Raw genomic sequence first — 70,829 nt, 5'->3', positions numbered from 1 at the left:
TGGGCCTTAAATGAATGGAATGGCTTGCAAATGGCAGACTCAAGGATCCATTTATAAAGAATAGTCACACTTGGATGTCTACCAGTCTACTGTGGAAGCTATCTAGCACTTTTGATTCTATGTCCTGATGTGTGTGTTTCCTCGTCTACTTCTAGAATTCATATTTTCCCTTCTTCTCATTCTACCCTTTAACTTAACTGGTATTACTTCCCTATGATTATCGTTTGGAGGTTGGTTTTTCTACAAACCTCAAGATACAAACAGGGCATTGATTTGTTATGTCTGCCTTTATCCTGATGACAACATACAAACTGGCTTCAAGGAAGTCTATGGTATTATTTCTAATGTGAATCACGGATAATGTGTCACTGAGTTCTACAATGCATCTTTCATTAGGTTATAATTAGACTTGTTTCCTCTATATAAGAAACAAATACAACAATTTTTCTATAGAAACATTTAATGAACAAAAAAATAAAAAATTTAATAAATGTAAAGCACATTTATTTCTATTAACCACAAAGTGAAGGTACACCTAATATTATATAATAAAAAATAATTTAAATCTTATAAATAATGAAATACATATATAGTTAAATAAGTATATCAGCATGGTCATCTGAAAGCGACGGTGTTTGTAGAGTTGACTTGATGTTGCTTAATACTCCTGAGAACATGTGACAAATTGATGTTGTTCATTTCACCATAATAGCAGAAATGAGAGTCTTTGACATGGCAGAACAAGGGAAAGTGTGGTATTAGTAGTCAGAGGGAATCATTTCCACGTTGAACCGGGTCTCACTTCTTGCTCCTTAATCTTTTTTGCAAGGTTGTTGATGAATACAAGGGTTTCATGATTTCCGCTCTGACAATCTCCCAGGCACAAGGGCTGTATTGCTTCTCTTGCAGATAGAGGGAGATTCTTTGGAAGTAGTTCCTCAGGATGGAGTCCACATTCATGAGGGGAGGCTCTCCCAGCCACGCCTCCTGCATGGGACAGGCTTCCAGGTCGGTCAGCTGCTCAGAAAGTCCGGAGCAGAATTCCTCTAGGAGGGTCTCGTTCCAAGCAGCAGATGAGGCCTCTGTGCAGAAGAGGTGGAAGATCTTCTGGTTCATCACATGGACGACAGAGAGGGCTTGAGCCTTCTGCAACTGCTTGCCATCAAGCACCTCCTGGGGGAAGGCAAAGGCACTTGTGTACTTGTCACAAGAGCTAGCAGACATTCTCCTCATTTGTCCCAGGAGCGTCAAGGCCCTCCAGGCAAACAGGCCATGGTTCTGCGGCAGGTCACATCCCAGAGAGCAGAGCGAGTTGCAACTGAGCACCACCAGGGCCACCAAGAAGGAAAAGGGCAGGGCCTTTGGGGAATCTGCAGATGCTGCTGGCCTGGCTGGGGTGGGCAAGTCTGGGAACCGTGGCCCTGGGTCCTCTGAACATCTTCCCTTGTGTGTGTGTCTTAAGTCGGGGACATAGGAGTTTTCAATTTCTGAAACATTGCCCTTACTTTCTACTTCTCTTTTTGCTTTCCTTTCTGCAATTTCTCCTTGGGTTCAGAGCATGGTTTTCTCAACCATTTGTTGTTTTTTTCCAGTATTATCCCCTGCTTCCAGAGTCTTTTCCGATGTTTGTTTTTTTTTTTAATTTTTTTTATTGTTATGTTAATCCCCATACATTACATCATTAGTTTTAGATATAGTGTTCCATGATTCATTGTTTGTGCATAACACCCAGTGCTCCATGCAGAACGTGCCCTCCTCAATACCCATCACCAGGCTAACCCATCCTCCCACCCCCCTCCCCTCTAGAACCCTCAGTTTGTTTTTCAGAGTCCATCGTCTCTCATGGTTCTTCTCCCCGTCCGATTTCCCCCCCTTCATTCTTCCCCGCCTGCTACATTTTTCTTCTTCTTTTTTTCTTTCTTAACATATATTGCATTATTTGTTTCAGAGGTACAGATCTGAGATTCAACAGTCTTGCACAATTCACAGCGCTTACCAGAGCACATACCCTCCCCAGTGTCCATCACCCAGTCACCCCATCCCTCCCACCCCACCCCCCACTCCAGCAACCCTCAGTTTGTTTCCTGAGATTAAGAATTCCTCATATCAGTGAGGTCATATGATACATGTCTTTCTCTGTTTGACTTATTTCGCTCAGCATAATACCCTCAAGTTCCATCCACATCATTGCAAATGGCAAGATCTCATTCCTTTTGATGGCTGCATAATATTCCATTGTATATATATACCACTTCTTCTTTATCCATTCATCTGTTGATGGGCATGTTGGCTCTTTCCACAGTTTGGCTATTGTGGACATTGCTGCTATAAACATCGGAGTGCACGTACCCTTTCGGGTCCCTACTTTTGCATCTTTGGGGTAAATACCCACGAGTGCAATTGCTGGATCATATGGTAGCTCTATTTTCAACTTTTTGAGGAACCTCCATACTGTTTTCCAGAGTGGCTGCACCAGCTTGCATTCCCACCAACAGTGTAGGAGGGTTCCCCTTTCTCCGCATCCACGCCAACATCTGTCATTTCCTGACTTGTTAATTTTAGCCATTCTGACTGGTGTGAGGTGGTATCTCATTGAGGTTTTGATTTGGATTTCCCTGATGCCGAGCAATATTGAACACTTTTTCATGTGTCTGTTGGCCGTTTGGATGTCTTCTTTGGAAAAATGTCTGTTCATGTCTTCTGCCCATTTCTTGATTGGATTCTTTGTTCTTTGGGTGTTGAGTTTGATGAGTTCTTTATAGATTTTGGATACTAGCCCTTTATCTGATATGTCATTTGCAAATATCTTCTCCCATTCTGTCGGTTGTCTTTTGGTTTTGTTGACTGTTTCCTTTGCTTTGCAAAAGCTTTTTTCTTGATGAAGTCCCAATAGTTCATTTTTGCCCTTGCTTCCCTTGCCTTTGGCGATGTTTCTAGGAAGAAGTTGCTGCAGCTGAGGTTGAAGAGGTTGCTGCCTGTGTTCTCCTTTAGGATTTTGATGGACTCCTGTCTCACATTGAGGTCTTTCAACCATTTGGAGTCTATTTTTGTGTGTGGTGTAAGGAAATGGTCCAGTTTCATTCTTCTGCATGTGGCTGTCCAATTTTCCCAACACCATTTGTTGAAGAGACTGTCTTTTTTCCATTGGACATTCTCTTTCCTGCTTTGTCAAAGATCAGTTGACCATATAGTTGAGGGTCCATTTCTGGGCTCTCTATTCTGTTCCATTGATCTATGTGTCTGTTTTTGTGCCAGTACCATACTGTCTTGATGATGACAGCTTTGTAGTAGAGCTCGAAGTCCGGAATTGTGATGCCGCCAGCTTTGCTTTTCTTTTTCAACATTCCTCTGGCTATGTGGGGTCTTTTCTGGTTCCATACAAATTTTAGGATTATTTGTTCCATTTCTTTGAAGAAAGTGGATGGTATTTTGATGGGGATTGCATTGAATGTGTAGATTGCTCTAGGTAGGATTGACATCTTCACAATATTTGTTCTTCCAATCCATGAGCATGGAACGTTTTTCCATTTCTTTGTGTCTTCCTCAATTTCTTTCATGAGTATTTTATAGTTTTCTGAGTACAGATCCTTTGCCTCTTTGGTTAGATTTATTCCTAGGTATCTTATGGTTTTGGGTGCAATTGTAAATGGGATCGACTCCTTAATTTCTCTCTTCTGACTTGTTGTTGGTGTATAGGAATGCCACTGACTTCTGTGCATTGATTTTATATCCTGCCACTTTACTGAATTCCTGTATGAGTTCTAGCAGTTTTGGGGTGGAGTCTTTGGGATTTTCCACATAAAGTATCATATCATCTGCAAAGAGTGAGAGTCTGACTTCTTCTTTGCCAATTTGGATGCCTTTGATTTCTTTTTGTTGTCTGATTGCTGTGGCTAGGACTTCCAATACTATGTTGAATAGCAGTGGTGATAGTGGACATCCCTGCCGCGTTCCTGATCTTAGGGGGAAAGCTCTCAGTTTTTCCCCATTGAGAATGATATTCGCTGTAGGTTTTTCATAGATGGCTTTTATGATATTGAGGTATGTACCCTCTATCCCTAGACTCTGAAGAGTTTTGATCAAGAAAGGATGCTGTACTTTGTCAAATGCTTTTTCTGCATCTATTGAGAGGATCATATGATTCTTGTTCTTTCTTTTGTTAATGTATTGTATCACGTTGATTGATTTGCGGATGTTGAACCAACCTTGCAGCCCAGGGATAAATCCGACTTGGTCGTGGTGAATAATCCTTTTAATGTACTGTTGGATCCTATTGGCTAGTATTTTGGTGAGAATTTTTGCATCCATGTTCATCAGGGATATTGGTCTGTAATTCTCCTTTTTGATGGGGTCTTTGTCTGGTTTTGGGATCAAGGTAATGCTGGCCTCATAAAATGAGTTTGGAAGTTTTCCTTCCATTTCTATTTTTTGGAACAGTTTCAGAAGGATAGGTATTAATTCTTCTTGAAATGCTTGGTAGAATTCCCCTGGGAAGCCATCTGGCCCTGGGCTTTTGTGTTTTGGGAGATTTTTGATGACTGCTTCTATTTCCTTAGTGGTTATAGGTCTGTTCAGGTTTTCTATTTCTTCCTGGTTCAGTTTTGGTAGTTGATACATCTCTAGGAATGCATCCATTACTTCCAGGTTATCTAATTTGCTGGCATAGAGTTGCTCATAATATGTTCTTATAATTGTTTGTATTTCTTTGGTGTTGGTTGTGATTTCTCCTCTTTCATTCATGATTTTGTTGATTTGGGTCATTTCTCTTTTCTTTTTGATAAGTCTGGCCAGGGGCTTATCAATCTTGTTAATTCTTTCAAAGAACCAGCTCCTAGTTTCGTTGATCTGTTCTACTGTTCTTTTGGTTTCTATTTCATTGATTTCTGCTCTGATCTTTATTATTTCTCTTCTCCTGCTGGGTTTAGGCTTTATTTGCTGTTCTTTCTCCAGCTCCTTCAGGTGTAGGGTTAGGTTGTGTACTTGAGACCTTTCTTGTTTCTTGAGAAAGGCTTGTATTGCTATATACTTTCCTCTTAGGACTGCCTTTGCTGTATCCCAAAGATTTTGAATAGTTGTGTTTTCATTTTCATTGGTTTCCATGAAGTTTTTTAATTCTTCTTTAATTTCCTGGTTGACCCATTCATTCTTCAGTAGGATGCTCTTTAGCCTCCATGTATTTGAGTTCTTTCCGACTTTCCTCTTGTGATTGAGTTCTAGTTTCAAAGCATTGTGGTCTGAAAATATGCAGGGGATGATCCCAATCTTCTGGTACCGGTTGAGACCTGATTTATGACCTAGGATGTGATCTATTCTGGAGAATGTTCCATGGGCACTAGAGAAGAATGTGTATTCCGTTGCTTTGGGATGGAATGTTCTGAATATGTCTGTGAAGTCCATTTGGTCCAGTGTGTCATTTAAAGTCTTTATTTCCTTGTTGATCTTTTGCTTAGACGATCTGTCCATTTCAGTGAGGGGGGTGTTAAAGTCCCCCACTATTATTGTATTGTTGTCAATGTGTTTCTTTGCTTTTGTTATTAATTGCCTTATATAATTGGCTGCTCCCGTGTTAGGGGCATAGATATTTACAATTGTTAGATCTTCTTGTTGGATAGACCCTTTAAGTATGATATAGTGTCCTTCCTCATCTCTTATTACAGTCTTTGGTTTAAAATCTAATTTGTCTGATATAAGGATTGCCACCCCAGCTTTCTTTTGGTGTCCATTAGCATGGTAAATGGTTTTCCATCCCCTCACTTTACATCTGGGGGTGTCTTTGGTTCTAAAATGAGTCTCTTGCAGACAGCATATCGATGGGTCTTGTTTTTTAATCCAATCTGATAGCCTGTGTCTTTTGATTGGGGCATTTAGCCCATTTACATTCAGGGTAACTATTGAAAGATAGGAATTTAGTGCCATTGTATTGCCTGTAAAGTGACTGTTACTGTATATTGTTTGTGTTCCTTTCTGGTCTATGTTGCTTTTAGGCTCTCTCTTTGCTTAGAGGACCCCTTTCAATATTTCTTGTAGGGCTGGTTTCGTGTTTGCAAATTCCTTTAGTTTTTGTTTGTCCTGGAAGGTTTTTATCTCTCCTTCAATTTTCAATGACAGCCTAGCTGGATATAGTATTCTTGGCTGCATATTTTTCTCATTTAGTGCTCTGAATATGTCCTGCCAGTCCTTTCTGGCCTGCCAGGTCTCTGTGGATAAGTCTGTTGCCAATCTAATGTTTCTACCATTGTAGGTTACATATCTCTTCTCCCGAGCTGCTTTCAGGATTTTCTCTTTGTCTCTGAGACTCGTAAGTTTTACTATTAGATGTCGGGGTGTTGACCTATTTTTATTGATTTTGAGAGGGGTTCTCTGTGCTTCCTGGATTTTGATGCCTGTTTCCTTCCCCAAATTAGGGAAGTTCTCTGCTATAATTTGCTCCATTATACCTTCTGCCCCTCTCTCTCTTTCTTCTTCTTCTGGGATCCCAATTATTCTAATGTTGTTTCGTCTTATGGTATCGTTTATCTCTCGAATTCTGCCCTCGTGATCCAGTAGTTGTTTATCTCTCTTTTTCTCAGCTTCTTTATTTTCCATCATTTGGTCTTCTATCTCACTGATTCTTTCTTCTGCCTCATTTATCCTAGCAGTTAGCGCCCCCATATTTGATTGCACCTCATTAAGAGCCTTTTTGATTTCTACTTGGTTCGATTTTAGTTCTTTTACTTCTCCAGAAAGGGTGTCTCTAATAACTTCCATGCTTTTTTCAAGCCCAGCTAGTATCTTTAAAGTGATGATTCTGAACTCTAGATCTGACATCGTACTAATGTCCGTATTGAGTAGGTCCCTGGCAGTCGGTACTACCTCTTGTTCTTTTTGTTGAGGTGATTTTTTCCGTCTTGTCATTTTGTGCAGAGGAGAATAGATTAATGAGAGAACAAAATGCTAGCAGGGTAACAACGTCCCCAGAAAATATACTCTAAACAAATCAGAAAAGACCTGAAGCAGTGGGAAAAGAAAGGGAAAGAGAAAAAAGAAAAAGAAAGAAAAAAAGAAAAAAGATAAAGATAAAGATAAAGATAAAAACAAACAAAAGCAGAACAAAACAAAACAAAACAAAAACAGAATGTGATCAAATATGATCAGGCTGGTTTATAGATCAGTGCCACACACTAGATTTTGGGTGTATTTTGGTCTGTTAAAAGAAAGTCCCTCCCAAAATTTTAAAGAAAGAAAAACTTATATATGTACAGAAATAAGGGTTGATATGATGAAGGGATGGAATATGACTGTAAAGATGGAAATTATAAAAAATTTTTAAAAAGGATTTGATAAGTTGTTTGAAAAAAGAAAGAAGAGGATTTAAAAAAAAAAAAGAAAGAAAAAAGGGAGAGAGTGTGATCAGGCAGGGGAGTAGAAAAAAACCATACACTAGAGATTTAGAGTATATTTTGATCTGTTAGAAGAGACTATCTCAAAATTTTAAAGAGAGAACAACTTATATATATATGCCAAAAATACAGGTAACTACTATAAAGGGATAGATATGACTTTAAAAATGAAAAATAAAAATGTTTTTTTTTTTAAAAAGGGATTGATAAGATGTTGGTTGAAAAAGGGAAAAAGAAAAATTCAAAAAAAAAGAAAAAAAGAAAAAAGAAAAAAAGACAGTTAAAAAAAATAATTAACTTTGAAAGACTAAAGAATCATGGTAAAAAAAGCCATGGATTCTATGTGCAGTATTCCCCTAGCGCTGGAGTTCTGCCGTTCTCACTGATCGGTAAACCTGGTCTTGGCTGGCTGTTCTCGCTGATCTTCTGGGGGAGGGGCCTGTTGCCGTGGTTCCCAAATGTCTTTCCCGGAGGCAGAATTGCCCTGCCCTTGCCGGTCCGGGCTAAGTAATCTGCTCGGGTTTGCTCTCGGGAGCTTTTGTTCCCTGCAAGCTTTCCGTTCGGCTTTGGAGGCGGAGAGTGAAAATGGCAGCCTCCCAGTCTCCAGCCCGGAGGAGCCGAGAACTCGGGGCCCCGCTCCTCAGCGAGCCCCCAGAGAAAAGCAGTCAGTCACTCCCGTCTCCCCGGTCTCCAGCCACACTCCGCGCTCACCCGGCCTGTGACCGTGCCTTTCTATCCGGCACCCGACCCCGGGTGGAGTCTCCAAACCCAGCAGATCCCCGCGGTGTGCTCCCGCACCTCTCCTCCCGGGGGAAGAAGGTGAGTCTCCCCGGATCTGCCGCTTGTTGGGTCCCTGCTGGAGGAGCAGTGGCCCGACTGTGCCGCGGATCACGGTTTATAGGAACCCCCAGCTGAGAGCCCGCGCCTGGGCTCCGTCTCTGCAGCCGGCTTCCCCGCTCCGATCCCTGGGAGCTCTGCCGCACTCAGGCACCCCCGGGCTTTCTGTGACCCCGAGGGTCCTGAGACCACACTGTCCCGCGAGGGTTCCACCCCCCACTTCGCCACCAGAGTGACGTCCCTCAGCGGAGCAGACTTCTAAAAGTTCCGATTTTGTGCTCCGTGGCTCTATCACTTGCCAGAAGCGGCCTACGGAGGCCCCTCCCCCGCCGTCTATCCTCCTGAATAACGCCTCGGATTCACTTCTCCGCACGTCCTACCTTCCAGAAAGTGGTCGCTTTTCTGTTCAGAGAGTTGTTGCTATTCTTTTCTTCGATCTCCTGTTGCGTTTGTAGGTGTTCAGAATGGTTTGATCCCTATCCAGCTGAATTCCTGAGAGGAGACGAAATCCAGGTCTCCTACTCCTCCGCCATCTTGCTCCGCCCCCCCCAATGTTTTTTAATTGAACCTTCCAAGAAAACTTAATAGCATGGATACACAGTATATATAGTTACATATTGTATTTATATCCGTGCTTTATAGGTAAAAAAGAAACTGTAAAGTTTCTCCACTTCAGGGTTAAGAATGCTTAAAAATTTTAAGCTAAAAGTTAAATTTTAAAGCTATTGATGCATAAGTATAACAGTAAATGTGCTCAGTGACTTGTAATTTACTTACATAGATAAATTGTAATATATAACGTACATATGCAAATTAACAATTTCTAAAAAGACATAACGATTTTGCTGTACTTAAAAGGTAAAACCATTCCAAATGGCTAAAAGCAAGTGAAAACTTAAATTATTATTAACATCTGTTTTTTGTGTACTGAACTTTAATGTTGCCTCATATGACAAAATCATTTTTACCTTCACCTGCTGCTACATACTCTTGAAGACATTGTCAAAATTTGTTTTCTGTTTAGCACTAGGTAAGTACTGATGTGCTGAATGAGTGTTGTACAACTAAATCATAAAACATCATCTCTTCGTATTTTATTGCAAAGCCTGCATCACATCAAGGCTCAGACAACCAATATCCACAAGACATCGGATGGCAGCTCACAAGCAAGCACAGATCCCCTCTCCAGGTCAGACTTTGAGATGTAGGAAATGATGGAGAGAAAATCCTCCAATCCTAAATTATTCCTCTTATTCCTAGGTTTGTCGTCCTCATCTTGCAGACCGTTTGGGTATCTTCCAAGAATTCTATGTCATTGTTTCTTGTGTCATACCGAAGAAAACCCAATGAGAGACAATAAATACTGAGGTTTTGTTAGACCGCTTCAAGACTGTGCCAGTGTCCCCAGCAGGAAGCCTGGTTCTTGTCTGGATGTGGAGGTGTGAAGGTTCTAATTCCTGATAAATGGATTTTCCCAGCCACACCTCCCTGACAAGGTAGTTATCACCTCTACTAACATTTTTCCTCTGGAGTGACTGAGTGTCTTCCACCCAAGCTCTCCTGGACTCACTCCCTGAGGGCAGGCTCAGCATGTCCTGAGGACTTTAGATGCCCCTACTGTGCAGGGGCTGGTTTCCTTGTCAGCAAAGCAATGACTGGCCCTAGATCCTTGCCCTTGCCCCTAGAGTTTTGGGCTGGGGACCCTAGCACTCAGTGCTGACCTCCTCCTCTCCTGACCAGGTATCAAAAGTGTCAACAGCCCTCAGGTACTGAGGGTGAACGTTTGTTTTCTCCAAGTAGACGAAAGAGCCTACTGTAATCATTTTACCTTGAGTAAGGGAATACATTAATTTTGCCACCACAGTCCTTACTTTTCAATTTTGAAATTTTTTTTAAGTAGGCTCCACACACAGGGTAGAGCCCAACATGGGGCCTGAACTCACAGTGTGAGATCAAGACCTGAGGGGAGAGTAAGAATCAGATCCTCAATGGACTGAGCCACTCAGGCTCCCCTAGTGTGCTAATTTTACCTAAACTACGGTACACTTCTTTGCCTCAAAATTTCTGGACTGCGCACGGGGGATTCACTGATTGTGTCTCTCAGGAGAAACATCCAGCACAGAAAGTAATGACTTTCAGTAGTTCATTCAGTCTGCGTGTTTCTATTGGCCATCTTAGTCTGGTCATCTGTCTGGTGCTCAGAATGCAGGGGGTGAGGCCCAGGCTATGATGTCAGGGAGAAACAGCCTTCTTGCCTTCCTTATTCATGATATTGCATTTTCAGTTTAAATAACAACAACAAAAAGAATTGGAATATCTTCATTTTTCCACAGTGCGTTACTGGACACACTCCGACTTGCTGCTCCCACATCATGTTCTACATCATCGTGAGGATCGTATAAAGGGAAGTAAAAGAAAGGTCAAGGGGCTGCACCGGGTTTCTCTACCATTTTCAAGACATCAGTTTTCTGTTTCTCATTTCAACTTTCCTAGAAAGCAAAACATGACTGTGGTGTATGGGGTGGGTGGGGGCGGGGGAGACAAATGTTACATCTGAATGTCAGAATGTGAAAGACTGGCCTCTCCTGAGAAAATGACAGAGTGTACATCAGCAAAATTCAATGCAGCAACACTGGGCACCAGCAGCTCTGGCAGAGGGGGGAATGAAGGCTGTACTGAATTACCCCAAGTCAGGACAGTGGCTGACTCGGCCAGAGGCTCACACAAGACCAACTCGGGGGTCCCAAGCAGCCCTCAGCGTTGCAAGACCAGCCACCTGATTTTTCTTTCATTCAATCCACATATGCTCAGCTCTGAAGAAAGATGAGAGGAGTCACACCAACCAGCTCACAAGAGAATGGTACCAGAACCCCAGCTGCTCACCCTCTGAGGAAGGAGAGGGGATACTCGCCCTGCCTGAGCGATCTACCTAGTTGATAAATCCACTCAGGCCAGGAAAAGATTGCCTTGAGAAATCCAATATTAAGACAGAGGGAACTGGATGATCCTAAAAGATTCTGCTCTTCATCTGGATAAGAATAATGATGATGATGTTCCATGATGATAACACCCAAAGCTGAATTCAGGCTAACTCTTCGGAGATCCTTGAAATCATTAACTCAATCCTCTCAATATCACCATTTGGATTCCACTTATTTATACAACTGTTTGGAGAGAAATAGAAACGCGGAGGGATGAATTATTCTGAAGCTACCAAAGATCCAAGGTCGAACATGAGCAGTTGTGAGATACTGGCTTGTCCGGAAGCACCGGTTGAAAGGGGTGAAGGATAGAAATGGAGAGAGGATTTAAGAACCAGGAGAGGCCATGGCATGAAATCAGTCAGGAGGGGAGGGTGAGGGATCAAGGAGTCCAGATTCCACTTCAAATGTAAAGTGCTGTGGTTGTGGATGGCAACAGGGGGTGTGGTGTGAGTCAACTGAACTGATGGACTTGAAGTTCTCAGAAAAGTTGACAGACTCCCTTTTAAATACTCATAAGGCAGGAGACTTTTCTGCCAACGAAAGAGAACTTGCAGCTGGTAAGCAGGAGTAACCCTCCTCCTTGCAATACCCTGCAGGCTGCTGTCGCGTCAGTGTCACCCGTGCTGGGGACACTGCTGTGGGCCACGTCTGCGTCGGAGAACACTGTGCTCGCAGAGTCCACTTGAATCATCTCAGTCTCGGGAAAGATATGGAGAGACAGTTGACTCGATGCTGCCCATTCCTACTGTTCCACCTCCTGAGGACAAGTCACTGATCCAGTGGACATTTCCACATTTCTCTTCTCCGCACAGGTTCCAAAGTTGCTACTGACCTTCCACACTTTCATGTTTCCATGCTGTGGTTTTTTGACCAAAGGAGCATCCTGCACCTAGTTTAATCAGAGCAAAGGAGACCTCAGGCACAGGCACGGCTGAGCTCCTGGATTTCTTGGGTGTAGACGTGTGGGCAGGGTTCCCAGTATTTAGTGTATTTCTGTGCAGGACTGGATGTCCGGGGGACCTTCAGCTCCGCAGCGCACGAGTCAGCTGGCAGGCAGGGTGGAGGGAGGCCGCGTATGTTCCTTTGTCCTGAAGCTGCCAAGCCTTGGCTGCTTGTGACCGGTAAACTGCACGGTGATCTCTCGCAGCCCATCAGTGGGCACCTGGCTCCGAGGCCTGTCTCCCCCACATCCCCTGACAGGTTGACCAGAGCCCCTGCGGATGGAAAGTTGATGGTGGTGCTCACTCCCCTCACCCTTGCCCCTGTCCCTGCCAATTGGTTCTCCAACACTTTCCAATATTTAATAATCCATAATACTGGGATCAAAACTGAAGGTGGCTGTACGGATTTTCAGGACAAGACTTACTCTTTATCATAGACAGAGTAAGGAAACAGATTTATGACAGCATTAGAATCTCTGGTTGTCAACAAGTAGCCTTTTTGTAGCTTGAAGGGACATCCTCAGGAAGAGGACCCATTTCTGCAGCTATCCCAAGCCTGGCCTCCATCTTGGTCGCCGCCCTGGTCACACGTGGCCACCAAGGGGTGGTCTTCCTGTAGAGGAGCTTCATTAGTCCACCCTTCAACCTGATCCTGCTTTCTGTTTCCTTTTAGCCACAGCTACTATTATATCACATTGGATGGAAATCAGAACAAAGCCTCTCTTGCAGGTTTTTCTGCAAAACCTAGAGATTTCATTTCAGTTTTGCTTTCTACTTGTGATGTGCTGCTCTGTAAGGAAACCTTTAATCTGAGACCGCAACAGAACAGAAAGCTGTTGTGTGAGGAAATGACAGACGTTGGCGAGGATGCGGAGAAAGGGGAACCCTCCTACACTGTTGGTGGGAATGCAAGCTGGTACAGCCACTCTGGAAAACAGTATGTAGATTCCTCAAAAAGTTGAAAATAGAGCTACCTTACGACCCAGCAATTGCACTACTGGGTATTTACCCCAAAGATACAAATGTAGGGATCCGAAGGGGTAGGTGCACCCCAATGTTTATAGCAGCAATGTCCACAATAGCCAAACTATGGAAAGAGCCAAGATGTCCATCAACAGATGAATGGATAAAGAAGATGTGGTATATATATATAATGGAAAATTATGCAGACATCAAAAAAAAAAAAAAAAACCAACACCTAAATCTTGCCATTTGCAACGACGTGGAAGGAACTAGATGGTATTATGATAAGCGAAATAAGTCAATCAGAGAAAGACGTATCATATGATCTCACTGATATGAGGAATTCTTAATCTCAGGACACAAATTGAGGGTTGCTGGAGTTGGAGAGTGGGAGGGATGGGGTGGCTGGGTGATAGATATTGGGGAGGGTATGTGCTATGGTGAGCGCTGTGAATTGTGTAAGACTGTTGAATCACAGACCTGTACCTCTGAAACAAATAATACATTATATGTTAAAGAAAAAAAAGGAGAAGAAGATAGTAGGAAGGAAAAAATGAAGGGTGGGAAATCGGATGCGGAGACGAACCGAGAGACGATGGACTCTAAGAAACAAACTGAGGGTTCTAAAGGGGAGGGGAGTAGGGCGATGGGTTAGCCTGGTGATGGGTATTAAAGAGGGCATGTATTGAATGGAGCACTGGGTGTTATCCGCAAACAATGAATCATGGAATACTACATCAAAAACAAATGATGGAATGTATGGTGATTAAAATATATAATAAAACAAAATTAAAAAAAAAAAGAAAGCTGTTGCGTGAACAGGCTGAGAGCTCAAGAGAGTGAATGCCAAGGATACTGTCAGGACTTCTGCCTTAGAGAGGAAGGAAACAGGAGGGCAACGTGTCCTAGAGTATGGAAGAGCAGGACAGGGGCAGGTGCTAGAAGGTTAAAGAAATAGCATGTTCTTCCACACTTCCACCTAGATATTTATTCTCAACTCTCAGATATTCATACAAGCCACCCTTTCATCATTGAATATAAATAAAAACCCTTCTTTGCCATGGGGAATGAATTGGTCAGCCTTCTCTAGAATTTACGATAGAATTCCGGTTTTGGAGGCTGCCCCCTTTGGAAGTCAGTTACTGAAGCATAGGACACACTGTTCCCAAGAATTTTGTAGAAAGACACAAACAGTATTCTCATATGTAGCTGTCAGAATTAAAACAAGAGGATATGTACCATATTTAAGTCGTTCCTTTATGAAAAATACAATGCTGGGTGCCTTTAAGTGCATGAGTTCTCTTAATCTTCACAACATTCTGTTACAATTGTGAATCATATCAAACACTGGAGAAAAAGAAATGGGGTATACTGCTGCTGTAGTAAACAGGGTCACAATGAGGAGTTAAGGAACCTAATTAATAAAGCCAGTCATTCCAGGAAACATTCTTTTATCAGTAGTAATAGACAATTTGATGAAGGATTGAATGAGTTATCTATTCTTGAGTAGTGAATTTTTGAAGCTGAGCAGCTCGCTGATATATAAGGTAGTAAGAACCAAGACAGGATGCGCACCTGGGTGGCTCAGTCGTTAAGCGTCTGCCTTCAGCTCAGGTCATGAACCCAGGGTCCTGGGATTGAGTCCCACATCGGGCTCCCTACTCGGCAGGAAGCCTGCTTCTCCCTCTCCCACTCCCCCTGCTTGTGTTCCTGCTCTCACTATCTCTCTCTCTGTCAAATAAATAAAATCTTAAAAAAAAAAAAAACAAGACAGGATAAACCATTGTCAGTAATTAAGTCATGATTCAAAATAATACAGTATTAAACCCATTAATAAGATTTGCCAAAACATCAATTCCATGAAATCACTCCAGAAGAAACATACGGCATAAAAGGACAAACTATGCACAGAAAAACGAACCCCATTATTCCCAGATGCCATGCTATATTCTTCTCCACTTCAGACACACTGACTTCTCTTATTTATGCTCCCATCGGCTCCAGTGTGGTCTCTGCTTATGATTCCACCCAACCGACTCTCATGAGGTCAGCAAAGGCATCTAGTTTTCTGACACACCAGGCAGTTTCAATCCACATCTTCCAGGAATCCACTGATGGTCTTCGAAGCACATTTATGTCCTGAAATATACTCATCGGCATCCTCTCTTATTATCCATGTACTGTGTGGCCATGAGTCCACTGTCTCCTTGTGGCTCTTCTCTCCCCTCCCTTCAATGGTTGGAGAGCCTCAGAATCAAGTTTATGTCTGTTTCTCACACTACACGGTCTCCCCGCATGAACACCTCTGTTTCTGGCATTCCCTGTAGATACGGACCTCAGCCATGGCATTTCTTGTCAAGCGCAAAATCACCTCTCCCCTGACACTGGACATTTGTGCCTCCATGTCTACCAGTCACCAGTCGAGGGGTCCCCAGCTTTTATGTGTACTTCCTGACCTTCTCCATTCCAGCATCAGATGAGAGAATTCACTTCCTTCCCTTCTTCATTATAACACTAAGTCTGAGGATTGTTTTTAGATTCCTATCCCAACGACAACAAACATGTAGACATCGGGACCTGTATTTGTCATGTCTTATAGCCCAAGTGCAACGTACAAGTTGTCTAAGTGAAAGTCAGTTGTTGCTTCAGATGTACATAATCTGATGGATAAATGCATTCTGCTGACCATTTTCTTTCTTTCTTTTTTTTAATAGATTTTATTTATTTACTTGAGAGAGAGAGCATGAGACAAGAGAGGGTTAGAGGGAGTAGCAGACTGCCCGCAGAGCAGGGATCCTGACTCGGGACTCGATCTTGGGACTCCCGGATCATGACCTGAGCCAAAGGCAGTCAGTCAACCAACTGAGCCACCGTGGAGCCGATCTGCGACCATTTTTCAACCAAGCTGCAATTAGACGTGGTGTTACTCTTTGAACACTTCTCGTAGTGAAAGTTCAATAAAAAAAAAAAAATGGTAAACTGATTAAATATCAAGAATACATTTTATTATATTGCTGACACATACAGGTGCACATAATAATATATGAAATAGAAATCTTATAAATATTTACATAAATAAACATTTAAATAGATAAATAGACATGAGCATGGTCAACTGTAAGCGGCGACTGCTTGTAGAGTTGACATGTCGCTTCATACTTCTGAAAACCTTTAAGAAATGGATTCTGTTGATGTCACCATAACAGCAGCAATGAGAGTCTTTGACACGGAAGAACAAGGGAAAGTGTGATATAATTAGTCAGAGGGAATCATTTCCATGGTGAACCGGGTCTCACTTCTTGCTCCTTAATCTTTCTTGCAACATCGTTGATGAAAACAAGGAGCTCGTGATTTCTGCTCTGACAATCTCCCAGGCACAAGGGCTGTATTGCTTCTCTCGCAGATAGAGGGAGATTCTTTGGAAGTAGTTCCTCAGGATGGAGTCCACCTTCATGAGGGGAGTCTCTGCCACCCCAGCCTCCTGCGTGGGACAGGCTTCCAGGTCGGTCAGCTGCTCAGAAAGTCCGGAGCAGAATTCCTCTAGGAGGGTCTCGTTCCAAGCAGCAGATGAGGCCTCTGTGCAGAAGAGGTGGAAGATCTTCTGGTTCATCACATGGACGACAGAGAGGGCTTGAGCCTTCTGCAACTGCTTGCCATCCAGCACCTCCTGGGGGAAGGCAAAGTCACTTGTGTACTTGTCACAAGAGCTAGCAGACATTCTCTTCATTTGTCCCAGGAGCGTCAAGGTCCTCCAGGCGAAGAGACCATGGTTCTGTGGCAGGTCACATCCCAGAGAGCAGAGGGAGTTGCAGCTGAGCACCACCAGGGCCACCAAGAAGGAAAAGGGCAGGGCCATTGGGGATCCTGCAGATACTGCTGGCCTGGCTGCGGTGGGCAAGTCTGGGACCGTGGCTCTAGGTTCTCTGAACATCTTCCCTTGTGTGTGTGGCTTAAGTAGGGGACATGGGAGTTTTCAATTTCTGAACGTTTCCCTTACTTTCTACTTCTCTTTTTGCTTTCCATTATGCACTTTCTACTTGGGTTTGGAGCATGGGTTTCTCAACCGTTTCTTTTTCTTATTACCCCCTCCGTTTACAGTGTTTTGAATGTTTATGTAATTGAAACTTCCAAGAAAAGTCAGTAACACAGATCTGCAGTCTATATAGTTATGGATGTATAGCGCTGCTTTATAGATAAAAAAGAAAGTGACAATTTTACTCTGTTTATTTAATTCAGGGTGGAGAATGACTAAAAATTTCAAACAGAAAGCTCAATTTTATACCTTTGATTCTTCACTGGATAACTAAATTTCATTAGCGACTTCTTATTTTTTTACTTATTTTAATTGAAATATAAAAGTATGCAAATTAAGAATTTCTACAAAGACGTAAAAATGATTTCAATATAGTTAAATATTTAGAATCATTCCAATTTGCTAACAGCCAATGAAAAATTAAATTATTTATAGGACATTTGTTTTTAGTGTACTGGATTTAGGTGGCCTCAATGAGAAAATAATTTTTAACTTCACTTGCTGCTTGATACTCATCAAGTTACTATCAAAATATTTTTTCTATTTAGCACTAGATAGAATTACTGACGTGTTGAATAAGTTTTTTAGAATTAAATCATAAAGTATAATCTATTTGTATTTATTTCCAGAGCCTGATTCACAGCAAGGCTCAAACATCAGCAATGTCCACCAGGTAGCCAATGGCAGCTCACAAGTAAGCAAAGATCACCACTCCAGGTAAGACATTGAGATCCAGGAAATGATGGAGAGAAAGTCCTCCAATCCCAGATCATTCCTGTTATTTCTAGGTGGGGCACTATCTTGCAGACATTTCGTGTATCTTCCACAAATACCATGTCCATGCTTCTTGTGTGATACCGAAGAAAACCCAATGACGGACGATAAATACTGAGGATACGATTTTGTGAGACCGCTCCAAGGCTGAGCTTTGGCATACCACACACCTTGGAATGTTGAAGACTTGTTCCCAACCCTAAGAACTACTTGGTACATTGTTGGAAGCAACTGTAACACCTGTTCCGTCTGGTGCAGGGATGCTGGTGATGGGGGAGGTTGTGTAGCTACAGAGCAAGGAGGATGGGAAAAAACTCAGGACCTTCTACTCACTTTGGCTGTGAACATAACTGCTCATTTTTTAAAAATGTATATTTTTTATAACTTCATAAAAAGCCATGGAAATTGGCATATTCCACTCGCAGAGTCAGTTCATTCCAGGAAAGAGCCTTTTTTTGGCCCGGAGGAAACTCTCCCACCAGGGACAGACTTCTACATACAAGACAAGCCCAGTCTCCAGACTTGGTCACTGTCTAGCTCACCTTGCCCACTCGCTGGCAGCCCCCCACCCCGGAAAGACTGTGATGGGCCACGGGACAGCAACCTTCCACTCCTGTTTCCCCTTTGCTACAGCCACTGTTACATCACTGCAGAGGGGACATCCCCTCGGGTCCAGAGATAGTCACCAGGAGAAAGGAAGAGAGTTTCAAAAAAACCTAGAAACTTAAAACAACTTTTGCCCTTCGTAGGTGGCCTTGTAATAGGAAGTAAAATGGCCAGACAGAAACCACAAAGGAAAAGGAAGCAGCTGTATGAATGGGCAAGAGAGGCTCCTGAGGAGGGAGGGAGGAGGGCAGAGCTCACTGGGGGTTTCTACCCTGGGGGAGAGGGAAACACTGTGATTTGGGAGTGAAAGCATGGGGTCTGGGGAAGCAGGGAGGAAGGGGAAATGTGCTCTAACAGAATGTCTAGAGTATGTGTATGTCCGTAAGTGTATATGGATACATATGATATTATTGTGTCTATAATTACATTCCATTCATGGGCCACCTGTTCCCGGTTTGGTATTTTAGAGAATCAACAGTTTGCAGTCAGTTACAGTGAGAAGGCTAGGAGAAGATCACTTTTGTCTTAGAGATGTCTATGAAAAAAATAATAGTCATCATTTCTTCAACTCTCAGTGGAAGACACTAGATACATTTAAATGTGCTATTCCATTATTACAACAGCTTTAGGAATATTTCCACCCCACTTCACATTTGGGAAAACTGAGCTTCAGAGTTCTCAAGTGAGTTTCTCAAGGTCAAACAACTAGATCGCAAGCAGAAGCTAGAAGAAGTGCATAGTACTAGAGGCCATGTGATAAATTCCTACCAAAGGTTCATCTTGGGAAATTCTGAAACTTCTCTTCTTCCACACTTTCTGGAGATCATTCTTCCTGGTTGTGTCCCACCTGCACTGGCTGCTCCATCTCTGTGCCCTTTGCAGGCTCCCCTTCTCTTTCTCAGCCTTAAAAGTTAAAGGTGCTCCAAAGCCTTAGGGCATTTTCTCATTCCACACTCATTCACACAGAAGGACTTTCAATACCATGCCTCGATTTCCAAATATGCAACAAACAATTGGGATTGAATGTCTCCAGGACGTGAAATGTTGGAGATTCCAGATTCACATATGCATCTACCAGTGGGAAGTCAGCTTTCCCCTCTTGTCGACATCCCTCCTTCAAGATCCTGGTGACACAATCCCTTGTCCTCTACTTCTCTGAAGAGGTAGATTCAGACTATTTTAGGAGGATTCCTTTCCCTGTCCCTCTGCTGGAAAAGCCAGCAGATTTTCCTCTGATCTTCACAGAGAGAGCCTAGTGGGGATTCTGAAGGTAAAACTCACAAACCTGTGGTCTCCAGTAACTAGGGAGCCCTGGAGTTGGTAACTCTGCAGTGTAAGCACACAGAGCCTCAAGCAATGCTTCCATTACTGCTCGTGTTCCTCCCAATCCCTGGTCCTGGTAAGGTGTGATTGTCTGCATGCTCCTTTTTCTCTGGTTACCAGTGCTGAGGCTGGCCCTGGGACCTCAGCTGTGAATGGATCTAAGAAGAGTTGTTGTTTTCAATTGTCTTGCATTTTGTGGTTGTTTCTGTTGTTGGTGCTCCTGCTGTGAGGTCAGGAAAAAGTTCCAAGTGGTTCAGTGTTGGACAGGAAACCAAGGATCCTGCAATACACGAACCCGTGAACAACTTCAGTATAGCTCTCACCTACGGAGGGATACCCTTAGAGATACTCAGGTTCACAGACACATTTTAACCACAATTTTCAATAATTTAACTCAATGCATTCTATGACTGAAGCAGAAAGAAGCGTCCTTGGAAAGACGGAACACATGGGCAAGTGACTTAATGTTGTAGGTCAAGAATATCATTTCCGGGTCCCTTTCCTGCTTTCTTTTTTGTTTTATTTTCCCTTGCCTTATTTCTTCATTTGAATATGAAGAGATGGGTCTCCTGATTTTGACTCAGAGGGTGAAGGTCTGCTGGAGCATCTCGTGAAGGACAGAGATGGCCCAGGCCTCCTGGACCTGGAGGCAACCCACCATGTCCCAGAGGAGATGTCCCTCAGTCAGGGGAAAGGACAGACCCTCCTTCTCTGTGTCAGAAGCAACAAGTCCTCCTGTGTAGCCACCCGGGCCTGGAGGCAGGTCACAGCCCAGAGCTGAGAGACTGCCACAGGGAACCAGCCGGAGCCCCACAGAGGGGCTGGGCACAGCACCTGAGGGCTTCTGGTGGCCAGGGGACCAGTGGGGGCTGCCGTGGCCCCCAGATCCTCTCCTGTTCTTTCTACTCGTGACTCTAAATAGAACAGGATAGTTTTCATTTGCAGAATGTTCCTGTACACTTGCATGTCTTTAATTTTTGTTTGCTTTTTTATATTTGCTTTTCATACATTAGAAGAGATTAGAATACATCATTCATATCAATTATTTTTTCATTTTTTCATCAAAGTTTAATTTGCCCAAAAAAGGTAAATCTCTCAAAACTATTTCCTATCTATACTCACTAGCTTCCCTTCTGTTCCTCACCTTTCCTCCTCGTCCAGTATGGTTTTTGGTGATTATTTCAGTCAAACCAGCTTGCACCTGGGTCACACCCCCTCCACTTCCAGCCTTGGGGCACTTTCCATTCACCTTTTGCTATGATGCAATTCCTTGAAGCCTTTTTTGGCTTTGAAATACACTCTTAACCAATATTCGCTCTTACCCTACTGCCTCAGGGCCATTCCTCCTTTGTTTGTAGTGTGGCTCTTTTATATCTTTACCACTGGACCTTTGAGGCATCACTTTTAAGTCCTTTTCTTATTCTACACTCTCTGCCCTCGGGACCACTTCCCTTGCTGGGCCTTAAATGAATGGAATGGCTTGCAAATGGCAGACTCAAGTATCCATTTATAAAGAATAGTCACACTTGGATGTCTACCAGTCTACTGTGGAAGCTATCTAGCGCTTTTGATTCTATGTCCTGACGTGTGTGTCTCCTCGTCTGCTTCTAGAATTCATATTTTCCCTTCTTCTCATTCTACCCTTTAACTTAACTGGTATTACTTCCCTATGATTATCGTTTGGAGGTTGGTTTTTCTACAAACCTCAAGATACAGACAGGGCATTGATTTGTTATGTCTGCCTTTATCCTGATGACAACATACAAACTGTCTTCAAGGAAGTCTATGGTATTATTTCTAATATGAATCACGGATAATGTGTCACTGAGTTCTACAATGCATCTTTCATCAGGTTATAATTAGACTTGTTTCCTCTATACAAGAAACAAATACAACAATTTTTCTATAGAAACATTTAATGAACAAAAAAATAAAAAATTTAATAAACGTAAAGCACATTTATTTCTATTAACCACAAAGTGAAGGTACACCTAATATTATATAATAAAAAATAATTTAAATCTTATATATAATGAAATACATATATAGTTAAATAAGTATATCAGCATGGTCATCTGAAAGCGACGGTGTTTGTAGAGTTGACTTGATGTTGCTTAATACTCCTGAGAACATGTGACAAATTGATGTTGTTCATTTCACCATAATAGCAGAAATGAGAGTCTTTGACACGGAAGAACAACGGAAAGTGTGATATTAGTAGTCAGAGGGAATCATTTCCACGTTGAACCGGGTCTCACTTCTTGCTCCTTAATCTTTTTTGCAAGGTTCTTGATGAATACAAGGGTTTCATGATTTCCACTCTGACAATCTCCCAGGCACAAGGGCTGTATTGCTTCTCTCGCAGATAGAGGGAGATTCTTTGGAAGTAGTTCCTCAAGATGGAGTCCACATTCATGAGGGGAGTCTCTGCCCCCTCCGCCTCCTGCATGGGACAGGCTTCCAGGTCGGTCAGCTGCTCAGAAAGTCCGGAGCAGAATTCCTCTAGGAGGGTCTCGTTCCAAGCAGCAGATGAGGCCTCTGTGCAGAAGAGGTGGAAGATCTTCTGGTTCATCACATGGGTGACAGAGAGGACTTGAGCCTTCTGCAACTGCTTGCCATCCAGCACCTCCTGGGGGAAGGCAAAGTCACTTGTGTACTTGTCACAAGAGCTAGCAGACATTCTCTTCATTTGTCCCAGGAGCGTCAACGCCCTCCAGGCAAACAGGCCATGGTTCTGAGGCAGGTCACATCCCAGAGAGCAGAGGGAGCTGCAGCTGAGCACCACCAGGGCCACCAAGAAGGAAAAGGGCAGGGCCATTGGGGATCCTGCAGATGCTGCTGGCCTGGCTGGGGTGGGCAAGTCTGGGAACCGTGGCTCTAGGTTCTCTGAACATCTTCCCTTGTGTGTGTGGCTTAAGTAGGGGACATGGGAGTTTTCAATTTCTGAACGTTTCCCTTATTTTCTACTTCTCTTTTTGCTTTCCTTTCTGCACTTTCTCTTTGGATTTAGAGCATGCGATTCTCAACCATTTGTTATTTTTTCCAATATTATCTCTTGCCTCCAGAGTCTTTGTCAATGTTTTTAATTGGACCTTCCAAGAAAACTTAATAGCATGGATACACAGTATATATAGTTACATATTGTATTTATATCCGTGCTTTATACGTAAAAAAGAAACTGTAAAGTTTCTCCACTTCAGGGTTAAGAATGGCTAAAAATTTTAAGCTAAAAGTTAAATTTTGAAGCTATTGATGCTTAAGTATAACAGTAAATGTGCTCAGTGACTTGTAATTTACTTACATAGATAAACTGTAATATATAACGTACATATGCAAATTAACAATTTCTAAAAAGACGTAACGATTTTGCTGTACTTAAACAGGTAAAATCATTCCAAATGGCTAAAAGCAAGTGAAAAATTAAATTATTATTAACATCTGTTTTTAGTGTACTGAACTTTAATGTTGCCTCATATGACAAAATCATTTTTAACTTCACCTGCTGCTACATACTCTTGAAGGCGTTGTCAACATATGTTTTCTGTTTAGCACTAGGTAAGTACTGATGTGCTGAATGAGTGTTGTACAACTAAATCATAAAACATAACCTCTTTGTATTTTATTGCAAAGCCTGCATCACATCAAGGCTCAGACAAGCAATATCCACAAGACATCGGATGGCAGCTCACAAGCAAGCACAGATCCCCTCTCCAGGTCAGACTTTGAGATGTAGGATTTGATGGAGAGAAAGTCCTCCAATCCTAAATTATTCCTCTTATTCCTAGGTTTGTCATCCTCATCTTGCAGACCGTATGGGTATCTTCTAAGAATTCTATGTCATTTTTTCTTGTGTCATACCAAAGAAAACCCAGTGAGAGACAATAAATACTAAGGTTTTGTTAGACCGCTTCAAGACTGTGCCAGTGTCCCCAGCAGGAAGCCTGGTTCTTGTCTGGATGTGGAGGTGTGAAGGTTCTAATTCCTGATAAATGGATTTTCCCAGCCACACCTCCCTGACAAGGTAGTTATCACCTCTGCTAACATTTTTCCTCTGGAGTGACTGAGTGTCTTCCACCCAAGCTCTCCTGGACTCACCCCCTGAGGGCAGGCTCAGCATGTCCTGAGGACTTTAGATGCCCCTACTGTGCAGGGGCTGGTTTCCTTGTCAGCAAAGCAATGACTGGCCCTAGATCCTTGCCCTTGCCCCTGGAGTGTTGTGCTGGGGACCCTAGCACTCGGTGCTGACCTCCTCCTCTCCTGACCAGGTATCAAAAGTGTCAACAGCCCTCAGGTACTGAGGGTGAACGTTTGTTTTCTCCAAGTAGACGAAAGAGCCTACTGTAATCATTTTACCTTGAGTAAGGGAATACATTAATTTTGCCACCACAGTCCTTACTTTTCAATTTTGAAATTTTTTTTAAGTAGGCTCCACACACAGGGTAGAGCCCAACATGGGGCCTGAACTCACAGTGTGAGATCAAGACCTGAGGGGAGAGTAAGAATCAGAACCTCAATGGACTGAGCCACTCAGGCTCCCCTAGTGTGCTAATTTTACCTAAACTACGGTACACTTCTTTGCCTCAAACTTTCTGGACTGGGCACGGGGGATTCACTGATTGTGTCTCTCAGGAGAAACATCCAGCACAGAAAGTAATGACTTTCAGTAGTTCATTCAGTCTGCGTATTTCTATTGGCCATCTTAGTCTGGTCATCTGCCTGGTGCTCAGAATGCAGGGGGGTGAGGCCCAGGCTAGGATGTCAGGGAGAAACAGCCTTCTTGCTTTTCCTTATTCATGATATTGCATTTTCAGTTTAAATAACAACAACAAAAAGAATTTGAATATCTTCATTTCCCACAGTGCGTTACTGGACACACTCCGACTTGCTGCTCCCACATCATGTTCTACATCATCGTGAGGATCGTAGAAAGGGAAGTAAAAGAAAGGTCAAGGGGCTGCACCGGGTTTCTCTACCATTTTCAAGACATCAGTTTTCTGTTTCTCATTTCAACTTTCCTAGAAAGCAAAACATGACAGTGGTGTATGGGGCGGGTGGGGGTGGGGGGGGGGAAGACAAATGTTACATCTGAATGTCAGAATGTGAAAGACTGGTCTCTGCTGAGAAAAATGACAGAGTGTACGTCAGCAAAATTCAATGCAGCAACACTGGGCACCAGCAGCTCTGGCAGAGGGGGGAATGAAGTCTGTACTGAATTACCCCAAGTCAGGACATGGCTGCCTCCGCCAGAGGCTCACACAAGACCAACTCCGGGGTCCCAAGCAGCACTCAGCGTTGCAAGACCAGCCACCTGATTTTTCTTTCATTCAATCCACATATGCTCAGCTCTGAAGAAAGATGAGAGGAGTCACACCAACCAGCTCACAAGAGAATGGTACCAGAACCCCAGCTGCTCACCCTCTGAGGAAGGAGAGGGGATACTCGCCCTGCCTGAGCGCTCTACCTAGTTGATAAATCCACTCAGGCCAGGAAAAGTTTGCCTTGAGAAATCCAATATTAAGACAGAGGGAACTGGATGATCCTAAAAGATTCTGCTCTTCATCTGGATAAGAATAATGATGATGATGTTTCATGATGATAACACCCAAAGCTGAATTCAGGCTAACTCTTCGGAGATCCTTGAAATCATTAACTCAATCCTCTCAATATCACCATTTGGATTCCACTTATTTATACAACTGTTTGGAGAGAAATAGAAACGCGGAGGGATGAATTATTCTGAAGCTACCAAAGATCCAAGGTCGAACATGAGCAGTTGTGAGATACTGGCTTGTCCGGAAGCACCGGTTGAAAGGGGTGAAGGATAGAAATGGAGAGAGGATTTAAGAACCAGGAGAGGCCATGGCATGAAATCAGTCAGGAGGGGAGGGTGAGGGATCAAGGAGTCCAGATTCCACTTCAAATGTAAAGTGCTGTGGTTGTGGATGGCAACAGGGGGTGTGGTGTGAGTCAACTGAACTGATGGACTTGAAGTTCTCAGAAAAGTTGACAGACTCCCTTTTAAATACTCATAAGGCAGGAGACTTTTCTGCCAACGAAAGAGAACTTGCAGCTGGTACTGGAGTAACCCTCCTCCTTGCAATACCCTGCAGGCTGCTGTCGCGTCAGTGTCACCTGTGCTGGGGACACTGCTGTGGGCCACGTCTGCGTAGGAGAACGCTGTGCTCGCAGAGTCCACTTGAATCATCTCAGTCTCGGGAAGGATATGGAGAGACAGTTGACTCGATGCTGCCCATTCCTACTGTTCCACCTCCTGAGGACAAGTCGCTGATCCAGTGGACATTTCCACATTTCTCTTCTCCGCACAGGTTCCGAAGTAGCTACTGACCTTCCACACCTTCATGTTTCCATGCTGTGGCTTTTTGAGCAAAGGAGCATCCTGCGCCTAGTTTAATCAGAGCATAGGAAACCTCAAGCACAGGCACGGCTGAGCTCCTGTGTTTCTTGGGTGTAGACGTGTGGGCAGGAATCCCTGTATTTTGTGTATTTCTGTGCAGGACTGGATGTCCGGGGGACCTTCAGCTCCGCAGCGCACGAGTCAGCTGGCAGGCAGGGTGGAGGTAGGCCGCGTATGTTCCCTTGTCCTAAAGCTGCCAAACCTTGGCTGCTTGTGGCCGGTAAACTGCACAGTGATCTCTCGCAGCCCATCAGTGGGCACCTGGCCCCGAGGCCTGCCTCCCCCACATCCCCTGACAGGTTGACCAGAAGCACCTGCGGATGGAAAGTTGATGGTGGTGCTCACTCCCCTCACCCATGTCCCTGGCCCTGCCAATTGGTTCTCGAACACTTTCCAGTATTTAATAATCCTGCTCCTGATCCTGCTTTCTGTTTCCTTTTAGCCACAGCTACTATTATATCACATTGGATGGAAATCAGAACAAAGCCTCTCTTGCAGGTTTTTCTGCAAAACCTAGAGATTTCATTTCAGTTTTGCTTTCTACTTGCGATGTGCTGCTCTGTAAGGAAACCTTTAATCTGAGACCACAACCGAACAGAAAGCTGTTGTGTGAGGAAACGACAGACGTTGGCGAGGATGCGGAGAAAGGGGAACCCTCCTACACTGTTGGTGGGAATGCAAGCTGGTACAGCCACTCTGGAAAACAGTATGTAGGTTCCTCAAAAAGTTGAAAATAGAGCTACCTTACGACCCAGCAATTGCACTACTGGGTATTTACCCCAAAGATACAAATGTAGGGATCCGAAGGGGTAGGTGCACCCCAATGTTTATAGCAGCAATGTCCACAATAGCCAAACTATGGAAAGAGCCAAGATGTCCATCAACAGATGAATGGATAAAGAAGATGTGGTATATATATATAATGGAAAATTATGCAGACATCAAAAAAAAAAAAAAAACCAACACCTAAATCTTGCCATTTGCAACGACGTGGAAGGAACTAGATGGTATTATGATAAGCGAAATAAGTCAATCAGAGAAAGACGTATCATATGATCTCACTGATATGAGGAATTCTTAATCTCAGGACACAAATTGAGGGTTGCTGGAGTTGGAGAGTGGGAGGGATGGGGTGGCTGGGTGATAGATATTGGGGAGGGTATGTGCTATGGTGAGCGCTGTGAATTGTGTAAGACTGTTGAATCACAGACCTGTACCTCTGAAACAAATAATACATTATATGTTAAAGAAAAAAAAGGAGAAGAAGATAGTAGGAAGGGAAAAATGAAGGGTGGGAAATCGGATGCGGAGACGAACCGAGAGACGATGGACTCTAAGAAACAAACTGAGGGTTCTAAAGGGGAGGGGAGTGGGGGGATGGGTTAGCCTGGTGATGGGTATTAAAGAGGGCATGTATTGAATGGAGCACTGGGTGTTATGCGCAAACAATGAATCATGGAATACTACATCAAAAACAAATGATGGAATGTATGGTGATTAAAATATATAATAAAACAAAATTAAAAAAAAAAAGAAAGCTGTTGCGTGAACAGGCTGAGAGCTCAAGAGAGTGAATGCCAAGGATACTGTCAGGACTTCTGCCTTAGAGAGGAAGGAAACAGGAGGGCAATGTGTCCTAGAATATGGAAGAGCAGGACAGGGGCAGGTGCTAGAAGGTTAAAGAAATAGCATGTTCTTCCACACTTCCACCTAGATATTTATTCTCAACTCTCAGATATTCATACAAGCCACCCTTTCATCATTGAATATAAATAAAAACCCTTCTTTGCCATGGGGAATGAATTGGTCAGCCTTCTCTAGAATTTACGATAGAATTCCGGTTTTGGAGGCTGCCCCCTTTGGAAGTCAGTTACTGAAGCATAGGACACACTGTTCCCAAGAATTTTGTAGAAAGACACAAACAGTATTTTCATATGTAGCTGTCAGAATTAAAACAAGAGGATATGGGACGCCTGGGTGGCTCAGTTGGTTAAGCGACTGCCTTCGGCTCAGGTCATGATCCTGGAGTCCCGGGATCGAGTCCCGCATCAGGCTCCCTGCTCGGCAAGGAGTCTGCTTCTCCCTCTGACCCTCCTCCCTCTCATGCTCTCTGTCTCTCATTCTCTCTCTCTCAAATAAATAAATAAAATCTTTAAAAAAAAAAAAAAAAAAAAAAAAAAAAAATAAAACAAGAGGATATGTACCATATTTAAGTCATTCCTTTATGAAAAATACAATGCTGGGTGCCTTTAAGTGCATGAGTTCTGTTAATCTTCACAATATTCTGTTATAATTGTGAATCATATCAAACACTGGAGAAAAAGAAATGGGGTATACTGCTGCTGTAGTAAACAGGGTCACAATGAGGAGTTAAGGAACCTAATTAATAAAGCCAGTCATTCCAGGAAACATTCTTTTATCAGTAGTAATAGACAATTTGATGAAGGATTGAATGAGTTATCTATTCTTGAGTAGTGAATTTTTGAAGCTGAGCAGCTCGCTGATATATAAGGTAGTAAGAACCAAGACAGGATGCGCACCTGGGTGACTCAGTCGTTAAGCGTCTGCCTTCAGCTCAGGTCATGAACCCAGGGTCCTGGGATCGAGTCCCACATCGGGCTCCCTGCTCGGCAGGAAGCCTGCTTCTCCCTCTCCCACTCCCCCTGCTTGTGTTCCTGCTTTCGCTATCTCTCTCTCTGTCAAATAAATAAAATCTTAAAAAAAAAAAAACAAGACAGGATAAACCATTGTCAGTAATTAAGTCATGATTCAAAATAATACAGTATTAAACCCATTAATAAGATTTGCCAGAACATCAAATCCATGAAATCACTCTGGAAGAAACATACAGCATAAAAGGGCAAACTATGCACAGAAAAACGAACCCCATTATTCCCAGATGCCATGCTATATTCTTCTCCACTTCAGACACACTGACTTCTCCTATTTATGCTCCCATCGGCTCCAGTGTGGTCTCTGCTTATGATTCCACCCAACCGACACTCATGAGGTCAGCAAAGGCATCTAGTTTTCTGACACGCCAGGCAGTTTCAATCCACATCTTCCAGGAATCCACTGATGGTCTTCGAAGCACATTTATGTCCTGAAATATACTCACCGGCATCCTCTCTTATTATCCATGTACTGTATGGCCATGAGTCCACTGTCTCCTTGTGGCTCTTCTCTCCCCTCCCTTCAATGGTTGGAGAGCCTCAGAATCAAGTTTATTTCTTTTTATCACACTACACGGTCTCCCCGCATGAACACCTCTGTTTCTGGCATTCCCTGCTAGATATGGACCTCAGCCATGGCGTTTCTTGTCAAACGCAAGATCACCTCTCCCCTGACACTGGACATTTGTGCCTCCATGTCTACCAGTCATCTGTCGAGGGGTCCCCAGCTTTTATGTGTACTTCCTGACTTTCTCCATTCCAGCATCAGGTGAGAGAATTCACTTTCTTCATTATAACACTAAGTCTGAGGATTATTTTTAGATTTCTATCCCTACAACAACCAAAGATGTAGACATCAGGACCTGTATTTGACATGTCCTATAGCCTAAGGGCAATGTACAACTTGTCTTAGAGGAAGTCAGTTGTTGCTTCAGATGTTCGTAATCTGATGGGTAAATGCATTCTGCTGACCATTTTCTTTTTTTTAAGATTTTATTTATTTACTTGACAGAGAGAGAGAGCATGAGAGGGGGGAAGGGTTAAAGGGAGTAGCAGACTCCTCGCCGAGCAGGGATCCTGACTCAGGACTCAATCCTGGGACTACAGCGTCATGACCTGAGCCGAACGCAGTCGCTCAGCCAACTAAGCCGCCTAGGTGGCCCACTGCCCTACATTTTTCAACCAAGCTGCAATTAGACGTGGTGTTACTCTTTGAACACTTCCCGTAGTGAAAGTTCAATAAAAAAAAAAAAGATAAACCAATTAAATATCAAGAGTACATTTTATTATATTAATGACATGTACAGCTGCATATAATATATGAAAAATATAAATCTTATAGACATTTACATAAATAAATATTTAAATAGATAAATAGACAAGAGCGTGGTCAACTGTAAGCGACGACTAATTGTAGAGTTGACATGTCGCTTAATACTTCTGAAAACCTTTAACAAATGGATTCTGTTGATGTCACCATAACAGCAGAAATGAGAGTCTTTGACACGGAAGAACAAGGGAAAGTGTGATATAATTAGTCAGAGGGAATCATTTCCATGGTGAACCAGGTCTCACTTCTTGCTCCTTAATCTTTCTTGCAAGATTGTTGATGAAAACAAGGAGCTCGTGATTTCTGCTCTGACAATCTCCCAGGCACAAGGGCTGTATTGCTTCTCTTGCAGATAGTGGGAGATTCTTTGAAAGTAGTTCCTCAGGATGGAGTCCACCTTCATGAGGGGAGTCTCTGCCACCCCAGCCTCCTGCGTGGGACAGGCTTCCAGGTCGGTCAGCTGCTCAGAAAGTCCGGAGCAGAATTCCTCTAGGAGGGTCTCGTTCCAAGCAGCAAATGAGGCCTCTGTGCAGAAGAGGTGGAAGATCTTCTGGTTCATCACATGGACGACAGAGAGGGCTTGAGCCTTCTGCAACTGCTTGCCATCCAGCACCTCCTTGGGGAAGGCAAAGTCACTTGTGTACTTGTCACAAGAGCTAGCAGACATTCTCTTCATTTGTCCCAGGAGCGTCAAGGCCCTCCAGGCAAACAGGCCATGGTTCTGAGGCAGGTCACATCCCAGAGAGCAGAGGGAGCTGCAGCTGAGCACCACCAGGGCCACCAAGAAGGAAAAGGGCAGGGCCATTGGAGAACCTGCAGATGCTGTTGGCCTGGCTGGGGTGGGCAAGTCTGGGAACCGTGGCTCTAGGTTCTCTGAACATCTTCCCTTGTGTGTGTGGCTTAAGTAGGGGACATGGGAGTTTTCAATTTCTGAACGTTTCCCTTATTTTCTACTTCTCTTTTTGCTTTCCATTATGCACTTTCTACTTGGGTTTGGAGCATGGGTTTCTCAACCGTTTCTTTTTCTTATTACCCCCTCCGTTTACAGTGTTTTGAATGTTTATGTAATTGAAACTTCCAAGAAAACTCACTAACACAAATCTGCAGTCTATATAGTTGTGTATGTATAGCCCTACTTTATAGATAAAAAGAAAGTGTCCATTTTACTCTGTTTATTTATTTCAGGATAAAGAATTACTAAAAATTTCAAACTCAAAGCTAAATTTTAAAGCTCCTGATCCTTCACTGGATAACTAACACTGATTTGCAACTTCTAATTTTTTACTTATTTAAATGGAAATATAGGAGCACAATGCAAATTAAGAATTTCTAGAAGGACATAATAATGATATCAATGTGCTTAAATATTTAGAATCACTCCAAATTGCTAACAGCTAATGAAAAATTAAATCATTTGTTGGACATTTGTTTTTAGTGTACTGTATTTAAGTGGTCTCAATGAGAAAATAATTTTTAAATGCACTTGCTTCTTGATACTCATCAAGGTATTCTCAAATATTTTTTCTATTTAGCACTAGATAGAATTACTGATGTGTTAATTATCTTTTGCAGAATTAAATCATAAAGTATAATCTATTTATATTTATTTCCAGAGTCTGATTCACAACAAGGCTCAAACATCTGCAGTGTCCACCAGGTAGACAATGGCAGCTCACAAGTAAGCGAAGATCACCTCTCCGGGTAAGACATTGAGATCCAGGAAATGATGGGGAGAAAGTCCTCCAATCCCAGATTATTCCTCTTTTTCCTAGTGGGGCACTATCTTGCAGGCATTTCGTGTATCTCCACAAATTCCATGTCCATGCTTCTTGTGTGATACCCAAGAAAACCCAATGACAGACAATAAATACTGAGGATAAGGTTTTGTGAGACTGCTCCAAGGCTGAGCTTTGGCATACCACACACCTTGGAATATTGAAGACTTGTTCCCAACCCTGAGAACTACTTGGTACATTGTTGGAAGCAACTGTAACACCTGTTCCCTCTGGTGCGGGGATGCTGGTGATGGGAGCGGTTGTGGAGCCACAGAGCAAGGAGGATGGGAAAAAACTCAGAACCTTCTACTCACTTTGGCTGTGAACATAACTGCTCATTTTTAAAAAATATATATTTTTGTATAAGTTCATAAAAAGCCATGGAAATTGGCTTATTCCACTCGCAGAGTCAGTTCATTCCAGGAAAGAGCCTTTTTTTGGCCCGGAGGAAACTCTCCCACCAGGGACAGACTTCTACATACAAGACAAGCCCAGTCTCCAGACTTGGTCACTGTCTAGCTCACCTTGCCCACTCGCTGGCAGCCCCCCCTCCCCCCGGAAAGACTGTGATGGGCCACGGAACAGCACCCTTCCACTCCTGTTTCCCCTTTGCTACAGCCACTGTTACATCCCTGCAGCGGGGACATTCCCTCGGGCCCAGAAAGGGTCACCAGGAGAAAGGAAGAGAGTTTCAAAAAGACTTAGAAACTTCAAACAACATTTGCTCTTCCTTGGTGGCCTTGTAATAGGAAGTAAAATGGCCAGACAGAAACCACGAAGGAAAAGGAAGCAGCTGTATGAATAGGCAGGAGAGGCTCCTGAGGAGGGAGGGAGGAGGGTAGAGCTCACTCGGGGTTTCTACCCTGGGGGAGAGGGAAACACTGTGATTTGGGAGTGAAAGGATCAGATCTGGAGAAGCAGGGAGGAAGGCGAAATGTGCTGTAACAGAATGTCTAGAGTATGTGTACGTCAGTAGAGTGTATATGGATACATATGATATTATTGTGTCTATAATTACATTCCATTCATGGGCCACCTGTTCCCAGTTGGGTGTTTTAGAGGTTCAGCAGTTTGCAGTCAGTTACAGAGAGAAGGCTAGAAGATACCTTTCGCTTAGAGATGTCTATGAAAAAAATAATAGTCACCGTCTGTTAAACTCTCACTAGTGGAAGATACTAGGTACATTTAAATGTGCTACTTCATTATTACAACAGCTCTAGGAATATTTCCACCCCACTTTACATTTGGGAAAACTGAATTTCAGAGAGCTCAAGTGAGTTTCTCAGGATCAAACAACTAGATCGAAAGCAGAAGCTAGAAGCAGTGGGTAGTCCTATACTCCATGTGATAAATTACTCTAAGGTTCATCTTTGGAAATTCTGAAACTTCTCTTCTTCCACACTTTCTGGAGATCATTCTTCCTGGTTGTGTCCCACCTGCACTGGCTGCCCCATCTCTGTGCCCTTTGCAGGCTCCCCTTCTCTTTCTCAGCCTTAAAGGTTAAAGGTGTTCCGAAGCTTTAGGGCATTTTCTCATTCCACACTCAATTCAAACAGAAGGATTTTCAGTACTGTACCATGATTTCAAAATATGCAACAAACACTGGTTTTGAATGTATCCAGGACGTGAAATGTTGGAGATTCCAGATTCACATATGAATCTACCAGTGGGAAGTCAGCTTTCCTCTCTTCTTGACATCCCTCCTTCAAGATCCTGGTGACCGAATCCCTTGACCTCTGCTTCTCTGAAGACGTAGACTCAGACTCTTTTAGAAGGATTCCTTTCCCCCTCCCTCTGCTGGAAAAGCCAGCAGATCTTCCTCTGATCTTCACAGAGAGAGCCTAGTGGGGATTCTGAAGGTAAAACTCACAAACCTGTGGGCTCCAGTAACTAGGGAGCCCTGGAGTTGGTAACTCTGCAGTGTAAGCACACAGAGCCTCAAGCAATGCTTCCATTACAGCTCGTGTTCCTCCCAATCCCTGGTCCTGGTAAGGTGTGATTGTCTGCATGCTCCTTTTTCTCTGGTTACCAGTGCTGAGGCTGGCCCTGGAACCTCAGTTGTGAATGGATCTAAGAAGAGTTGTTGTTTTCAATTGTCTTGCATTTTGTGGTTGTTTCTGTTGTTGGTGCTCCTGCTGTGAGGTCAGGAAAAAGTTCCAAGTGGTTCAGTGTTGGATAGGAAACCAAGGATCCTGCAATACACGAACCCGTGAACAACTTCAGTATAGCTCTCCCCCACGGAGGGATGCCCTTAGAGATACTCATGTTCACAGACACATTTTAACCACAATTTTCAATAATTTAACTCAATGCCTTCTATGACTGAAGCAGAAAGAAGACTCCCTGGAAAGACGGAACACGTGGGCAAGTGACTTAATGTTGTAGGTCAAGAATATCATTTCCGGGTCCCTTTCCTGCTTTCTTTTTTGTTTTATTTTCCCTTGCCTTATTTCTTCATTTGAATATGAAGAGATGGGTCTCCTGATTTTGACTCAGAGGGTGAAGGTCTGCTGGAGCATCTCGTGAAGGACAGAGATGGCCCAGGCCTCCTGGACCTGGAGGCGACACACCATGTCCCAGAGGAGATGTCCCTCAGTCAGGGGAAGGGACAGACCCTCCTCCTCTGTGTCAGAAGCAACAAGTCCTCCTGTGTAGCCACCCGGGCCTGGAGGCAAGTCACAGCCCAGAGCTGAGAGACTGTCACAGGGAACCAGCCGGAGCCCCACAGAGGGGCTGGGCACAGCACCTGAGGGCTTCTGGTGGCCTGGGGGACCAGTGGGCCCACCGTGGCCCCCAGATCGTCTCCTGTTCTTTCTACTCGTGACTCGTAAATAGAACAGGGTAGTTTTCATTTGCAGAATGTTCCTGTACACTTGCATGTCTTTAATTTTTGTTTGCTTTTTTATATTTGCTTTTCATACATTAGAAGAGATTAGAATACATCCTTCATATCAATTATTTTTTCATTTTTTCATCAAAGTTTAATTTGCCCAAAAAAGGTAAATCTCTCAAAACTATTTCCTATCTATACTCACTAGCTTCCCTTCTGTTCCTCACCTTTCCTCCTCGTCCAGTATGGTTTTTGGTGATTGATTCAGTCAAACCAGCTTGCACCTGGGTCACACCCCCTCCACTTCCAGCCTTGGGGCACTTTCCATTCACCTTTTGCTATGATGCAATTCCTTGAAGCCTTTTTTGGCTTTGAAATACACTCTTAACCAATATTCGCTCTTACCCTACTGCCTTAGGGCCATTCCTCCTTTGTTTGTAGTGTGGCTCTTTTCTCCCTTAACCACTGGACCTTTGAGGCATCACTTTTAAGTCCTTTTCTTATTCTACACTCTCTGCCCTTGGGACCACTTCCCTTGCTGGGCCTTAAATGAATGGAATGGCTTGTAAATGGCAGACTCAAGGATCCATTTATAAAGAATAGTCACACTTGGATGTCTACCAGTCTACTGTGGAAGCTATCTAGCACTTTTGATTCTATGTCCTGACGTGTGTGTTTCCTTGTCTATTTCTAGAATTCATATTTTCCCTTCTTCTCATTCTACCCTTTAACTTAACTGGTATTACTTCCCTATGATTATCGTTTGGAGGTTGGTTTTTCTACAAACCTCAAGATACAGACAGGGCATTGATTTGTTATGTCCGCCTTTATCCTGATGACAACATACAAACTGTCTTCAAGGAAGTCTATGGTATTATTTCTAATGTGAATCACGGAATAATGTGTCACTGAGTTCTACAATGCATCTTTCATCAGCTTATAATTAGACTTGTTTCCTCTATATAAGAAACAAATACAACAATTTTTCTATAGAAACATTTAATGAACAAAAAAATAAAATTTTAATAAATGTAAAGCACATTTATTTCTATTAACCACAAAGTGAAGGTACACCTAATATTATATAATAAAAAATAATTTAAATCTTATAAATAATGAAATACATATATAGTTAAATAAGTATATCAGCATGGTCATCTGAAAGTGACGGTGTTTGTAGAGTTGACTTGATGTTGCTTAATGCTCCTGAGAACATGTGACAAATTGATGTTGTTCATTTCACCATAATAGCAGAAATGAGAGTCTTTGACATGGCAGAACAAGGGAAAGTGTGATATTAGTAGTCAGAGGGAATCATTTCCACGTTGAACCGGGTCTCACTTCTTGCTCCTTAATCTTTTTTGCAAGGTTGTTGATGAATACAAGGGTTTCATGATTTCTGCTCTGACAATCTCCCAGGCACAAGGGCTGTATTGCTTCTCTTGCAGATAGAGGGAGATTCTTTGGAAGTAGTTCCTCAGGATGGAGTCCACCTTCATGAGGGGAGTCTCTGCCCCCTCCGCCTCCTGCATGGGACAGGCTTCCAGGTCGGTCAGCTGCTCAGAAAGTCCGGAGCAGAATTCCTCTAGGAGGGTCTCGTTCCAAGCAGCAGATGAGGCCTCTGTGCAGAAGAGGTGGAAGATCTTCTGGTTCATCACATGGACGACAGAGAGGGCTTGAGCCTTCTGCAACTGCTTGCCATCAAGCACCTCCTGGGGGAAGGCAAAGTTACTTGTGTACTTGTCACAAGAGCTAGCAGACATTCTCTTCATTTGTCCCAGGAGCGTCAAGGCCCTCCAGGCAAACAGGCCATGGTTCTGAGGCAGGTCACATCCCAGAGAGCAGAGCAAGTTGCAACTGAGCACCACTAGGGCCACCAAGAAGGGAAAGGGCAGGGCCATTGGGGAACCTGCAGATGCTGCTGGCCTGGCTGGGTTGGGCAAGTCTGGGAACCGTGGCCCTGGGTTCTCTGAACATCTTCTCTTGTGAGTGTGACTTAAGTAGGGGACATAGGAGTTTTCAATTTCTGAACGTTTCCCTTATTTTCTACTTCTCTTTTTGCTTTCCTTTCTGCACTTTCTCTTTGGATTTAGAGCATGCGATTCTCAACCATTTGTTATTTTTTCCAATATTATCTCTTGCCTCCAGAGTCTTTGTCAATGTTTTTAATTGGACCTTCCAAGAAAACTTAATAGCATGGATACACAGTATATATAGTTACATATTGTATTTATATCTGTGCTTATAGGTAAAAAAGAAAGTATAAAGTTTATCCACTTCAGGTTTAAGAATGACTAAGACTTTTAAGCTAAAAGTAAAATTTTAAAGCTATTGATGCTTAAGTATATAAGTAAATTAGATGAGTGACTGTAATTTACTTACATATAGAAATTGTAATATATAAATACATATGCAAATTAACAATTTCTAAAAAGACATAAAGATTTTGGTGTACTTAAACAGGTAAAATCATTCCAAATTGCTAAAGCAAGTGAAAAATTAAATTATTATTAACATCTGTTTTTAGTGTACTGAACTTTAATGTTGCCTCATATGACAAAATCATTTTTACCTTCACCTGCTACTACATACTCTTGAAAGCGTTGTCAAAATATGTTTTCTGTTTAGCACTAGGTAAGTACTGATGTGCTGAATGAGTGTTGTACAACTAAATCATAAAACATAATCTGTTTGTATTTTATTACAAAGCCTGCATCACATCAAGGCTCAGACAACCAATATCCACAAGACATCGGATGGCAGCTCACAAGTAAACACAGATCCCCTCTCCAGGTCAGACTTTGAGATGTAGGAAATAATGGAGAGAAAAATCCTCCAATCCTAAATTATTCCTCTTATTCCTAGGTTTGTCGTCCTCATCTTGCAGACCATTTGGGTATCTTCCAAGAATTCTATGTCATTCTTTCTTCTGTCATACCGAAGAAAACCCAATGAGAGACAATAAATACTAAGGTTTTGTTAGACCGCTTCAAGACTGTGCCAGTGTCCCCAGCAGGAAGCCTGGTTCTTGTCTGGATGTGGAGGTGTGAAGGTTCTAATTCCTGATAAATGGATTTTCCCAGCCACACCTCCCTGACAAGGTAGTTATCACCTCTACTAACATTTTTCCTCTGGAGTGACTGTCTTCCACCCAAGCTCTCCTGGACTCACTCCCTGAGGGCAGGCTCAGCATGTCCTGAGGACTTTAGATGCCCCTACTGTGCAGGGGCTGGTTTCCTTGTCAGCAAAGCAATGACTGGCCCTAGATCCTTGCCCTTGCCCCTGGAGTGTTTGTGCTGGGGACCCTAGCACTCGGTGCTGACCTCCTCCTCTCCTGACCAGCTATCAAAAGTGTCAACAGCCCTCAGATACTGAGGGTGAACGTTTGTTTTCTCCAAGTAGAGGAAAGACCCCACTGTAATCATTTTACCTTGAGTAAAGGAATACATTTATTTTGCCACCACAATTCTTACTTTTCAATTTTGAAGTTTTTTTTAAGTAGGCTCCACACACAGGGTGGAGCCCAACGTGGGGCTTGAACTCACAGTGTGAGATCAAGACCTGAGGGGAGAGTAAGAATCAGATCCTCAATGGACTGAGCCACTCAGGCTCCCCTAGTGTGCTAATTGTACTTAAACTACTGTACACTTCTTTGGCTCAAAATTTCTGGGCTGGGCATGGGGGATTCACTGATTGTGTCTCTCAGGAGAAACTTCACAGAAATTAATTACTTTCAGTAGTTCATTCAGTCTGTGTATTTCTTTTTTCTTTTTTTTTTTTTTAAGATTTTATTTATTTATTTGGAAGAGAGAGACATAGCAAGAGAGGGAACACAAGCAGAGGGACCGGTAGAGGGAGAAGCAGGCTTTCTGTGGAGCACGGAGCCCAATATGGGGCTCGATCCCAGGACCCTGGGATCATGACCTAAGCCTAAGGCAGATGCTTAACATGAGCCATTCAGGCACCCCCCAGGCTGCATATTTCTATTAGGCATCTTAGTTTGGTCATCTGTCTGGTGCTCAGAATGCAGGGGGGTGAGGCTCAGGCTATGATGTCAGAGAGAAACTGCCTTCTTGCCTTTCCTTATTCATGATATTGCATTTTCAGTTTAAGTAACAACAACAAAAATAATTTGAATATCTTCATTTTTCCACAGTGCTTTACTGGACACACTCCGAGTTGCTGCTCCTGCATCATGTTCTTCATCATCATGAGGATCATACAAAGAGAAGTAAAAGAAAGGTCAAGGGGCTACACCGGGTTTCTCTATCATTTCCAAGACATGTTTTCTGGTTCTCATTTCAACTTTCCTAGAAAGCAAAACATGCAGTGGTATGTGGGGGAGGCAAGAGATAATATTGGAGAAAATAATAAATGGTTGCGAAACCCATGCTCTAAATACTAAGTATTTTTACATTTTTTTCATCAAAGTTTAATTTGCCCCAAAAAGGTAAATCTCTCAAAACTATTTTCTATCTATACCACTAGCTTCTCTTCTGTTCCTCACCCTTCCTCCTAGTCCATTATGTTTCTGGTGAGTCAGTCAAACCAGCTCACACCCGAGTCACACCCCCTCTACTTCCCAGCCTTGTGGACACTTTCCATCCACCTTTTGCTATGATGCAATTCCTTGAAGCCTTTTTTGGCTTTGAAATACACTCTTAACCAATATTCGCTCTTACCCTACTGCCTTAGGGCCATTCCTCCTTTGTTTGTAGTGTGGCTCTTTTCTCCCTTAACCACTGGACCTTTGAGGCATCACTTTTAAGTCCTTTTCTTATTCTACACTCTCTGCCCTTGGGACCACTTCCCTTGCTGGGCCTTAAATGAATGGAATGGCTTGTAAATGGCAGACTCAAGGATCCATTTATAAAGAATAGTCACACTTGGATGTCTACCAGTCTACTGTGGAAGCTATCTAGCGCTTTTGATTCTATGTCCTGACGTGTGTGTCTCCTCGTCTGCTTCTAGAATTCATATTTTCCCTTCTTCTCATTCTACCCTTTAACTTAACTGGTATTACTTCCCTATGATTATCGTTTGGAGGTTGGTTTTTCTACAAACCTCAAGATACAGACAGGGCATTGATTTGTTATGTCTGCCTTTATCCTGATGACAACATACAAACTGTCTTCAAGGAAGTCTATGGTATTATTTCTAATGTGAATCACGGAATAATGTGTCACTGAGTTCTACAATGCATCTTTCATCAGCTTATAATTAGACTTGTTTCCTCTATATAAGAAACAAATACAACAATTTTTCTATAGAAACATTTAATGAACAAAAAAATAAAATTTTAATAAATGTAAAGCACATTTATTTCTATTAACCACAAAGTGAAGGTTCACCTAATATTATACAATAAAAAATAATTTAAATCTTATAAATAATGAAATACATATATAGTTAAATAAGTATATCAGCATGGTCATCTGAAAGCGACGGTGTTTGTAGAGTTGACTTGATGTTGCTTAATGCTCCTGAGAACATGTGACAAATTGATGTTGTTCATTTCACCATAATAGCAGAAATGAGAGTCTTTGACATGGCAGAACAAGGGAAAGTGTGATATTAGTAGTCAGAGGGAATCATTTCCACGTTGAACCGGGTCTCACTTCTTGCTCCTTAATCTTTTTTGCAAGGTTGTTGATGAATACAAGGGTTTCATGATTTCTGCTCTGACAATCTCCCAGGCACAAGGGCTGTATTGCTTCTCTTGCAGATAGAGGGAGATTCTTTGGAAGTAGTTCCTCAGGATGGAGTCCACCTTCATGAGGGGAGTCTCTGCCCCCTCCGCCTTCTGCATGGGACAGGCTTCCAGGTCAGTCAGCTGCTGAGAAAGTCCCGAGCAGAACTCCTCTAGGAGGGTCTCGTTCCAAGCAGCAGATGAGGCCTCTGTGCAGAAGAGGTGGAAGATCTTCTGGTTCATCACATGGACGACAGAGAGGGCTTGAGCCTTCTGCAACTGCTTGCCATCCAGCACCTCCTGGGGGAAGGCAAAGTCACTTGTGTACTTGTCACAAGAGCTAGCAGACATTCTCTTCATTTGTCCCAGGAGCGTCAAGGCCCTCCAGGCAAACAGGCCATGGTTCTGCGGCAGGTCACATCCCAGAGAGCAGAGGGAGCTGCAGCTGAGCACCACCAGGGCCACCAAGAAGGAAAAGGGCAGGGCCATTGGAGAACCTGCAGATGCTGTTGGCCTGGCTGGGGTGGGCAAGTCTGGGAACCGTGGCTCTAGGTTCTCTGAACATCTTCCCTTGTGTGTGTGGCTTAAGTAGGGGACATGGGAGTTTTCAATTTCTGAACGTTTCCCTTACTTTCTACTTCTCTTTTTGCTTTCCTTTCTGCACTTTCTACTTGGTTTAGAGCACTGTTTCCCAACTCTATGTACATATTTTTCATGATTGCCCTTGCCTCCAGAGTCTCCTTTGATGTTTTTTAATTGAACCTTCCAGAAAAGTTAATACTACAGATACAGTACCTATACAGTTATGTACTGTACTTATATCTGAACTTTCTACATACAAAAGAAAGTGTAAAGTTTACTCTTTGTATTCTTAGCTAAATGCAATGTTAAGAATGACTAACAATTTTAAGCTAGAAGTCAAATTTTTAAGTCATTGATGTGAAATTGTATGACTATATTTGATGAGAGATGTACAATTTATTTACTTATATAATTTGTAATAGATAAAGCACATATGCAAATGAACAATTTCTACAAACACATAATAATGAATTCAACGTATTTGAATATTTAATATCATTCCACATTGCTAACAACAATTGAAAAGTGAGATTATTTAGTGGACAATTGTTTTTAGTGTACTGAATTGTAATTTAGTATACTGAATTGCCCCACGTGGGAAAATAATTTTTAACCCCACTTGTGACTACATATTCATCAAGGTGTTGTCAACATATTTTTTCCTGTTTAGCACTATATATAATTAGTGATGTGTTGTCTAAGGTTTGAGGAATTAAATCATAAATTTTACCTATTTGTGTTTCATTCTAAAGCATGCATCACATGAGGCTCAAACAGAAGCAATATCCATAAGACAGCTGATGGCAGCTCACGAGTAAGCAAAGACCTCCTGTCCCAGTGTGACGTTGAGATCGAGGAGAGGATGGAGGGAAATCCTCCAATCAGAGCAATGTGTAGCCCTAGGTCTGTCACACTATCTTGCAGACATTTTGTGTGTCTTCCACAAATTCCATGTCCATGCTTCTTGTGTGATACCCAAGAAAACCCAATGAGAGAAGACCAATCCTAAGGAAGAAGGTTTTGTTAGACTGCTCCAAGGTTGAGCTTTGGAGAGCCACAGACCATTGCAATATTGAAGACTTGTTCACAGCTCTAAGAACTACTTGTTACACCCTTGGAAGTATTGTAACAACTGTTCCATCTGGTGGGGAAATGTTGATTTTAGGGGACATTATGCAAATACAGAACCAGGGAATCTGTGAAAAGTCTTGGTATCTTGTATTCAATTTTGCTGTGAAACTCACTGCTCTTGGGGCATCTGGGTGGCTCAGTCGTTAGGCATCTGCCTTTGGCTCAGGTCATGATCCCAGGATCCTGGGTTTGAGCCCCGCATCAGGCTCCCTGCTCAGCGGGGAGTCTGCTTCTCCCCCTGCCTGCTCTGCCTGCCCCTTCTCCTATTTGTGCACGCGGTCTCTCTCTCTGACAAATACATAAATAAAATCTTTAAAAAAAAAAAAAAAAGAAACTCACTGCTCTTTAGAAAAGTGTGTTTTTCCAGGGACACCTGGGTGGCTCAGTTGGTTAAGCTTACATCTCTGCTTTGGGTTCAGGTCATGATCTCCTAGGTCGTGGGACCGAGCCCCACCTAGAACCCTAAGTGGGGCTCCACACTCAGCAGGGAGTCTGCTTGAAGATTCTCTCCCTCTGCCCCCTCCCCAAGACTATGCCCTTCTCTATCTCTCCAAAACAAATACATCTTTTTTTTTAAAGTATGTTTTCAAAAAATATATAAAGACTAGGGAAAGTGGCTTATTACACTAACAGAGTCAGGTCTTCCCTGGTTAGAGCATTTTTGTTTGTTTGTTTTTCACCTCTGGAGAAAAATCACCTGCCAGGGATAGACTTAGGCAGAGAACACAAGCCAGGTCTCCAGACTTGGTCACTGTCTTAGTATGTCTTGGGCAGGAGGTGGCACTTTTCCTTTGTAAATAATTTGACAGGCCACAGAATAAAATAATGCTACTTTCTATTTCCATTTTGCTACAGCCACTGTTACATCAGTGTAACAGGGACATTCCCTCATATCCAAAAATAGTCACCAGGAGAAAAAGAAGAAAACAAGGTCTCTTCTAGGAGTGTTTCCAAAAACCTCAAACTTTCACACAACTCTTGGTTTCAGTTGGTGGCTTTGTACTTGGAAGTACAAGTGTCAGACAGAAACCATGACAGAGTCAATTGTAAGTTCTTTTCTATTCTACACTCTCTCCTCTTGTGACCACTTCCAATCCTGGGCTTTAATTTGATGGAATTGCTTGAAAATGGCAGACTTAAATATCCATTTTCTAAAGAATATTTGCCCTCAGATGTCTACCAGTCAACTGTGGGAGATATCTACTGCTTTTATTTTTATTTCTGACATTCTGCTTACAGTGTCTGCTGAGAGATTCCATTTTTTGCCTTTTCTCACTATACCATTTAACATAACTGATACTAAGTAAATGGGATTATTGCTTGGAGGATGGGTTTTTTTTTTTTTTAAGATTTTATTTATTTATTTGTTAGAGAGAGTGAGCACAAGCAGGGGGAGTGGCAGGCAGAGGGAGAAGTAGGCTCGCCACTGAGCAAGGAGCTGGATGCAGGACTCAATCCCAGGACTCTGGGATCATGATCCCCATCAAAGGCAGAGACTTAACCAACTGAACCACTGGGGATCTCGGAGGTTGGTTTTTTACAAAACTCAACAATGCAGACTAAGGATTGGATTTGTTATGTCCCCCTATATCCTGACAACAACATGTACACTGGCTTGAAGAAAGTCTATTTTTTATTTAAAATATGAACAATGTAATAATGAGTGAGTTGTACAATCCATTTTTCATCTGATGATAATCAGACTTGATTCCTCTTTCACTAAGAAACAGATACAAGAAGTTTTCTATAGAAAAATTTAATTAACAAAAAATAAAAAATGGTATAGATAGAAAGCATATATTTTTCCTGCTACTCACAGAGTTTTGGAGGGCTCAGCAAACAATGTCACTGATTAGAGAGTCCTGAGTATCACTTTCTCCTTTACTTGAGGGTTGTGAAAGGAGGAAAAGGCACCTCTCCATTTCCACTCTGACAACCTCCCAGGCATGGGGGCTGTATTTCTTTTCCTTCAGATAGAGACGGATGCTTTGGAAATCCTTCCGGACAACAATTCCCAAACACAGACAGGCAGGATTGTCTTCTTTCCTGGGTTTCAGGTGTTCCAGGCTGCGATCAGGGATAGAGAGGAGGTTATCAAGGGCATCATGGCTCCAAGCAGCCTGGCTGTGGTCTGTGCTGAAGAGGCTGAAGATCTGCCGGAGCATCTGGCGGTGGAAACAGGTGCTTTGTGTCTTCTGGATTTGGGTAATAGTCCGTCTGAAGTAGGTTCTGCCCTTCAGACACGTGTGAGAGGGCACACTTTTCAGCTGTCTCACAGTACGAGGATGTCTGTGCACTCTGCGCTATGGATCCAAGGCAGGTGTCCAGCAAGGGAGCGGCAGGGATGCCGCAGAGCGGGGCTCCTGCCACTAGCCAGGAGAGGTGGGCCAGGAGGAGTTCGGCGATTGTCCAGGCGGCCGCGAGGGGGCGCGCGGGGTCCTTTCCCGCCGCTGTTCGTGGCCCAAGGCTGACGTGGGTGCCGCAGGCGCCCTGCCCTGCGGCTGTCCTAGTCCGCGCAAACCCGGCCTTTCCCGCCGCCCTTTCCGCTGCGTATGCCGCTCTGTGGCTTTTTAGGCGGGGACATTTTCGGCCAGGAGGGTATCCTGCACCTTGCATTTTCTGGGCTTGGCCCAGAGTTCTGGGCTCCGCTTTCGCGCAGAAACTGCAGCCAGACCACTGTCACCAAAAACCGGTTTCCTGAAGGGACTTGAGACTCGGAGCGGGAGCGCGTTCCGTGGCGTTTACAGCTTCGGGGTCGTGTGTGCACCTGATGCCGCGGCCGCGACTGGCTCAGAGAGGGGGTGGGGGCGTGAGGAGGCAGGGGACACGGTGGGACAATGGGAGGATGGAAGGATGGGACGATGGGGGCACGGGGTGACGGGATAATGCGATGATGGGGCAATAGGAGATGTATTGATGGGACAGTGGGGCTTTGGGAAGACAGGATGATAGGATGATGGTTCATTGGGGTGATGGGGTGACAGCACCAGGGATGACGAGGAGACCTGAGGACAGGGCACCTGGATGACGGGTCAATGGGGCAACGGGGCAAGGGGGCGAGGGGAACAAATGGACTAAGAGACAATGGGGATTTGGGACAATGAGGCGATGTGAGGAGCGGCTGACAGGACGATGGGACAATGGGGCAATGACATGAAGGAGTGATGGGACGATGGGGCAATGCGGCGACACCATAACAGAGGATGGGTCTACAGGGCGAAGGCACTGGGGCGATGGGACAATGAGAGATGAGATGAGGGGACGATGGTCAACGGGACGATGTGGCCACGGGGCAACGAGAGACCAGACGACAGGATGCACCTGGACCACAGTGAGGACGCGGTGGACAGAGCCGGTCACCAGCCAGCCCCGTCTGCGTCGTCGCTGGAAGGAAGTCGTGTGTCCACACCGCGCTCCCCTGACTTCTAGGCAGATTTGTGGGCAGGACAGCGGGACAGCCAACGGATTATAAAGGAGGAACCTGGAAACTCTGACGGCGTCCCAGTCAACTTTGTCCACATGACATATTAGCAGATATTAAATGAAAATGTTGAACATAAAATATCAGTATTTCTCATTTTGAAAATATTCAAGCTCATAATATTATAGTCAACTTTTTCAACCAGATTGAAGCTCTATTTTATTTACATCAAAACAACAATTGAATATAACTTGACTTTTCTACCATTGATAGAAACAAACTCAACGATCTGTTGAAGATTACTTCTTTCCTTCTTTTCAGTTGAAAGATTTGTATGTTTAACAATTTCTTTGGTCTCCCTGACTATTTAGTTACCTTTTTTTTTTAAGATTTTATTTATTTATTTGACAGAGAGAGACACAGCAAGAGAGGGAACACAAGCAGGGGGAGCAGGAGAGGGAGAAGCAGGCTTCCCGCTGAGCAGAGAGCCTGATGTGGGGCTCGATCCCAGGACCCTGGGATCACGACCTGAGCCGAAGACAGACACTTAATGACTGAGCCACCAAGGTGCTCCTAATTACATTTTTTTAACTTTTGGGAATTGAAATGCCTTTCATAGGACTTCATCTTGACTATATTGTTGACGAGAAAAGGTAGTGTGCACAAGCATTGAGGACATTTAGTAGGTCAGATTGTCTGCACCTGTCCTGCAAACACCACGTCTGTCCCTCAGTGTGTCATTGTCCCCATGTGTCCTTCCAACTGCACTGGCCACTCTGCCACAGACTCTCCTCTGCCTGACCTTTAAATGTTGAGAGTCTGCAGAACTACATTTAGGACATCTTCTCAGTGTCCTCTCTATGTAGAAGCGACCACATCCACTCCCTTGCCCTCATTCCCAGATGCAATAAAGAATTTCACATGGGAGGCTAGGTCCGAGATGGCAGAGGAGTAGGAGACCTGAATTTCGTCTGGTCCCAGGAATTCAGATAGATAGCTATCGAACCATTTTGAACACCTATGAACTCAAAGGAGATTAAAGAAAAGAATAGCAACAATTCTATGAACAGAAAAGCGACCACTTTCTGGAAGGTAGGACGTGGGGAGAAGTGAATCCGAGGCGATATTCAGGAAGATAGACGGCGGGGGAGGGGGCCTCCATCAGCTGCTACTGACAAGTGATAGAGCAGCAGAGCACAAAATCAGAACTTCTAGAAGTCGGCTCCGCTGAGGGACGTCGCTCCAGTAGCTAAGCGGAGGGTGGAACCCTCACTGGGACAGTGTGGTCTCAGGACCCTTGGAGTCACAGAAAGACTGGGGGTGCCTGAGTGCGGCAGAGCTCCCAGGTATCAGAGCAGGGAAGCTGGCTGCAGAGACAGAGCCGAGCAGCAGGCTCTCAGCTCGGGGTTGCCAGAAACCATGATCCGAGGCACAGTGGGGCCACTGCTCTTCCAGCAGAGACCCAACAAATGGCAGATCCGGGGAGACTCCCCTTCCTCCCCTGGGAGGAGCGGCATGGGAGCGCACCACAGGGATCTGCTGGGTTTGGGGACTCCACATGGGGTCATGTGCCAGAGATAGAAACGCTTGGTCACAGGCTGGGTGAGCACAGAGTGCGGCCAGAGACCGGGGAGACGGGAGTGATTGACTGCTTTTCTCTGGGGGCTCACTGAGGAGCGGGGCCCCGAGTTCTCAGCTCCTCTGGGGCAGAGATTGGGAGGCCGCCATTTTCACTCTTGTCCTCCAAAGCTGTGTGGAGAGCTCGCAGGGAACAAAAGCTCCCGAGAGCAAACCCGAGCAGATTACTTAGCCTGGACTGGCAAGGGCAGGGCAATTCCACCTCCGGCAAAGACATTTGGGAACCACGGCAACAGGCCCCTCCCCCAGAAGATCAGCAAGAACATCTGGCCAAGACCAAGTTCACCAATCAATGAGAATTGCAAAACTCCAGCACTAGGGAAATACTGCACATAGAATTCATGGTTTTTTTCTCATGATTCTTTAGTCTTTCAAAGTTAATTTTTTTTAATTTTCTTTATTTTTTTCTTTTTCTATTTCGAATTTTTCTTCTTTCCTTTTTTTTTTTTTTTAAAGATTTTATTTATTTATTTGACAGAGAGAGATAGTGAGAGCAGGAACACAAGCAGGGGGAGTGGGAGAGGGAGAAGCAGGCTCCCACCAAGCAGGGAGCCTGATGCGGGGCTCGATCCCAGGACCCTGGGATCATGACCTGAGCCGAAGGCAGACGCTTAATGACTGAGCCACCCAGGCGCCCCTCTTCTTTCCTTTTTCAACCAACTTCTTATCAGTTCCTTTTTTAAAATCTTTTTTAATATTCATTTTTACAGTCATATTCTATCCCTTCATTGTATTTAACCTTATTATTTGTATATACATAAGTTTTTCATTCTTTAAAATTTTGGGATGCAGTTTCTTCTAACAGACCAAAATATACCCATAATCTAGTGTATGGCTCTGTTCTATTCACCCACCTGATCACATTCTCTCTCTTTTTTTTTTTAATTTTTCTTTCTGTTTTCAACCAACTTATCAATTCCTTTTTTTAATCTTTTTTTAATTTTCATTTTTACAGTCATATTCCATCCTTTCATTATATTTAACCTTATTTTTGTATATACATAACTTTGTCTTTCTTTAAAATTTTGGGATGCACTTTCTTCTAACAGACCAAAATACACCCAAAATCTAGTGTATGGCTCTGTTCTATTCACCAGCCTGATCATATTCTTTTTTTTTTTTTCCCTTTTCTCCCTGGTTTAGGGTCTCTCCTGACTTATTTAGTGTATATTTCTCTGGGGTCGTTGTTACCCTTTTAGTATTTTGTTCTCTCATTCATCTATTCTTCCCTGGATAAAATGACAAAATGGAAAAACTCACCTCAAAAAAAAGAACAAGAGGCAGTACTGACTGCCAGGGACCTAATCAATTCAAACATTAGTAAGGTGTCAGAACTAGAGTTCAGAATAACGATCATAAAGATACTAGCTGGGCTTGAAAAAAAGCATAGAATATACTAGAGAATCCATTTCTGGAGAAATAAAATCTAACCAAGTTGAAATTAAAAAAGGGTATTAATGAGATGCAATCAAAAATGGAGGCTCTAACTGCTAGGATAAATGAGGCAGATGACAGAATTAGTGATATAGAGGACCAAATGATGGAGAATAAAGAAGCTTAGATAAAGAGAGATAAACAACTACTGGATCACGAGGGGAGAATTCGAGAGATAAGTGATACCATAAGATGAAACAATATTAGAATAATTGGGATCCCAGAAGAAGAAGAAAGAGAGAGGGGGGCAGAAGGTATATTGGAGCAAATTATAGCAGAGAACTTCCCTAATTTGGTGAAGGAAACAGGCATCAAAATCCAAGAGGCACAGAGAACCCCCTCAAAATAAAAAAAAATACATCAACTCCTCGACATCTAATAGTAAAACTTACAAATCTCAGAGACAAAGAGAAAATCCTGAAAGCAGCTCGGGAGAAGAAATCTGTAATCTACAATGGTAGAAACATTAATTCGCAGCAGACCTATCCACAGAGGCCTGGCAGGCCAGAAAGGACTGGCATGATATATTCAGGGCACTAAATGAGAAAAATATGCAGCCAAGAATACTTCATCCAGCTAGGCTATCACTGAAAATAGAAGGAGAGATAAAAAGCTTCCAGGACAAACAGAAACTAAAAGAATTTGCAATCACCAAACCAGCCCTGCAAGAAATATTGAAAGGGGTCCTCTAAGCAAAGAGAGAGCCCAAAAGTAACATAGACCAGAAAGGAACAGAGACAATCTACATTAACAGTCACCTTACAGGCAATACAATGGCACTAAATTCATATCTTTCAATAGTTACCCTGGACGTAAATGGGCTAAATGCCCCAATCAAAAGACACAGGGTATCAGATTGGATAAAAAGCAAGACCCATCGATATGCTGTCTGCAAGAGACTCATTTTAGACCCAAAGACACCACCAGATTTAAAGGGACAGGGTGGAAAACCATTTATCATGCCAATGGACATCAAAAGAAAGCTGGGGTGGCAATCCTTATATCAGACAAATTAGATTTTAAACCAAAGACTGTAATAAGAGATGAGGAAGGACACTATATCATACTTAAAGGGTCTATCCAACAAGAAGATCTAACAATTGTAAATATTTATGCCCCTAACATGGGAGCAGCCAATTATATAAGCCAATTAATAACAAAATCAAAGAATCACATTGACAATAATACAATAATAGTAAGGGACTTTAACACCCCTCTCACTGAAATGGACAGATCATCTAAGCAAAAGATCAACAAGGAAATAAAGGGCTTTAAATGACACATTGACCAGACGGACTTCACAGATATACTCAGAGAAAGAACAGATATACTCTGAAAGAACAGCAAATAAAACCTAGGGCCAGCAGGAGAAGAGAAATAATAAAGATTAGAGCAGAAATCAATTAAATAGAAACCAAAAGAACAGTAGAACAGATCAATGAAACTAGGAGCTGATTCTTTGAAAAATTTAATAAAATCAAAACCCTTGAGGAGGGGTGCCTGAGTGGCTCAGTCGGTTAAGCATCTGCCTACGGCTCAGGTCATGATCCCAGGGTCCTGGGATTGAGCAGAGAGCTTGCTTCTCACTCTCCCTCTGCCTGCCGCTCTCTCTCTCTGTCAAATAAATAAATAAAATCTTTAAAAAACAAAAATCCTTGAGGAGAACACAGGCAGCAACCTCTTTGACCTCAGCTGCAGCAACTTCTTCCTAGACACATCACCAAAGGCAAGGGAAACAAGGGCAAAAATGAACTATTGAGACTTGATCAAGATAAAAAGCTTTTGCACAGCAGAGGAAATAATCAACAAAACCAAAAGACAACCTACAGAATGGGAGAAGATATTTGCAAATGACATATCAGATAAAGGGCTAGTAGCCAAAATCTATAAAGAACTTAATCAAACTCAACATCCAAGGAACAAATAATCCAATCAAGCAATGGGCAGAAGCCATGAACAGACATTTCTACAAAGAAGACATCCAAATGGCCAACAGACACATGAAAAAGTGCTCAACATCACTCGGCATCAGGGAAATACAGATCAAAACCACAACGAGATACCACCTCACACCAGTCAGAATGGCTAAAATTAATAAGTCAGATATTGGTGAGGTTGTGGAGAAAGGAGAACCCTCCTACACTGTTGGTGGGAATGCAAGCTGGTGCAGCCACTCTGGAAAACAGTATGGAGGTTCCTCAAAATGTTGAAAGTAGAGCTACTCTATGAACCAGCAATTGCAGTACTGGGTATTTACCCCAAAGATACAAATGTAGTGATCTAAAGGGGCACATGCACCCCAATGTTTATAGCAGCAATGTCCACAATAGCTGAACTATGGAAAGAGCCCAGATGTCCATCTACAGATGAATGGATAAAGAAGATGTGGTATATATAAAATGGAATACTACGTAGCCATCAAAAAAATGAAATCTTATCAAAAACTAATGATGTAATGTATGGTGATTAACATAACATAATAAAATTTTTAAAATGTAAAAAAAATGAAATCTTGCCATTTGCAATGACGGGGATGGAACCTAGAGGGTATTATGCTAAGCGAAATAAGTCAATCAGAGAAAGAATTATCATATTATCTCACTGATATGCAGAATTTAAGAAACAAGACAGAGGATCATAGGGGAAGAGGAAAAAAAAATGAAATAAGAGGAAACCAGAGAGGGAGACAAACCATAAGAGACTCTTAATCTTAGGAAACAAACTGAGGGTTGCTGGAGGGGAGGGGGGTGGGAGGATGGGGTGGCTGGGTAATGGACACTGGGGAGGGTGTGTGCTATGGTGAGCGCTGTGAACTGTGTAAGACTGATAAATCACGAATCACAGACCTGTATCCCTGAAACAAATAATACATTATATGTTAATTAAAAAAATGACAGGGTGTAAGTTAGGAAAATTCGATGCAGCAACACTGGGGACCAGCAGCTCTGGCAGAGGGGGAGAATGAAGGTTGTACTGAATTACCCCAAGTCAGGACAGTGGCCGCCTCGGCCAGAGACTCACACAAGACCAACTCCTGGGTCCCCAGGCAACCCTCAGCGTTGCAAGACCAGCCACCTGATTTTTCTTTCATTCAATCCACATGTGCTCAGCTCTGAGGCGAGACGAGAGGAGTCACACCAACCAGCTCACAAGAGAATGGCAACCAGAACCCCAGGTGCTCACCCTCTGAGGAAGGAGAGAGGATACTCGCCCTGCCTGAGCGCTCTACCTAGCTGATAAATCCACTCAGGCCAGGAAGATTGCTTTGCGAAATCCAATATTAAGACAAAGGGAACTGGATGATCCTAAAAGATTCTGCTCCTCATCTGAATAAGAATAATGATGATGATGTTTTATGATAACACCCAAAGCTGATTGCAGGCTAACTCTTCTGAGATCCTTGAAATCATTAACTCAATCCTCTCAATATCCCCATTTGGATTCCACTTATTTATACAGCTGTTTGGAGAGAAATAGAAACCCAGAGGGATGATTTATTCTGAAGGTACCAAAGATCCAAAGTCGAACATGAGGAGTTATGAGATACTGGCTTGTCTGGAAACACCTGTTAAAAGGGGTGAAGGATAGAAATGGAGAGAGGATTTAAGAACCAGGAGAGGCCATGGCATGAAATCAAGAGGGGAGGTGAGGGATCAAGGATTCCAGATTCCACTTCAGATGCAAAGGGCTGTTGTCTGTGGTTGTGGATGGCAACTGGGGGTGTGGTGTGAGTCAAGTGAACTGACTGACTTGAAGTTCTTTTGTCTTTTTCAAAAGACCTGTATCTTTTTTTTTTCCAAGTTTTTATTTAAATTCCAGTTAGTTAATGATGTGGGAAACAAAGGCAAAAGAAAAATTAGATTTCCTTACTACCTATAGCCCACTGACAAGTCCTCCAAACAGGCCAAGTGACATTCCTCTAAGAACTCAGCTACCTCCCTGTTAAGACTTTGCTAAGGGCAAAAGGCAATCTTAGCCCAACCCCCAGGATCCTGTAAGTCTATTTTAACAGATAAAATTCCTTTGGAAAATTCCTTTATCTCCACTCCCCAAGACATATGTTGTCCATCATCCCCCAAGCATATGACCCACCGATACACATCTGAAGGGTCTCATGACTGAGTTTCTAAGACCTTTTCCTAACAATACCTGGCCCCCTCAACATCCTAGAAACCTTGTTTCCAAAATACCTGGGAGGTTTGTGATATCCCTAACCCCTTCCCAACTCTAAAGTATATAACTGCCACTCCTCATGACCCCAGTGCAGTTCTCTCTGCCCACAGGTCCTGTCCCTGTGCTTTAATAAAACCACCTTTTTGCACAGAAGATGTCTCAAGAACTCCCTCTTGGCTGTAGGCTCCAGACCACAACATCTTTCCTCCATGAGTTAACATACAGTGTAATATTTGTTTCTGATGTAGAATTTAATGATTCATCACTTACATACAACACCCAGTGCTCATCACTACAAGTGCCCTCTGTAATCTTCATCCCTTCAATGGATCCTCCCGGCCACCTCCCCTCCAGTCACCTTCAGTTTGTTCTCTATAGTTAAGAGTCTATTTTCCTGTTTACGACTCTTTCTCTCTTTCTCTTTCTCTCTCTCTCTCTCTCTCGTTCTCTCTCTTTTTTTTTCCATGTGTTCATCTGTTTTGTTTCTGAAATTCCACATATGAGTGAATGAAATCATATGGTATTTTTCTTTCTCTGACTTATTTTGCTTAGCATAGTACTCTCTAGTTCCATGAACTGACTGACTATAGGTTCTAAGTCAAAGTTGACAGACTCCCTTTTAAATACTCATAAGGCAGGACACTTTTCTGCCAATGAAAGAGAACTTGCAGCTGGTACTGGAGTAACCCTCCTCCTTGCAATACCCCGCAGGCTGCTGTCGCGTCAGTGTCACCCGTGCTGGGGACACTGCTGTGGGCCACGTCTGCGTAGGAGAACGCTGTGTTCACAGGGTGCACTTGAATCATCTCAGTCTCGGGAAGGATATGGAGAGACAGTTGACTCCATGCTGCCCATTCCTACTGTTCCACCTCCTGAGGACAAGTCGCTGATCCAGTGGACACTTCCACATTTCTCTTCTCCTTCCAGGCTCCCAAGTTGCTGCTGACCTTCCACACCTTCAAGTTTCCAGACGTGCAGCTGTGGTTTTTTGAGCAAAGGAGCATCCAATGCCCTTGTTAATCAGAACATAGTGATGTAGGAAATGTTGGGGTTCAGAGCCGATGGCCAAGAAAGAATTCTTGAGACATCTTTGGTGCAAAAAGAAGGTTTTATAAAAGCACGGAGACAGGACCCGTGAGCAGAGAGAGCCGCACTGGGGTTGTGAGGAAGTGCTGATTGTATGCTTTAGTTGAGGGGAGGTAAAGATAAAGGGAAGTTTCCAAAAGGACTTTTATATGCCAAGGAAGACTCACAGGATCCTGGAAGCCTAGTATTGTCAAGATAAGTTTGTTTTTCTCTCTAGCAAGGAAGTAACATTAAGACAGTTGGGAGTTCCCTGGAGGAAGTATTTGTCAATGGGCTGGAGGTTATAAGGAAATTGAATTTTTTTTTTTTTTAAAGATTTTATTTATTTGACAGAGAGAGACACAGCGAGAGAGGGAACACAAGCAGGGGGAGTGGGAGAGGGAGAAGCAGGTTTCCCGCCGAGCAGGGAGCCCGATGCGGGGCTCGATCCCAGGACCCTAGTATCATGACCTGAGCTGAAGGCAGACGCTTAACGACTGAGCCACCCAGGTGCCCCAGGAAATTGAATTTTATCTACATTTCGTTTTTGCCTTTGTTCCCCACATCAATAGGAATGCCCAAACACTGGCAGAGATGAGCCTCTGTGATTGGATGTAGATGTGTGCACTGGGTTCCCTGTATTTAGTGTATTTCTGTGCAGCACTGGATGTCTGGGGGACCTTCAGCTCTGCAGCGCACGAGTCAGCTGGCAGGGACGGTGGAGGGAGGCCGCGTATGTACCTTTGTCCTGAAGCTGCCAAACCTTGGCTGCTTGTGGCCAGTAAACTGCACAGTGATCTCTTGCTGCCCATCAGTGGGTACCCAGTCACCAAGCCCTTCCATCGCCAACTCACCTGGCAGGTTGACCAGAAGCACCTGCAGATGGAAAGTTGGAGGGCAATGCTCACCCCCATCGCCCCTGCTTCTGGCCCTGTGGCTTGGTTCTCCAACACTTTCTAATATTTAACAATCAATAACACTGGCATTGAAACCGAATGTGGCTATAGGGATTTTCAGGACAAGACTTATTCTTTGTCATATACAGAATAAGGAAACAGGTTTATGACAGCATTAGAATCCCTGGTTGCCAACAAGTAGCCTTTTGTAGCTTGAAGGGACATCCTCAGGAAGACGTCCCATTTTTGCAGAGATCCCAAGCCTGGCCCCCATCTTGGTTGCCACCCTGGTCACACGTGGCACCAGCGGGCAGTCCTCCTGGAGAGGAGCTTCATTAGCCCACCCTTCAACCTGATCCTGCTTTCTGTTTCCTTTTCGCCACAGCTGCTATTACATCACATTGGATGGAAATCAGAATGAAGCCTGTCTTGCAAGTGGTTCTACAAAACCTAGAGATGTCATTTCAGTTTTGCTTTCTACTTGCTGTCTTGCAATGTGCTGCTCTTTTTTTTTTTATTTTATTATGTTAATCACCATACATTACATCATTAATTTTTGATGTAGTGTTCCATGATTCACTGTTTGCTTAGAACACCCAGTGCTCCATTCAATACGTGCCCTCCTTAATACCCATCACCAGGCTAACCCATCTCCCCACCCCCCTCCCCTCTAGAACTCTCATTTTGTTTCTCAGAGTCCATTGTCTCTCATGGTTCATCTCCTGCTCTTTAGGGAAACCTTTAAGCTGAGACCACAACAGAACAGAAAGCTGTTGTGTGAACAGGCTGAGAGGTCAAGAGAGTGAATGCTGAGAGTGCTGTCGGGACTTCTGCCTTAGAGAGGAAGGAAACTGTTAAGACAGGGGAATGTGTCCTAGAATGCAGACGGGGAGGGCAGGGGTGGGTGCCAGAAGGTTAAAGAAATAGCATGTTCTTCTGCACTTCTAACTTGATATTTATTCTTGACTCTCAGATGTTCATACAAGCCACCATTTCATCACTGAATATAAATAAGACCCTTCTTTGAAAGGGGAATGAATTCGTCAGGCTTCTCTAGAATTCTCAGCAGAATTCTGGTTTTGGAGGTTGCCTCCTTTGGAAGTCAGTTACTGAAGTGTAGGACACACAGGACCCAAGAATTTTGTAGAAAGAGACAAACAATATTCTCATATATAGCCATCGGAAGAACAATAAGAGAATACATATGATATTTTAGGTGGTTTTGATGTAGCAAAGACATTGGGGTTTGAAGTCAATGGCCAAGAGAGAATTCTTGAGATGTATTTGGTGCAGAAAGGTGGTTTTATTAAAACAAGGGGATAGGACCCATGAGCAGAGAGAGTTGCACTAGGGTCATGAGGAGTGGCTGATTATATCCTTTCAAGTTTGGAGAGAGTAAGGATAGCGTAAGTCTCTAAGGAATTCTGGAAGCAAGGTTTCCAGGACTTTGAAGGGGCTAGCTATTGTTGGGGAAAAAAATCATTTATTACTATCTAATAAAACCTTAGTCATGAGACCCTTCAGATGTATATTGGTGGGTCATATGCTTAAGGGATGATTGCCAACACTCATCAGCATCCTCTCTTGTTATCCATGTACTGTATGGCCATGAGTCCACTGTCTCCTTGTGGCTCTTCTCTCCCCTCCCTTTAATGATTGCAGAGCCTCAGAATAAAGTTTATGTCTGTCTCACACTACATAGTCTCCCCGCATGAACACCTCTGTTTCTGGCATTCCCTGCTAGATATGGACCTCAGCCATGGCGTTTCTTGTCAAATGCAAGATCACCTCTCCCCTGACACTGGACATTTGTGCCTCCATGTCTACCAGTCACCTGTCCAGAGGTCCCCAGCTTTTATGTGTACTTTCTGACCTTCTCCATTCTAGCATCAGGTGAGAGAATTCACTTCCTTCCCTTCTTCATTATAACACTAAGCCTGAGGATTGTTTTTAGATTTCTATCCCTACAACAACCAAAGATGTAGACATCAGGACCTGTATTTGTCATGTCCTACAGCCTAAGGACAACGTACAAGTTGTCTTAGGGGAAGTCCGTTGTTACTTCTGATGTTAATATAATATGAGGGGTAAATGCATTCTGCCATCCATTTTTCAATCAAGCTGCACAATTAGACTTTGTTACTCTTTAAAAAGAATGCCAAGGGACACCTGGGTGGCTCAGTTGGTTAAGCGTCACCTTCGGGTCATGATCCCAGGGTCCTGATATCCAGTCCTGCATCGGGCTCCCTGCTTAGTGGGGAGTCTGCTTTTCCCTCTGCCTGCCGCTCCCCCTGCTTGTGCACTTGCTCTCTCTCTCTCTCTCAGACGAATATAAATAAAAACCTTAAAAAAAAAAAAAAGAATGCCAGTAGTAAAAGTTCAATAAAGAAGGACAGCTGGGTGGCTCAGTTGATTAAATGTCTGCCTTTGGATCATGTCATGATCTCGGGGTCATGAGATAGAGTCCCACCTTGGGCTCCCTGCTCAGCAAGGAGTCTGCTCTTCCCTCTCCCTCTTCCCCTCCCCCCTGCTTCTACTCTCTCTCTTTCTCTCACCCTCTCTCTCTTTCTCTCTCAAATAAATAAAATCTTTTTTAAAAAGATCAATAAAGAAAAAAAATGATAAACTGATTAAATATTAAATATTTATTATATTTATATTTATTATATTCTGCAACATTAGGGGCACATAATAATATATAAAAATCTGAATGTTATAAATATTTACATAAATAAATAGTTAATAGATAAATAGACATCACCATGGTCATCTGTAAGCACTATGCTTGTAGGTAGAGTTGACATGTCCCTTAATACTTCTGGAAACACCTGACAAATTGATTCTGTCGTGTCACCAGGAAGGCAGAAATGAGAGTCTTTGACACGGCAGAACAAAGGAAACTGTGATAGTCAGAGGGAATCATCTCCATGGTGAACCGGGTCTCACTTCTTGCTCCTTAATCTTTTTTGCAAGGTTGTTGATGAATACAAGGCTTTCATGATTTCTGCTCTGACAATCTCCCAGGCACAAGGGCTGTATTGCTTCTCTTGCAGATAGAGGGAGATTCTTTGGAAGTAGTTCCTCAGGATGGAATCCACGTTCATGAGGGGAGTCTCTGCCCCCTCCGCCTTCTGCATGGGACAGGCTTCCAGGTCGGTCAGCTGCTCAGAAAGTCCGGAGCAGAATTCCTCTAGGAGGGTCTCATTCCAAGCAGCAGATGAGGCCTCTGTGCAGAAGAGGTGGAAGATCTTCTGGTTCATCACATGGACGACAGAGAGGGCTTGAGCCTTCTGCAACTGCTTGCCATCCAGCACCTCCTGGGGGAAGGCAAAGTCACTTGTGTACTTGTCACAAGAGCTCGCAGACATTCTCCTCATTTGTCCCAGGAGCGTCAAGGCCCTCCAGGCAAACAAGCCATGGTTCTGAGGCAGGTCACATCCCAGAGAGCAGAGGGAGTTGCAGCTGAGCACCACCAGGGCCACCAAGAAGGGAAAGGGCAGGGCCATTGGGGATCCTGCAGATGCTGCTGGCCTGGCTGGGCTGGGCAAGTCTGGGAACCGTGGCTCTAGGTTCTCTGAACATCTTCCCTTGTGTGTGTGGCTTAAGTAGGGGACATGGGAGTTTTCAATTTCTGAACGTTTCCCTTACTTTCTACTTCTCTTTTTGCTTTCCATTATGCACTTTCTACTTGGGTTTGGAGCATGGGTTTCTCAACCATTTCCTTTTCTTATTGTCCCCTTCCTTCAGACTCCTTCAGAGTCTTTTGAATATTTATGTAATTGAACCTTCCAAGAAAATTCACTTGCGGGGATCTACAGTATGTAGAGAGTATGGGTACTTATTTACAGTGTATATGTATACATATATAGTTGTATTTATATCTCTGCTTTATAGACAAAAAAGAAAGTGTACATTTTACTCTGTTTATTCAATTCAGGGTTAAAAAAGAGTAAAAAAAATTTTTTTAGAGTTTTATTGGTTTATTTTAGAAAGAGAGACAGAGGGAGTGCTAGTGAGCCTGTGACGGGCAAAGATGAGAATCTTGAAGCAGACTCCCTGTGGAGTGGGAAGGTCAATGCAGGGCTTGATGCCTGGGTGGACCCCAGGACCCATGAGATCATGACCTGAGCTGAAAACAAGAGCCAGACGCTTAACCGCTTAACCGACTGAGCCACCCAGGTGACCCAAATGAATAAAAATTTTAAGCTGAAAGTAAAATTTTCAAGCTATTGCTCCTTCACTGGATGACTAAATTTGATTAGCAACTTCTAATTTTTTCTTATACAAATTGAAATATATAAAATACATATGCAAAATAACAATTTCTAGAAAGACATAATAATGGTATCAATGTACTTAAATATTTAGAATCATTCCAAATTGCTAACAGCCAATGAAACATTAAATTATTTATTGAACATTTGATTTTAGTGTACTGTATTTATGTGGCCTCAATGAGAAAATAATTTTTAAATACACTTGCTGCTTGATATTCATCAAGGTATTCTCAAAATATTTTTTCGATTTAGCATTAGATAGAATTACTGACGTGTTGAATAAGTTTTTCAGAATTAAATCATAAAGTATAATCTATTTGTATTTATTTCCAGAGCCTGACTCACAGCAAGGCTCAAACATCAGCAATGTCCACCAGGTAGCCAATGGCAGCTCACAAGTAAGCAAAGATCACCTCTCCAGGTAAGACACTGAGATCCAGGAAATGATGGGGAGAAAGTCCTCCAATCCCAGATTATTCCTCTTATTCCTAGTGGGGCACTATCTTGCAGACATTTCGTGTATCTTCCACAAATTCCATGTCCATGCTTCTTGTGTGATACCCAAGAAAACCCAATGACAGACAATAAATACTGAGGATGAGGTTTTGTGAGACCGCTCCAAGGCTGAGCTTTGGCATACCACACACCTTGGAATACTGAAGACTTGTTCCCAACCCTAAGAACTACTTGGTACATTGTTGGAAGCAACTGTAACACCTGTTCCCTCTGGTGCGGGGATGCTGGTGATGGGGGAGACTGTGCAGCTACAGAAACAGGGAGGATAGGAAAAAACTCAGGACCCTCTACTCACTTTTACTATGAACGTAACTGCTCTTTCTAAAAAAGTATATTTTTCTAAAAGTTCCTAAAAAGCCATGGAAATTGGCTTATTCCACTCGCAGAGTCAGTTCACTCCAGGAAAGACCTGTTTTTTGGCCCGGAGGAAACTCTCCCACCAGGGACAGACTTCTACATACAAGACAAGCCCAGTCTCCAGACTTGGTCACTGTCTAGCTCACCTTGCCCACTCGCTGGCAGCCCCCCCCCCCAGAAAGATTGTGACGGGCCACGGAACAGCACCCTTCCACTCCTGTTTCCCCTTTGCTACAGCCACTGTTACATCACTGCAGCGGGGACATTCCCTTGGGTCCAGAGATAGTCACCAGGAGAAAGGAAGAGAGTTTCAAAAAAAACGTAGAAACTTCAAACATTTGCTCTTCCTTGGTGGCCTTGTAATAGGAAGTAAAATGGCCAGACAGAAACCACAAAGGAAAAGGAAGCAGCTGTATGAATGGGCAGGAGAGGCTCCTGAGGAGGGAGGGAGGAGGGCAGAGCTCACTGGGGGTTTCTACCCTGGGGGAGAGGGAAACACTGTGATTTGGGAGTGAAAGGATGGGATCTGGGGAAGCAGGGAGGAAGGGGAAATGTGCTCTAACAGAATGTCTAGTGTATGTCCCTACAGTGTATATGGATACATATGATATTATTGTGTCTATAATTACATTCCATTCATGGGCCACCTGTTCCCAGTTGGGTGTTTCAGAGGATCAGCAGTTTGCAGTCCGTTACAGAGAGAAGGCTAGAAGATACCTTTCGCTTAGAGACGTCTGTGAAAAAAATAATAGTCACCGTCTGTTAAACTCTCACTAGTGGAAGATACTAGATACATTTAAATGTGCTACTTCGTTATTACAACAGCTCTAGGAATATTCCCACCCCACTTCACATTTGGGAAAACTGAGCTTCAGAGTTCTCAAGTGAGTTTCTCAGGATCAAACAACTAGATCGAAAGCAGAAGCTAGAAGCAGTGGTTAGTCCTATAGCCCATGTGATAAATTACTACCAAAGGTTCACCTTGGGAAATTCTGAAACTTCTCTTCGTCCACACTCTCTGGAGATCATTCTTCCCTGGCTGTGTCCCACCTGCACTGGCTGCCCCATCTCAGTGCCCTTTGCAGGCTCCCCTTCTCTTTCTCAGCCTTAAAAGTTAAAGGTGCTCCAAAGCTTTAGGGGCATCTTCTCATTCCAAACTCAACTGAGACAGAAGGACTTTCAAATACCGTGCCTTGATTTCCAAAAATGCAACAAACCCTTGAGATTTAATATTTCCAGGACGTGAATTGTTGGAGATTCCAGATTCACCTATGCATCTACCAGTGGGAAGTCAGCTTTCCCCTCTTCTTGACATCCCTCCTTCAAGTTCCCGGTGACAGAATCCCTTGTCCTCTACCTCTCATTGGACCATGAAACATAATTGGAATTCATTGAGCATGATGGCTGTTTTTATATCTCTTTCTGTTCCAAATGGAAAGATCCCAAAGAATAGGCTTTCAAACTCCTTTTTTCACCTCCATATTCTTGGAACTACAACACCCTAACTTAGAAATATGCAGTTTTTTTGTTTTTGTTTTTGTTTTGTTTTGTTTTGTTTTAAGATTTTACTTCTTTATTTGACAGAGAGAGACAAGGAGAGAGGGAACACAAGCAGGGGGAGTGGGAGCGCGAGAGGCAGGCTTCCTGCCGAGCAGGGAGCCCCATGCGGGGCTCCATCCCAGGACCCTGGGGTCATGACTTGAGTCGAAGGCAGACGCTTAATGACTGAGCCACCCAGGCGCCCTAGAAATATGCAGTTTTGAAATATAACTGATGGCTAAAACTGAATGAGTAGGTTGAGTTCACCATGGATTCCTCACTATGGGTTGCACATTCAGGCTATCTCTTTTTTTAAGAATAAAGAAATCCAAATGTCTTCTACGGAAGAATTTCATAAAATAAAGAGGAAAATAATTTGATAAAAGTTAAAGGTGGAGAGGTGCCTGGGTGGCTCAGCCGGTTAAGGATCTGCCTTCTGCTCAGGTCGCGATCCCAGGGTCCTGGGATGGAGCTCCCCGTTGGGCTCCCTGCTCGGCGGGGAATCTGCTTCTCCCTCTGCCTGCCACTCCCCCTGCTTGTGCGCTCTCTCTCTCTGTCAAATAAATAAATAAAATCTTTAAAAATAAAGAAAGAAAGAATAAAAAGGTGGACACAGTTTGTTATCTGAACATATTATCAAGGGGTCATAATATTATATGAACAAAATCATTTTATTTTTTAAACTACCTTAGATGTGCTACATAGTGTGGCCTAGATAAAGGCAAAGAAAGCATATTGAATACATTGACCCCCCCAGCATAGTAATCATAGTTAAATTGAATTCCTGGTCTGATAATTCCAAAATCTCTAGTACATCTGAGTCTAGTTCTGTCATAGGCTCAGTCTCTCAAACCGTGTTTTTCACCTTTTTATATGACGTGTCAGTTTTTGTGCACTGATGAACAGGATGTGCCAGGTAAAAGGAACTGCTGCAGATTGGCCTTTAGGGTGAGGTTTTGTGTTTCTCTTGCTAGCACTTGGGCTGAGCTTACTGTTTGTGGTAGCCACAGCTGTCCGAGACTAAATTCCTCAGGTGTCCCTGCAGGTGTCTTCCCTAGGGACTTCCTCAGTAATGTCTGACACTTACTGTCCTTTTCAGTGGTAATCCCACTACTAGATGGGAATGCTGTTGATGTGCTGGTAGGTCTGGGGGAAGAGAAGGCTCTATAAACCTAGGATTCTGTGTCAGGCTTTAAGTGAGCACAAGTGGTTGTGACCCTCACAGGTGGCCCTTGCTCAGCTTTCTACCACCCTGCTGGGGAAGATGGGAGACAGAGTGGCTTGCAGTCCGGATTTCCCTATCCCCAGGTGAATTGGGCTCTGGAAAAACAGATTCCCTGAGGGCAGCCTATGTTAAGGAGAGGAGGAGACTCAAGAGTATTTTTCCCCCTCCCTCTGCTGGAAAAGCCAGCAGATTTTCCTCTGATCTTCACAGAGAGAGCCTAGTGGGGATTCTGAAGGTAAAACTCACAACCCTGTGGGCTCCAGTAACTAGGGAGCCCTGGAGTTGGTAACTCTGCAGTGTAAGCACACAGAGCCTCAAGCAATGCTTCCATTACAGCTCGTGTTCCTCCCAATCCCTGCTCCTGGTAAGGTGTGATTGTCTGCAATGCTCCTTTTTCTCTGGTTACCAGCGCTGGGGCTGGCCCTGGGACCTCAGCTGTGAATGGATCTAAGAAGAGTTGTTGTTTTCAATTGTCTTGCATTTTGTGGTGGTTGTTGTTATTGTTGCTCTTGCTGTGAGGTCAGCAATAAAGTTTCCAAGTGGTTCAGTGTTGGACAGGAAACCAAGGATCCCGCAATACACGAACCCGTGAACAGCTTCAGTATAGCTCTCCCCCACGGAGGGATGCCCTTAGAGATACTCAGGTTCACAGACACATTTTAACCACAATTTTGAGTAATTTAACTCAATGCCTTCTATGACTGAAGCAAAAGAAGAGTCCTTGGAAAGACGGAACACATGGGCATGTGACTTAGTGTTGTAGGTCAAGAATATCATTTCCGGGTCCCTTACCTGCTTTCTTCTTTTTTTTTAATTTCCTTTTCCTTATTTCTTCATTTGTTTATGAAGAGATGGGCCTCCTCATTTGACTCAGACACCTACCCAGGCACAGTCACTATATTTCCTCTGTCTCAGACGGAGATGGCTTCTCTTCCAGGCCAGGGTAGGGCCCTCAATCTCAGAGGAGACCTCCCCCAGTCCTGTCGCAGGCACCACACAGGTGTCCGGGTTCCACCTGCACCTGGAGCCCTGTGGGGAGTTTGTCCAGCAGGGTCGGGTTCGGGCAGCACACGGCGCCCAGTGAGGAAGAGGGTGAAAGTCCACTGGAGCATCTCGTGGAGGACCAAGGGGGCCCAAGCCTCCTGGACCTGGAGGCCACCCACCATGTCCCAGAGAAGATGTCCCTCAGTCAGAAGGGACAGACCCTCCTCCTCTGTGTCAGAAGCAGCAAGTCCTCCTGTGAAGCCGCCTGGGGCATGGAGACAGGTCACACCAGAGCTGAGAGGCTGCCACAGGGAACCAGCCGGAGCCCCGCAGAGGGGCTGGGCACTGTACAACTGGGGGCTTCTGGTGGCCTGGGGGACCCGTGGGGGGCACCGTGGTCCCCAGTTCCTCTCCTGTTCTTTCTACTCATGACTCTTAATAGAAGAGGGTAGTTTTCATTTGCAGAATATTCCTGTACACTTTTTATGCCTTTTAATTTTTGTTTGCTTTTCTTTATATATGCTTTACATGGATTAGAAGAGGTTAGAACACATCACCCATTTCAATTATTTTTTCATTTTTTCATCAAAGTTTATTTGCCCGAAGAAGGTAAATCTCTCAAAACTATTTTCTATGTATACTCACTAACTTCTCTTCTGTTCCTACCCTTCCTCCTCCTTCAGTGTGGTTTCTACTGAGTAATTCAGTCAAACCAGCTCGCACCTGGGTCACACCCCCTCTACTTCTGGCCTTGGGGCACTTTCCATCCACCTTTTGCAATGATGCAATTCCTTGAAGGCTTTTTCAGCTTTGAAATAGACTCTTAACCAATATTCGCTATTACCCTACTGCCTTAGGGCCATTCCTCCTTTGTTTGCAGTGTGGCTCTTTTCTCCCTTAACCACTGGACTTTTGAGGCATCACTTTTAAGTCCTTTTCTCATTGTACACTCTCTTCCCTCGGGACCACTTCCGTTGCTGGGCTTTAAGTGAATGGAATGGCTTGTAAATGGCAGATTCAAGAATTATTTTCTTAAAGAATATTCACACTTGGATGTCTACCAGTCTAATGTGGAAGGTAACTAGTGCTTTTGATTCTATTCCCTGACATGTCTGCTTCCTATTCTACTTTCAGAATTCCCATATTCTTTTCTTCTCCTTCTACCCTTTAATATAACTGATATTAATCCCCTATGATTATTGCTTGGAGGTTGGTTTTTCTACAAAACTCAGAGATACAGACATGGGATTGGATTTGTTATGTCCGCCTTTTTCCTGATGACAACATACAAACTGGCTTCAAGGAAATCTATGGTCTTCCCTCTAATGTGAATCCCAAAATAATGAGTAAGTGAGCTGTACAACGCATTCTTTCATCAGGTTGTAAGCAGACTTCTTTCCTCTTTCCTTTTATTTTTTTTAAGATTTTATATTTTATTTGAGAGGGGGAGAGAGAGAGAGAGCACAAGCGAGAGCACAGGAGCAGAGGGAGGGAGAAGCAGACTCCCCACTGAGCCAGGAGCCTGATGCAGGGCTGATCCGAGGATGCTGGGATCATGACCTGAGCAGAAGGCAGCCACTTAACCAACTAAGCCACCCAGGTGCTCCTCCTCCTTCAATAAGAAACAAATACAAGAATTTTTCTATAGAAACATTTAATGAACAAAAACAATAAAAAATTTAATAAATGTAAAACGTATATTTGTATTGCCACAAAGTGAAGATACACCTACTATTATACAGAGAAAAATAATTTAATACTTATAAATAGTGAAATAAATAGTTAAATAGGTAGATGGGCATGGTCATCTGAAAGCGACAGGTGTTTATAGAGTTGTCTTGATGTTGCTTACTACTCCTGAGAATATGTGACAGTTGATTCCATTCATGTCATGATGACAGCAGAAATGAGAGTTTTTGACACAGCAGAACTCCGGAAAGTGTGATATTATTAGTCAGTGAAAATCATTTCCATTTGAACCGGGTCTCATTGCTTGCTGCTTAATCTTTCTTGCAAGATCATTGATGAAAACAAGGAGCTCGTGATTTCTGCTCTGACAATCTCCCAGGCACAAGGGCTGTATTGCTTCTCTTGCAGATAGAGGGAGATTCTTTGGAAGTAGTTCCTCAGGATGGAGTCCACCTTCATGAGGGGAGGCTCTCCCAGCCCCGCCTCCTGCATGAGACAGGCTTCTAGATCGGTCAGCTGCTGATAAACTCCTGAGCAGAACTCCTCTAGGAGGGTCTCGTTCCAAGCAGCAGATGAGGCCTCTGTGCAGAAGAGGTGGAAGATCTTCTGGTTCATCACATGGACGACAGAGAGGGCTTGAGCCTTCTGCAACTGCTTGCCATCCAGCACCTCCTGGGGGAAGGCAAAGTCACTTGTGTACTTGTCACAAGAGCTAGCAGACATTCTCCTCATTTGTCCCAGGAGCGTCAAGGCCCTCCAGGCGAACAGACCATGGTTCTGAGGCAGGTCACATCCCAGAGAGCAGAGGGAGTTGCAGCTGAGCACCACCAGGGCCACCAAGAAGGGAAAGGGCAGGGCCATTGGGGATCCTGCAGATGCTGCTGGCCTGGCTGGGGTGGGCAAGTCTGGGAACCGTGGCTCTAGGTTCTCTGAACATCTTCCCTTGTGTGTGTGGCTTAAGTAGGGGACATGGGAGTTTTCAATTTCTGAACGTTTCCCTTACTTTCTACTTCTCTTTATGCTTTCCTTTCTGCACTTTCTCCTTGGATTTAGAGCATTGGTTTCTCAGCCATTTCCTTTTCTTATTGTCCCCTTCCTTCAGACTCCTTCAGAGTCTTTTGAATATTTACGTAATTGAACCTGTCAAGAAAATTCAGTTGCGGGGATCTACAGTATGTAGAGAGTATGGGTACTTATTTACAGTGTATATGTATACATATATAGTTGTATTTATATCTCTGCTTTATAGACAAAAAAGAAAGTGTACATTTTACTCTGTTTATTCAATTCAGGGTTAAAAAAGAGTAAAAAAAATTTTTTTAGAGTTTTATTGGTTTATTTTAGAAAGAGAGACAGAGGGAGTGCTAGTGAGCCTGTGACGGGCAAAGATGAGAATCTTGAAGCAGACTCCCTGTGGAGTGGGAAGGTCAATGCAGGGCTTGATGCCTGGGTGGACCCCAGGACCCATGAGATCATGACCTGAGCTGAAAACAAGAGCCAGACGCTTAACCGCTTAACCGACTGAGCCACCCAGGTGACCCAAATGAATAAAAATTTTAAGCTGAAAGTAAAATTTTCAAGCTATTGCTCCTTCACTGGATGACTAAATTTGATTAGCAACTTCTAATTTTTTCTTATACAAATTGAAATATATAAAATACATATGCAAAATAACAATTTCTAGAAAGACATAATAATGGTATCAATGTACTTAAATATTTAGAATCATTCCAAATTGCTACCAGCCAATGACAAATTAAATTATTTATTGAACATTTGATATAGTGCGCTGTATTTACGTGGCCTCAATGAGAAAATAATATTTATTTATTTATTTTTTTTTTTTTAAAGATTTTTTTTATTTATTTATTTGAGAGAGAGAGAGAGAGTGAGAGAGAGCGCAAGAGGGGGTAGGGTTAGAGGGAGTAGCAGACTCCCCGCCGAGCAGGGAGCCCGATGTGGGACTCAATCCCGGGACTCCGGGATCATGACCTGAGCCGAAGGCAGTCGCTTAACCAACTGAGCCACCCAGGCGCCCTGAGAAAATAATTTTTAAATTCACTTGCTGCTTGATACTCATCAAGGTATTCTCAAAATATTTTTTCGATTTAGCACTAGATAGAATTACTGACGTGTTGAATAAGTTTTGCAGAATTAAATCATAAAGTATTATCTATTTGTATTTATTTCCAAAGCCTGCACCACAACAAGGCTCACATCAGCAATGTCCACCAGGTAGCCAACGGCAGCTCACAAGTAAGCAAAGATCACCACTCCAGGTAAGACACTGAGATCCAGGAAATGATGGAGAGAAAGTCCTCCAATCCCAGATCATTCCTGTTATTCCTAGTGGGGCACTATCTTGCAGACATTTCGTGTATCTTCCACAAATTCCATGTCTATGCTTCTTGTGTGATACCCAAGAAAACCCAATGACAGACAATAAATACTGAGGATAAGGTTTTGTGAGACCGCTCCAAGGCTGAGCTTTGGCATACCACACACCTTGGAATACTGAAGACTTGTTCCCAACCCTAAGAACTACTTGGTACATTGTTGGAAGCAACTGTAACACCTGTTCCCTCTGGTGCGGGGATGCTGGTGATGGGGGAGACTGTGCAGCTACAGAAACAGGGAGGATAGGAAAAAACTCAGGACCCTCTACTCAATTTGGCTGTGAACATAACTGCTCTTTTAAAAAAAAAAGTATATTTTTGTAAAAGTTCCTAAAAAGCCAGGGAAATCGGCTTATTCCACTCGCAGAGTCAGTTCACTCCAGGAAAGAGCCTTTTTTTGGCCCGGAGGAAACTCTCCCACCAGGGACAGACTTCTACATACAAGACAAGCCCAGTCTCCAGACTTGGTCACTGTCTAGCTCACCTTGCCCACTCGCTGGCAGCCCCCCCCCCAGAAAGATTGTGACGGGCCACGGAACAGCACCCTTCCACTCCTGTTTCCCCTTTGCTACAGCCACTGTTACATCACTGCAGCGGGGACATCCCCTCGGGTCCAGAGATAGTCACCAGGAGAAAGGAAGAGAGTTTCAAAAAACTTAGAAACTTCAAACATTTGCTCTTCCTTGGTGGCCTTGTAATAGGAAGTAAAATGGCCAGACAGAAACCACAAAGGAAAAGGAAGCAGCTGTATGAATGGGCAGGAGAGGCTCCTGAGGAGGGAGGGAGGAGGGCAGAGCTCACTGGGGGTTTCTACCCTGGGGGAAAGGGAAACACTGTGCTTTGGGAGTAAAAGGATGGGGTCTGGGGAAGCAGGGAGGAAGGGGAAATGTGCTCTAACAGAATGTCTAGAGTATGTGTACGTCAGTAGAGTGTATATGGATACATACGATATTATTGTGTCTATAATTACATTCCATTCATGGGCCACCTGTTCCCAGTTGGGTGTTTTAGAGGATCAGCAGTTTGCAGTCAGTTACAGAGAGAAGGCTAGGAGATACCTTTCGCTTAGAGACGTCTATGAAAAAAATAATAGTCACCGTCTGTTAAACTCTCACTAGTGGAAGATACTAGATACATTTAAATGTGCTACTTCGTTATTACGACAGCTCTAGGAATATTCCCACCCCACTTCACATTTGGGAAAACTGAGCTTCAGAGTTCTCAAGTGAGTTTCTCAGGATCAAACAACTAGATCGAAAGCAGAAGCTAGAAGCAGTGGGTAGTCCTATACTCCATGTGATAAATTACTACCAAAGGTTCACCTTGGGAAATTCTGAAACTTCTCTTCGTCCACACTCTCTGGAGATCATTCTTCCCTGGCTGTGTCCCACCTGCACTGGCTGCCCCATCTCTGTACCCTTTGCAGGCTCCCCTTCTCTTTCTCAGCCTTAAAATTTAAAGGTGCTCCGAAGCTTTAGGGGCATCTTCTCATTCCAAACTCAACTGAGACAGAAGGACTTTCAAATACCGTGCCTTGATTTCCAAAAATGCAACAAACACTTGAGATTTAATATTTCCAGGACGTGAATTGTTGGAGATTCCAGATTCACCTATGCATCTACCAGTGGGAAGTCAGCTTTCCCCTCTTCTTGACATCCCTCCTTCAAGTTCCCGGTGACAGAATCCCTTGTCCTCTACCTCTCATTGGACCATGAAACATAATTGGAATTCATTGAGCATGATGGCTGTTTTTATATCTCTTTCTGTTCCAAATGGAAAGATCTCAAAGAATAGGCTTTCAAACTCCTTTTTTCACCTCCGTATTCTTGGAACTACAACACCCTAACTTAGAAATATGCAGTTTTTTTGTTTTTGTTTTTGTTTTGTTTTGTTTTGTTTTAAGATTTTACTTCTTTATTTGACAGAGAGAGACAAGGAGAGAGGGAACACAAGCAGGGGAAGTGGGAGCGCGAGAGGCAGGCTTCCTGCCGAGCAGGGAGCCCCATGCGGGGCTCCATCCCAGGACCCTGGGGTCATGACTTGAGTCGAAGGCAGACGCTTAATGACTGAGCCACCCAGGCGCCCTAGAAATATGCAGTTTTGAAATATAACTGACGGCTGAAACTGAATGAGTAGGTTGAGTTCACCATGGATTCCTCACTATGGGTTGCACATTCAGGCTATCTCTTTTTTTAAGAATAAAGAAATCCAAATGTCTTCTACGGAAGAATTTCATAAAATAAAGAGGAAAATAATTTGATAAAAGTTAAAGGTGGAGAGGTGCCTGGGTGGCTCAGCCGGTTAAGGATCTGCCTTCTGCTCAGGTCGCGATCCCAGGGTCCTGGGATGGAGCTCCCCGTTGGGCTCCCTGCTCGGCGGGGAACCAGCTTCTCCCTCTGCCTGCCACTCCCCCTGCTTGTGCGCTCTCTCTCTCTGTCAAATAAATAAATAAAATCTTTAAAAATAAAGAAAGAAAGAATAAAAAGGTGGACACAGTTTGTTATCTGAACATATTATCAAGGGGTCATAATATTATATGAACAAAATCATTTTATTTTTTAAACTACCTTAGATGTGCTACATAGTGTGGCCTAGATAAAGGCAAAGAAAGCATATTGAATACATTGACCCCCCCAGCATAGTAATCATAGTTAAATTGAATTCCTGGTCTGATAATTCCAAAATCTCTAGTACATCTGAGTCTAGTTCTGTCATAGGCTCAGTCTCTCAAACCGTGTTTTTCACCTTTTTATATGACGTGTCAGTTTTTGTGCACAGATGAACAGGATGTGCCAGGTAAAAGGAACTGCTGCAGATTGGCCTTTAGGGTGAGGTTTTGTGTTTCTCTTGCTAGCACTTGGGCTGAGCTTACTGTTTGTGGTAGCCACAGCTGTCCGAGACTAAATTCCTCAGGTGTCCCTGCAGGTGTCTTCCCTAGGGACTTCCTCAGTAATG

General features: G+C 43.4%; 8 protein-coding genes across 8 annotated transcripts; all 8 read right to left on the bottom strand.

The window, feature by feature from the left end:
- Positions 1-798: 798 nt before the first annotated feature.
- On the bottom strand, positions 799-1,548 carry LOC144380142 (interferon alpha-1/2-like; the record flags this gene model as incomplete). The annotated part of the gene is made up of 1 exon (XM_078062200.1): positions 799-1,548. A coding segment is annotated over one exon (750 nt), but the record flags the coding sequence as incomplete, so codon positions are not given.
- A 14,848-nt stretch (positions 1,549-16,396) lies between these two features.
- Positions 16,397-16,960, bottom strand: LOC144380119 (interferon alpha-1/2-like). The gene has a single exon (XM_078062173.1). The coding sequence runs from the start codon at positions 16,958-16,960 to the stop codon at positions 16,397-16,399; it is 564 nt and encodes a 187-aa protein (XP_077918299.1).
- Positions 16,961-22,094: 5,134 nt separating this feature from the next.
- Positions 22,095-22,658, bottom strand: LOC144380118 (interferon alpha-1/2-like). Its single transcript, XM_078062172.1, has one exon. It carries the CDS (start codon positions 22,656-22,658, stop codon positions 22,095-22,097), a length of 564 nt encoding a protein of 187 aa, XP_077918298.1.
- A 7,840-nt stretch (positions 22,659-30,498) lies between these two features.
- Positions 30,499-31,062, bottom strand: LOC118529742 (interferon alpha-1/2-like). Its single transcript, XM_036082692.2, has one exon. It carries the CDS (start codon positions 31,060-31,062, stop codon positions 30,499-30,501), a length of 564 nt encoding a protein of 187 aa, XP_035938585.2.
- A 5,137-nt stretch (positions 31,063-36,199) lies between these two features.
- On the bottom strand, positions 36,200-36,763 carry LOC118529709 (interferon alpha-1/2-like). The gene has a single exon (XM_036082651.2). It carries the CDS (start codon positions 36,761-36,763, stop codon positions 36,200-36,202), a length of 564 nt encoding a protein of 187 aa, XP_035938544.1.
- Positions 36,764-40,476: 3,713 nt separating this feature from the next.
- LOC118529741 (interferon alpha-1/2-like) lies at positions 40,477-41,040 on the bottom strand. Its single transcript, XM_036082691.2, has one exon. It carries the CDS (start codon positions 41,038-41,040, stop codon positions 40,477-40,479), a length of 564 nt encoding a protein of 187 aa, XP_035938584.1.
- Positions 41,041-57,833: 16,793 nt separating this feature from the next.
- LOC118529740 (interferon alpha-1/2-like) lies at positions 57,834-58,397 on the bottom strand. The gene has a single exon (XM_036082689.2). The coding sequence runs from the start codon at positions 58,395-58,397 to the stop codon at positions 57,834-57,836; it is 564 nt and encodes a 187-aa protein (XP_035938582.1).
- Positions 58,398-65,775: 7,378 nt separating this feature from the next.
- LOC118529739 (interferon alpha-1/2-like) lies at positions 65,776-66,339 on the bottom strand. The gene has a single exon (XM_036082688.2). The coding sequence runs from the start codon at positions 66,337-66,339 to the stop codon at positions 65,776-65,778; it is 564 nt and encodes a 187-aa protein (XP_035938581.2).
- Between the last annotated feature and the right edge of the window lie 4,490 nt (positions 66,340-70,829).

This window comes from Halichoerus grypus, chromosome 14 (genome assembly GCF_964656455.1).
Source record: "Halichoerus grypus chromosome 14, mHalGry1.hap1.1, whole genome shotgun sequence".
Lineage (NCBI taxonomy): Eukaryota > Metazoa > Chordata > Mammalia > Carnivora > Phocidae > Halichoerus > Halichoerus grypus.
The sequence above is the reverse complement of the archived record's forward strand: the minus strand, read 5'-3'. Positions and strand labels throughout refer to the sequence as shown.

Coding starts and splice junctions, on each gene's coding strand:
- LOC144380119 (XM_078062173.1), bottom strand. CDS start 16,960: ATGGCCCTGCCCTTTTCCTTCTTGGTGGCCCTGGTGGTGCTCAGCTGC.
- LOC144380118 (XM_078062172.1), bottom strand. CDS start 22,658: ATGGCCCTGCCCTTTTCCTTCTTGGTGGCCCTGGTGGTGCTCAGCTGC.
- LOC118529742 (XM_036082692.2), bottom strand. CDS start 31,062: ATGGCCCTGCCCTTTTCCTTCTTGGTGGCCCTGGTGGTGCTCAGCTGC.
- LOC118529709 (XM_036082651.2), bottom strand. CDS start 36,763: ATGGCCCTGCCCTTTCCCTTCTTGGTGGCCCTAGTGGTGCTCAGTTGC.
- LOC118529741 (XM_036082691.2), bottom strand. CDS start 41,040: ATGGCCCTGCCCTTTTCCTTCTTGGTGGCCCTGGTGGTGCTCAGCTGC.
- LOC118529740 (XM_036082689.2), bottom strand. CDS start 58,397: ATGGCCCTGCCCTTTCCCTTCTTGGTGGCCCTGGTGGTGCTCAGCTGC.
- LOC118529739 (XM_036082688.2), bottom strand. CDS start 66,339: ATGGCCCTGCCCTTTCCCTTCTTGGTGGCCCTGGTGGTGCTCAGCTGC.